The sequence below is a fragment of the Pongo abelii genome, chromosome 2 (genome assembly GCF_028885655.2).
Source record: "Pongo abelii isolate AG06213 chromosome 2, NHGRI_mPonAbe1-v2.0_pri, whole genome shotgun sequence".
Classification (NCBI taxonomy): Eukaryota; Metazoa; Chordata; class Mammalia; order Primates; family Hominidae; genus Pongo; species Pongo abelii.
The window spans coordinates 102438354-102509589 of NC_085928.1; the positions used below are offsets into that span (position 1 = coordinate 102438354).

A 71236-nucleotide genomic window follows, 5' to 3' on the forward strand; every position below is an offset into this window, starting at 1 on the left:
TGCTCTGGGTGGTCGGGGTCAGAAGCTACTCACCCCTCAGCTCAGAAGCCAGGGCTTGTAAGGGCTGGCGCTGGGGTCAGGACTGGACTGTAGACAGAGGACCTGCACATGAAACTGGCTTCGCTTCCTCTCCCAGGTCAGGTCAGGAAGCTGGAGGGGACAGACTGCCCTGAGGTGTGGGGGTCAGGAGTGGGAGTGGGAGTGGCACCCTGCACTGGTGGGCTTACTGTTTGGAGACAGGGGTCCAAGTTGGGAAGAGCTCTGTCTTTGGTCTGAATATCAGAACCAGGACCTACCTGCCAGGACCTACCTGCCAGGGAAGTGAGTCAAAGGAATGCTCACTCTCTCTGATTTCACCGAGTGGGTAGCTCCCTCCTGCTGTGGGGTGAAGCCAGCGAGGAGGAGGTAGAGGTGGACTGGAGGTGTAGAGGCACAGTGAGGTCCCCTCCTATCAGGAAAAAGAAGAAGGGGGTGTTAAGGGAAAGCCCCGTGCCCATGGGGCCCAACGGCTGAACCTGTGAAGGAGTGGTGTGGTCACCTGAGAGACGAAGCCACAGGGCTCCCCTTGACCCCATGCTCACGAGGCCTCCCCCTCAGACTGACCTGTGCCTGCAGTTAACCTGGGGCCAGAGGGGTCAGGTTCAGGCTGAGCCTCTGAAAAATCATTTTTTAATTTTTTTTTGAGACAGAGTTTCAGTCTTGTTGCCCAGGCTGGAGTGCAGTGGCACGATCTCAGCTCACTGCAACCTCTGCCTCCCAGGTTCAAGCAATTCTCCCACCTCAGCCTCCCAAGTAGCTGGGATTACAGGTGTGTGCCACCACACCTGGCTAATTTTTGTATTTTTAGTAGAGACAGGGTTTTGCCATGTTGGCCAGGCTGGTCTCAAACTCCTGACCTCAGGTGATCCATCCACCTCGGTCCCCCAAAGTGTTGGGATTACAGGCGTGAGCTACTGTGCCCAGCCTGAAAAATCCTATTACAGATGAGAAGATGTTGGTAGAATTCACTCACTCCTGTGTCCCGTCCCAAATTGAGCTCAGCAGTGTCATAAACACACCTGAAAAACACTGTAAACAACACAGAGAAGCCCCTGAACGAGTGAACACTTTCCTAAGTACATTCTCATCAAATGAAAATGAGGACTCCGGATTCAAAGTGAAGATAACTTCTTCCATGGTTTCTATTCTCAGCGTTGCTCTGTCGGGGCTTCCTTGCTATTGAATTCTTGAGCAGGGACTGCTATCAGCAAACCCGGTGCCTTCAGCCTCTCCCAGGACCCTTCTCCTCACCTCCACTTTGGCCAAAGTCTGCCTGTTTCGGGCGGGTTGCATTCCACCCGGCTCTCAGGCTGAGATTGAGTAGGTGTTCTCTCTGGCTCCTGCATCCGTTAGCTATTGCTGGGTGCAAACCATCCTAAAACTGGCTTAGAACCATTAGTGTGCATGGATCTGCAGGCCAACGGGGGATTTCTTTTCTTTTTTTTTGGAGACAGAGTCTCGCTCTTGTTACCCAGGCTGGAGTGCAATGGCGCAATCTCAGCTCACAGCAACCTCCGCCTCCCAGGTTCAAGTGATTCTCCTGCCTCAGCCTTCCGAGTAGCTGGGATTACAGGCATGTGCCACCATGCCTGGCTAATTTTGTATTTTTAGTAGAGATGGGGTTTCTCCATGTTGGTCAGGCTGGTCACAAACTCCCGACCTCAGGTGATCTGCCCGCCTCAGCCTCCCAAAGTGTTGGAATTACAGGCATGAGCTACCGCATCCAGACCAACTGGGGGTTTCTTCTGGTCCCAGCTGAGCTTACTCATGATTTTGCAATCAGCTGTGTGTTTGAAGCTCTGCTGACCTTGACTTATCTATGTTTGGAGGTTGGCTGGCAATGGACACACTGGGAAAACTGCACTTCCATATGTGGTTTCTCATTCTCCAGCAGGCTAGCCCAAGCCAGGAGAGAAGCATGCAAATCATCTAGAGGTCCGGGCTTGGATCTGGCACTTCTATTGCATTCAGTTGGCCAAAGTGAATGGCAGGCCATCCTAGATTCATGGGAATGAAACTTCATCTCTTGATGGGAGTGACTGCCATGTCATGTCATGAAGGGCAGGGAATCCACATAGTTTACTGTCCAGTCCAGAACATCACTCCACCTTTCCCCTACCAGAGCTAGGCTCTTCTTACTCCTGAGTTGGCAGAGGATGTGCTAGAGGGCAACCTCAGATTCTGATGGTGCAGGAAGAGTCAAGGATGAACGGCCAGATCCTAGCTCACTGGCCCCCCCTTTTTTTTTTTGAGACAGGGTTTTGCTCTGTCATCCAGGCTGGAGTACAGTGGTTCGATCTCAGCTCACTGCAACCTCTGCCTCCCTGGTTCAAGTGATTCTCATGCCTCAGCCTCCCAAGTAGCTGGGTTTATAGGCATGAGCCACTACACCTGGCTAATTTTTGTATTTTTAGTAGAGATGAGGTTTCACCATGTTGGTCAGGCTGGTCTCAAACTCCTGGCCTCAAGTGATCTGCCCACCTTGGCCTCCCAAAGTTCTGGGATTATGGGCATGAGCCACAGCACCTGGCCACCCCCTGGCCACTATTAGGAGGTTGGCATGACAGATGAGCAGCCAATATCCACTCTTCGCTCCTGCCTGAGAATGGGCCTAGGAGTATAGTCTGAACCTCTGAGCCACCCAAATCACTGCCATTCTAGGGGAATCTACCATCAATCCTAACTTCAAAAGGGAAACTAGAAATCAGGGAGGTGAAGGCAATAGGGCTGGCAACCCACCTTCTTTCCACAAACAGGAAGTGTTGAGGCCACTTTATGGAGATGGTGACAGTAATATGTCTTCGATACCTGTTGTGTGGTCTGCCAGGTACTCATTCCCATTTCCTTCTGAAAGTGTAACTCCAATTTCTCTTGGAAAACTCCCTCGCACCTTGTAGCATATCCATCCATCCATCCATTGATCCATTGATCCATCCATCCATCCATTGATCCATCCATCCATCCGTCCAACAAAACTTTGTTGTGTTCCAGTGATGCCCCAGCTCCTGTTCTAGGCCATGGGGATACAGAAACGAACAAGAAAAAGTTCCTGCATTCAAGAAGTCTACCCTCTGGAGGTATAAAGCATGTAAATAAGCAGACACAATGCAAATCCAAATGATTAGTGTTAATGAAGAGGTCAAGCAGAGTGAGAGGACAGAGACTAGGTAAGGTCTCTGGAGAAACATCCAGCGAGACCTGAATGACAGGAAGATCTGGGGGAAGAGCACCCCCAGTCTTTAATCATCTGTGCAAAGTCCTAAGGCAAGAGAATCTTCCTCAAGGAGCCACTTTCCAGGGTCTCTTGATTAGAGAAGTGTGTGGACAGAAACCCCAGGCAGAGGTGAGTAAGACAGAAGGGTAGCTGGTGCAGGACGGGTTGGCTGCCAGCTAAATGCCCTGCCTTTCTCAACCCTTCTTAGTCTACCACGTCTCTGTCTCATTTCTCTTCCCCACCCCTACCGTTCCAGTGCTGGCTCTTCTGGTTGCTGTCCAGTTTCCAGTGCTGAACTCCACCTTCCCCAATGTGGAGCTTCCTCATTCCCAGCTCAGTCACTTCCTGCTCACCCCCACCTCTTTCTGGGGACACTGGGTACAGGGAAGTACAGTGACAGGACCTGTCCCTAGGCATGGAGAAAAGGGTCTCCGGACTTTAGGGCCTTGGGTCTCCTTAGAGAAGCATCTGGTCCTCTTTTACTTTATAATATTCATTCATTCAATGAGCATTTATTTAGTACTTGCTCTGTGCTGTCACTTTTTAGCATCTGGGGACACAAATGAGGAAATGCTCAGATTCTGCCAGCAAGGAGCCAGAAGAAGGAAGAGACCGGCTAGCAAAGGTGACTGCATAAGATCAGGTGAGGACCACAAGTGGATACAGATCAGGTGGAGATCTTTAAAGGGGGCCACGAGGCTTCCCAAGGTGCAGGATCCACCAAGTAAACTCCTGGGTCCTCCTGGGAGGCTGCTGTGCCAGGGGCTGCATGTGAGGGTCACTTATCTGGGGATGGGGCTGGGGCTGCTGCAAAAGAAATGCCGGAGGCAGGGGCTGAGGGTTGCCTTAGAACAGCCCATTCCCAGGAGACCTGCATTTCCTCCTCTGCAGGCCGTGGAGCTGGGAGCACATGCAGAGGGCTGGTCCCACTGGGACCCTCACTGAGTCCTGCTTTCTTCTCCCTTTCCCAGCCCTCCTTCAAGGGGCCTACTGAGAACCTCTGGATGAAACTCTGGTAGAGGAGGTGGAGAATGGTGGGGGTGGGATGGGAGAATGGTACCCTAGGATGCTGGTACTTCTGTGCTCAGCGCTCACCCACAGTGGCCCTGAAGGGCCTGTGTCTTGCTCCCTGTACTGCATCCCTTACCCCAGATCCAGGAGGCTCACTCCACCATGCTCGCCCCAGCCCCCTCACCCAGCGCACTTTCCAACCTCCCCTTGGATGGCATCTGCCTCTGCTCCTCAGCCCCTGGGGTGCCTCCTCCCTGCCCACTGGCTAGAGGCTGAGCTGGTCTTGGTGGTACTCAAGGCCCCAGCACCCACCCTGCCTCTAGAGTCACCTCATCCACGAATGCCCCAGCCCCTGGGTCTCTTTCCTGTCTAGGCCTCCCTCCATTCTGGGCTCCAGCTCTCTAGTCACCCTAGGCTCCAAATGTGGGATCTTTCCTGTGCCCTTGGAGTGCAAGGACCTTCATCTCTTGCTTCTCATATAGACCCAAATAAGAGGATCATGCTGGGCAGGGTGGCTCATGCCTTTAATCCCAGCACTTTGGGAGGCTGAGGTGGGCAGATCACCTGAGGTTGGGAGTTTGAGACCTGCCTGACCAACATGGAGAAACCCTGTCTCTACTAAAAATACAAAATTAGCTGGGCATGGTGGCGCATGCCTGTAATTCCAGCTACTCGGGAGGCTGAGGCAAGAGAATCTCTTGAACCTGGGAGGGAGAGGTTGCCGTGGGCTGAGATTGTGCCATTGTACTCCAGCCTGGGCAACAAGAGCAAAACTCTGTCTCAAAAAAAAAAAAAAAAAAAAAAAAACATGATTGTTTTGAGTTGTTTTTAAAATTTACACACAATAAACTTGTTTGATGTGACATGGGGTTCTAAATTTTTAAAAATTATTGTGCAGTGAAATTGACTTTTTTAGGGAATGTACAGTTCTTTGAATTATACATTATAACACATGTATAGATTCATGTAACCACCATCACAACCAAGATACTGAATAGTCTGTTACCCTAAAACAATCCCCTTGGTACCCCTTTGTGGTCAGCCCTCCCCCATCCCTAACCCCTGGCAGCCACTGAGCTGTCTTTTTGAGAATGTCACATGAATGAAATCATACAGTATGTAACATTTTGAGACTGTCTTTTTCAACTCAGCGAAGTGTCTTTGAAATTCATTCACATTTTCACATCCTTTTTCCAGCTGAGTGGTATTCTATTGTATGAACGGATTCCAGTTTGTTTATCCATTCATTTTGTGATGGAAATTTGGGTTGTTTCAAATTTTTGGTACTATGAATAGAGCTACTATGAAGCCGGGCCTGGTGGCTCACACCTGTAATCCCAGTACTTTGGGAGGCCGAGGTGGGTGGATCAGGAGTTAGAGACCAGCCTGGCCAACATGGTGAAACCCCATCTCTACTAAAAATACAAAAAATTGGTCGGGTGTGGTGTCAGGCGCCTGTAATCCCAGCTACTCAGGAGGCTGAGGCAGGAGAATTGTGTGAACCCAGGAGGCGGAGGTTGCAGTGAACCAAGACTGTACCACTGCACTCCAGCCTGGACGACAGAGTAAGACTCCGTCTCAAAAAAAAAAAAAAGGATGTCAAATAAATGGAATTATACAGCATATAACATTTTGAGACTGGCTTCTATTACTCAACCTAATGTCTCTGAGTTTGTACAAGTGGTAGTGTGTATCAACAGCTTCTTCCTTTTCACTGCTGGAATTACAGCAGTTCGTGTTTATCCATTTACCCTTTGAAGCACATTGGGTTGTTTCCAGTTTTTGGCTATTACAATTAAAACTGCTGTGAACCTTTGTGTACATGTTTTTGTGTGAGCGTAAGGTTTAATTTCACTGGGGCAAATACCCAGGAGTGGGATTGCTGGACGATTTGGTAAGTATATGTTTACCTTATAAGAAACTGCCAAACCATTTTCCAGCATGGTTGTATTTTTCTCATTCCAACCAGCAGCGTATGAGTGTTCCAGTTCCCCGTCATTCTTGCCAACTCTTGTTGTTGCCAGGATTTTTAATTTTAGCATTTCTAACGGGCATAGTGATATCTCATTGTGGTTTTAATTTGCATTTTCCTAATGGCTAATTATATTGAACATCTTTTAATACATTCACTTGCTATCATTATATCCTCTTTGATGCTGTGTTTGTTCAAGTCCTTTGTCCATTTTTAATTGGGTTTGTTTATTATTTAATTTTGAGAATTCTCAACAAATAAGTCCCTTCTAGAATGTGATTTGCATATATTTTCTCCAATTCTGTGGCTTGCTTTTCCATTCTGTTAACAGTTTTTTTCACTGAGCAAAAGTTTTTTTTTTTTTGAAACAGAGCTTCACTCTTGTTGCCCAGGCTGGAGTGCAATGGTGTGATCTTGGCTCACCACAACCTCCGCCTCCCAGTTTCAAGCAATTCTCCTGCCTCAGCCTCTGGAGTAGCTGGGGTTACAGGCATGCACCACCATGCCCAGTTAATTTTGTATTTTTAGTAGAGATGGGGTTTCTCCATGTTGGTCAGGCTGGTCTCGAACTCCCAACTTCATCCGCCCGCCTCAACCTCCCAAAGTGCTGGGATTCCAGGCGTGAGCCACTGTGCCTGACCTACACTGAGCAAAAGTTTTAAATTTTGAAGTCAAATTCATTTTTTCTTTCATGGATAATGCTTTTGGTGTTATATCTAAGAAGTATTTCTTTAACCCAATATTATGGAAAATTTTCTCTTGTTTTCTTCTTAAAGTTTTACGTTTTACATTTACAGCTATAATCCATTTTGGGTTAATTTTTTATAAGGTAGGAAGTTTAGGCTGAGAGTCCTCCTTTTTAAATTTTCTGATAGATGTCCAATTATCCCAACACCATTAAAAAAAAAGACTACTCTTTCTCCATTAAATTGCCTTTGCATCTTTGTGGGAAAAAAAAGCAATTAGTCATATTTGTGGAGATCTATTTCTGGACATTCTATCGTGATCAATTTATCTGTGTTTCTAATCTTCACTAATGCCATAATGTTTTGATTACTATAGCTTTATAGTAAGTCTTAAAATTGAGTTATGTGAGTCTTTCAACTTTTTTTAATCTTCAAAATTGTGCTATTCTAGTTCCTTTGCTTTTCTACATAAATTTTACAATCAGCTTGTCTCTTCCAAAATTCTGGTGGGATTTTGATTCAAATGACATTTAATTTATGGACCAATTTGGGGAGTATTTAGCTATATTGAGTCTCCCAATCAATAGACATGATGTATTTTTCTATTTGTGTCTTTATTTTGGTCATCAGCATTTTGTATATTTCAGAATATGTATTCTGCTCATGTTTTATTAGATGTGTGTTTTATTAGATTAGATAAATCCAAGCGTTATATTTTTGGAGCTATTGTAAATGATATTGTTTTTATAATTTTGGTTTCCAACAATTCATGGAAGTATATGGACCTATGATTAAATTTTGTATGTTAACCTTACATATTTTTTTTCTTTGAGCATGAAAATAAATCCTTATTTTAATCTTGCTAAGCTCACTTAGTTTTAGGGGCCTTCGGTGGAATCTTTGAGATTTCCTGTGTAGACAGTCACTGTGAATATGGACACTTTTATTTCTTTTCGAATGTGTATAGCTTTTATTTCTTTTTCATGCCTTGTTGCACTAAGACTTCCAGTACAATCTTGAGCAGGAGTGGTGAGAACGGACCCATTGTCTTGTTCCCAATCATGAGAGCGAACATTTAGTATATCACCATTAACAATTCTTTTACCTGCCAGTTTTTTTTTTTTTTTTTTTTTTTTGAGACACAGTCTCACTCTGTTGCCCAGGCTGGAGTACAGTGGCATGATCTTGGCTCACTGCAACCTCGGCCTCCTGGGTTCAAGCAATTCACTGCCTCAGCCTCCGGAGTAGCTGGAATTACAGGCACCTGCCACCACGTTCAGCTAATTTTTGTATTTTTAGTAGAGATGGGGTTTCACCATCTTGGCCAGGCTGGTCTTGAACTCCTGACCTCATAATCGGCCCACCTCAGCCTCCCAAAGTGTTGGGATTACAGGCATGAGCCACTGTGCCCGACTGAGTTTTTATCATGTATTGATGTTGAATTTTGTCAAATGATTTTTCTGAATCAATTGATATACTTTTTTTTTTTTTTTTTTTTTAACTGAGTCTCCCTCTGTCGCCCAGGCTAGAGTGCAGTGGCTTAATCTTGGCTCACTGCAACCTCTAACTCCGAGGTTTAAGTGATTCTCTTGTCTCAGCTTCCCGAGTAGCCGGGATTACAGGCATGTGCCACCAAGCCTGGCTAATTTTTGCATTTTTAGTAGAGACAGGGTTTCACCATGTTGGCCAGGCTGGTCTTGAACTCCTGACCTGAGGTGATCCACCTGCCTCGGCCTCCCAAAGTGCTGGGATTACAGGTGTGAGCCACTGCACCCGGCCGATTTATGTGGGGTTTTTTTTTTTTTATTTTGAGGCAGGGTCTCACTCTGTCGCCCAGGCTATAATGCAGTGGCACAATCTCAGCTCACTGCAACCTCCGCCTCCCGGGTTCAAGTGATTCTCCTGCCTCAGCCTCCTGAGTAGCTGGGGTTACAGGTGCCCACCACCATGCCTGGCTAATTTTTGTATTTTTAGTAGAGACAGGGTTTCACCATGTTGGCCAGGCTGGTCTTGAACTCTTGACTTCCAGTGATCTGCCCACTTCGGCTTCCCGAAGTGTTGGGATTACAGGCATGAGCCACCGTGCCCAGTCTGCTTATGTAGTTTTTTTCTTTAATCTGTTTATATGATGGATTGTATTGATTTTTTTTTTAATGTAGAACCCTTCTTGCATTCCTGGGATAATCCCCATTGGTAGTAGTGTGTTATTCTTTCTATATATTGTTAGATTCAATTGGCTAATATTTTGCTGATTTTTTTTCTATGTTCATGAGAAACACAGTTTAATTTTCTTGTAATGTCTGTCTGGTTTTGATATCAAGGTAATTCTGCTCTCTAAAGCCATTTGAAAATGATTCCGTTCTGTTATATTTTATGGAAGAAATTGTATAGAATTGGTGCTATTTCTTCATTAAATGTTTGGTAGAATATGCCAGCAAAACCATCTTTATCTGGGATTTTCTTTATTAGAAAGTTTTAAACATAAAAGTTAATTTCTTTTCTTTTCCTTTTTTTTTTTTAAGATGAGGTTGTGTCACCCAGGGTGAGTGCATTGATGCAATCATAGCTCACTGTAGCAACTCCTGGGCTCAAGAGTTCGTTTCACCTCAGTTGGTTCCAGAAGTGTACAGCACCATGCCCAGCTAATTTGTTTATTTTTATTTTTCGTAGAGATGAGGTCACGCTATGTTGATCAGGCTGGTCTCAAACTCCTGGCCTCAAGTGATCCTCCTGCCTTGGCCTCCTAGAGTGCTGGCATTACAGGTGTGAGCGTCTGCACCTGGCCCTGGTGCAATGGCTCACGCCTGTAATCCCAGCATTTTGGTCTTTTTTTTCCCTTTCAGCACCAAACACTTCACTTTACTCTCCTTTGCTCATATGGTTTCTGATGAGAAGTTTGCTATATTTCTTTTCTTTGCTCTTCTGTAGGTAAGGTGTTCCTCTCCACTCCCCTGGCTTTTCAACTTTGCCTATTGATCGTTGATTTTCTGCAGTTTGAATATGACATGCATCGCTGTAGATTTTGATATTTATCCTGTTTGGTGTTCTCTGGGTTTCTGGGATCTATGGTTTGGTATCTACCATTAATTTGGAAAGTTCTTGGCCATTATTTCTGCAAATATTTCTTCTGCTCTGTTCTCTCTTCTTTTTAGGTATTCCAATGACACATATGTTACAGATTTTTGCAATTGTCCCTCAGTTCTTGGGTGCGTTGTCTTTTTTTCCTTTGCATTTTAGTTTGGGAAGTTTCTATTGGCATATTTTCAAGCTCAGTCGTGTCAGGCCACAGGTGAGCCCACTGAAGACATTCTTCATTTCTGTTGTTACTGTGTTTTTTAATTTCTAGCTTTACCTTTTGATTCTTTCTTAGACTCTCCATCTCTCTACTTATATTACCCATCTATTCTTGCATTACTTTTTCCATTTGAGCCCTTCACATAATAATCATGGTTACTTAAAATTTTCTGTCTGGTAATTTCAATATCTGTGTTACATCTGAGTTTGATTCTGATGATTGCTTTGTCTCTTCAAATTGTGTGTATGTGTGGTATGTTTTGCCTTTTAGCATGCTTGTAGTGTTGTGTTGAAAGCTGGACATGGACTGAGTGTGGTGGCTCCTACCTGTAATCCCAGTGCTTTGGGAAGCTGAGGTGGGAGGATTGCTTGAGGTGAAGAGTTCAAGACCAGCCTGGGCAACATAGTGAGACCCTCATCTCTTAAAAAAAAAAAAATTAACAGGGCCTGGTGGTGCATGCCTGTAGTCCTAACGACTCAGGAAGCTGAGATGGGAGGATTGCTTGAGCCCAGGAGTTTGAGTCTGCAGTGAGCTATAATTGTGCCACTGCACTCCAGCCTGGGAGATAGAGCAAGATCTTGTCTCTTTAAAAAAAAGAAAAAAAAGCCAGACATGTATCAGGTAATAGGAACTGAGGTAAATATGCCTTTAGTGTGAGGATTGATGTATTTATGTTAATCTGCTAGGATTTGGGCTGTGGTTTTCTTTTGTTTGTTTTTGAGACAGTCTCACTCTGTTGCCTATGCTGGAGTGCAGCTCACTGCAACTGCTTCCTCCTGGGCTCGGGTGATTCTCCTGCCTCCTGAGTAGCTGGAACTGTGGGCGCACACTACCATGCCTGGCTAATTTTTGTGTTGTTTTGTATAGAGACAGGGTCTCACCACGTTGCCCAGCTAGTCTTGAACTCCTGGGCTCAAATGATCCACCTGCCCCGGCCTCCCAAAGCATTAAGATTACAGGTTTGAGCCACCGCGTGCAGCCTGGGCTGTGTTTAGAATCCATCACTCCTAAACATTTCCTCATGTTCCTCTGTCATCCCTTCCTCTCACCCCTCCTGAAGCCCCACCTCCATCTTCAGGAAATCGCTGATCTGCTCTCTGACATTTTAGACTAGTTTACATTTTTCTAGAATTTTATTTATTTATTTATTTTTAAATTTTATTTATTTATTTTTTTTGAGGCAGAGTCTCGCTCTGTCGCCCAGGCTGGAGTGCAGTGGCGCGATCTCGGCTCACTGCAAGCTCCGCCTCCCGGGCTCACGCCATTCTCCTGCCTCAGCCTCCCGAGTAGCTGGGACTACAGGCGCCCGCCACGACGCCCAGCTAATTTTTTTTTTTTGTATTTTTTAGTAGAGACGGAGTTTCACCGTGTTAGCCAGGATGGTCTCGATCTCCTGACCTTGTGATCCGCCCGCCTCGGCCTCCCAAAGTGCTGGGATTACAGGCGTGAGCCACCGCGCCCAACCTAGAATTTTATATAAATGAAGTTATACAGGATATATATATTTTTACTGATATATAAAAGTTGTACATGTTTATGGGGTACATATAATATTTTAATACATGCATAGAATGGGTAATGATCAAGTCAAGGTAATTGGGATATCCATCACTTCAGACATTTGGGAACAACCTGGATGGAACTGGAGGACATGTTAAGTGAAATAACCCAGGCACAGAAAGGCAAATATTACAGTTTCTCACTCATATGTGGGAGCTAAAAAAATTGATCTCATGGAGGGAGTGAGCAGAATGATGGTTACCAGAGGCTGGAAAGGGTCGGGGATGAGGAAGAATGAAGAGTGGTTGGTTAATGGGTGCAAAAATGTAGTTAGCTAGGAGAAATAAGTCAAAGTGTTAGCATAATAGGGTGGCTATAAAGAATTTATTGCATGTGGCCGGGTGCTGTGGCTCACACCTGTAATCCCAGCACTTTGGGAGGCCGAGGTGGGTAGATCACCTGAGGTCAGGAGTTCGAGACCAACCTGGCCAACATGGCGAAACCCTTTCTCTACTAAAAGTACAAAAATTAGCCAGGCGTGATGGCGTGAGCCTGTAGTCCCAGCTGCTACTCGAGAGGCTGAGGCACAAGAATTGCTTGAACCCAGGAGATGGAGGTTGCAGTGAGCCAAGATTAAGCCACTGCACTCCAGCCTGGGAGACAGAGTGAGACTCTGTCTCAAAAAAAAAAAAAAAAAAAAAGAATTTATTGTATGTTTCAAAATAGCTAGAAGATTTGAAATGTTCTCAACACAAAGAAATGATAAATGTTGGCCAGGCGTGGTGGCTCATGCCTGTAATCCCAGCACTTTGGGAGGCCGAGGCAGGCAGATCACAAGGTCGAGACCATCCTGGCTAACACGGTGAAACCCCGTCTCTACTAAAAATACAAAAAATTAGCCGGGCGTAGTGGCGGTGCCTGTAGTCCCAGCTGCTCGAGAGGCTGAGGCAGGAGAATGGCTTGAATCCTGGAGGCGGAGCTTGCAGTGAGCTGAGAAGGGGAGACTCCGTCTCAAAAAAAAAAAAAAAAAGAAATGATAAATGTTTTAGGATATACTCTTTTCATCTGTATACTTTTTTTTTTTTGGAGATGGAGTCTAGCTCTGTCGCCAGGCTAGAGTGCAGTGGCGCAATCTCAGCTTACTGCAACCTCTGCCTCACCGGTTCAAGCGATTCTCCTGCCTCAGCCTCCCCAGTAGCTGGGAGGCATGCGCCACAACACCTGGCTAATTTTTTTTGTATTTTTAGTAGAGACGTGGTTTCATCACGTTGGCCAGGATGGTCTGGTCTTGATCTCCTGACCTCGTGATCCGCCTGCCTTGGCTTCCCAAAATGCTGGGATTACAGGCCTGAGCCACCGTGCCCGGCCTCATCTGTATACTTTCAAACAAAATTTATTTTGAGATTAATTCCTGTTACTGCGTATATCAATAGTTTATTCCTTTTTATTGTGGAACAGTGTCCCGTTGAATGGGTGTGCTACATTTTGTTTATGTGTTCACATTTGTGTTGTTTTAAGGTTTTGGCTATTACAAATAAAGTTGCTATGAACATTAGTGTACAAGTCTTTATGTACACATGTGCTCTCATTTCTCTTGGGTAAATACTTAGGACTGGAATAGGAGGGTTACATGGTAGGTATATGTAAAATGTTTTAAGAACTGTCAAACTTTTTTGCACAGTTGTTGTACCATTTTTCATTCTCCTAAGCAGTGTATACAAGTTTGTTCTCATCTAAAGAGTTCAAGTTGCTCTACATCCTTACCGGCACTTGGCCTAAGTCTTTGCAATTGTAGGCATTTTAATATGTGGGCCATAATAGTTTATCGTACTAGTCTGCATTTCCTTAATTACTAAGGATTTTGAGTACCTGTACATAGGCTTGTTTACCATTGAGATATCTTCTTTGGCTCCCCCTTCCTGTGCAGTTGCTTGGAAACTCTCCAGGCGGTAAACTCTCATTTGTTTCCTTTCTCTTGGGGATTACTGTCCTTCATTGCCTGGTTTCTAGAGTCTTAAAAATCATTGTTTTCTAGATTTTGTCTAGTTTTTGGTTGTTTCAGGTGGGAGAGTAAATCCAGTTACTGTTACTCCATCTTGGCTGGAAATGGAAGTCCCATCCTTTTACTTAAAATTTTTTATACATGTAAAATTTACAATTTTAACTATTTTCATTGTACATTAAGTATTTGTTTTACTTTTAACATGCGTATATAATTACATTTTAAATAGATTTATTATAGAGAGCACACAGTTTGTCTTTTTAAAAAAAGCCAATCTGTTAATACCTCTCTTTTAATTGGCATATTTAGACTGGTTATGTTTAATATTATTATTGATATAATTTAAGACTACAGTTATCATTTGTTTTCTGTGAGTTCCCTCTGTTATTTATTTCCCCTCTGTTCTCCATTCCTGATTTATTTTGGGTTATTTGAATATGTTTTAGTGTTCCATTTTAATTTACCTTTTGGATTTTTGAATATGTCTCTTTGTATTTTTTTAGTGTTTTCTCTCAGGATTACTATATATTTATACATATAGCATACCTTCCCAATCTATTAGAATTAATGCTCTCTGTCTTCAAGTGACATGTAGAAACTTCCCAACCATACAAGTCCCTTTATCTTCCCCTCTTATGTAATAGTTGCCATGTGCATTTCATTTGTATAATTTGAAAGCCCCACCAGACAATGCTATAACAATAGTCAAACATATTCTAAAGAACTTAAAAGACTACTACTTTTAGTCTATTATATTTACCTAGATAACCATTTCTATTGTATTTTCTTCATTCCTGAAGTTCCAAGTTTCCCTCTGGTATTTCTCTTCTTCCTAACTTCCTTTAGCATTTCTTTAGGAACAGTTCTGCTGGCAATGAATTCTCTTGTTTCCTTCATCTGAGAATGTCTTTATATCACCATTATTTCAAAACAATTTTTTTTCCCTAGATATAGAATTCTGGGTGACAGCTCTCTCGAAGCATTTTAAAGATGTTGTTCCACTGTCTTTTGGTCTCCATGATTTCTGATGAGAAGTTCGGTCATTTGAATCATTATTTCCCTATAAGTAATGCATCATTTTTTCTCTGGCTACTTTTAAGGTGTTTTGTCTTTTCTTTTCTTTCTTTCTTTTTTTTTGGTCTTTGGTTTTCAACAGTTTGATTATAATGTATCTGGGCATGGTTTTCTTTGAGTATATCCTTTTTGGTGTTTGCTGAGATTCTTAAATCTGTAGACTTATGCCTTTTACCAAATTTGGGAAATTTTTAGCCATTATTTCTTTAAACAATTCTTCTCCTTTCTTCCTAGGTCTTCAATAACATGAATGTTAGGCTTTTTGATACTGTTCCACAGTTCACTGGGGCTCTGTTTATTATTTTTTCCAATCTTTTATTTCTCTGCTGTTCAGATTAGCTAATTTCGATTGCCCTATATTCAAATTCACTGATTTTCTGTCATTGACATTCTGCCAATGAGCCTGTCAGTGGATTTTTTATGTCAGATATTGATTGTATTTTACAGTTCTAAAATTTCGATTCAGTTATATTTCTTTATTTTTAAATTTTTGGTGGACTTGTCTGCCCTCCTGAGGGAGAGGGAGGGCAGGGCCCTGGTTATATTTTTGTTTTGTTTTATTTCTCTGCTGAGAGCTCCTATCTTTCTATTCATTTAAAAAGAGTTCGGCCAGGCGCCCTGGCTCATGTCTGTAATCCCAGCAGTTTGGGAGGCCAAGGCGGGCGGATCACCTGATGTCAGGAGTTTGAGGCCAGCCTGACCAATATGATGAAACCTGCCTCTGCTAAAACAATACAAAAATTGGCCAGGCGTGGTGGCGGGCACCTGTAATCCCAGCTACTTGGGAGGCTGAGGCAGGAGAATCACTTGAGCCTGGGAGGCAGAAGTTACAGTGAGCTGAGATGGCGCCATTGTACTCCAGCCGGGGCAATAAAAGCAAAACTCCATCTCAAAAAAAAAAAAAAAGGGTTCACTTTTGCTTCATGGATAATGGTGATGATAACTGCTTTAAAGTCTTTGATATTTCCAACACGTGAGTGACTTGGGAATGGCAAGAACTGATTGTCTTTTCCCTTGGGAATTAATCAGATTTTGCTGGCTCTTCATATATTGAGTAATTTTGGATTGCATCCTAGACAGTTTAAATATTACATCTCTGGAAAATGTTTAGTTTTTATTTTAGCAGACAAATCAGTTACATAAAGGTTAGAGGCTTTGTCTTGCTTTCCGTGGATGATGATTCTAACGTCAGTGTCAGTTTTCAAAGCCTTTTGTATGCCGTTTGAGTCTGCCCTTGCATGTGCTACGTAGGGGTTTGTTTGGGACTTGGTAGTGGTTTTTGTTGTAGTTCATTTTTCAAAGGATGCTGTAAACCAAAAGCATCCGAGACAAGTCTCAGTTTAGGAGTTTATTTTTCCAAGGTTAAGGACATGCCTGGGACACAGCCTCAAGAAGTCCTAATGACATGTGCCCAAGGTGGTCGGCCTACTACTTAGTTTTGTACATTTTAGGGAGTCATAAGACATCAGTCAATACATGTAAGATGTACCTTGGTGTGGTCTGGAAAGGTGGGACAACTGGAAATGGGGGCTTCCATGTCATAGGCAGATTCAAAGATTTTCTGATTGGCAATTGGTTGAGTTATTATCTAACGACTTGGAATCAATAGAAAGGAATGTCTGGGTTATAAGGGGGTGTGGAGACCAAGGGTTTATGATGCAGATGGAGGAGGCCCCAGGTAGCAGGCTTTAGAGAAAATAGATTGCATGTGTTTTTTATCAGACTTAAAGAGTCTGTTCTATCAGTCTTAAGGTCTGTGTTGATATTAATAGTAATGAGGCATGTCTGACTCCCACTTTCCATCATGGCCTGAACTAGTTTTACAGGTTAACTCTGGAGTGCCCTTGGCCGAGAGGAGGGGTCCATTCAGGTGGCTGGGGGCTTAGAATTTTATTTTTGATTTATAATGTGCAGCTAAGGCATGAGCCTGAGACATGTGTTTGTTATACACAGAATTAGGGGATTCCTTTTTCCTTATTTTCTGAACTTTCCTCATTCTTCCACTCCTAGAGATTATGTTCTTGGTTTCTCTGGCCAGAAATATGGATTTGTCTCAGAGTTTTAGACCACCACACTTCCATGCAGTTCCATGTGACTAGAGCTGCCTTCAGGGCAAAGGGGCAAAAGAAGTGAGAAAAAATTACTTCTTTCAGACTACGGGGTCCCGTCTGTTTGTACATTTCCTCTAGCTAGGGAGATGATTTTTCAGGTGCCCATAGCACCATCACTGTGAAAATGCGGTTCTGTGACTGGGCCTGGCCTTGGGGTAGGGCTAAGAGAAAAAAGAGAAAGAAAGAAGAAGAAGGGTGCTGTCCATACTCTCCAGCATGAGGAAGTGGCTTTTTCTGATCCTCTGATCCAAAATAAGGACTTTCTTTTGGATTATTTACTGTTCACACTTGTGCAGTTCTGCATTTTAGGCTGTCTTTGACTTTGACTTGAAAACTGGAACTGATAATTCTTCACATTTGACTTTCTTCCCCAATCTGTGTGCTATTGCTACTTTTTCTTTTCTTCTTCTTCTTCTTTTTTTTTTTTTTTTGAGATGGAGTTTTGCTCTTGTTGCCAAGGCTCAGTGCAGTGGCACGATCGTGGCTCACTGCAACCTCCACCTCCCGAGTTCAAGTGATTCTCCTGCCTCAGCCTCCCGAGTAGCTGGGATTACAGGCGCATGCCACCATGGCCGGCTAATTTTGTATTTTTAGTAGAGACAGGGTTTCTCCATGTTGGTCAGGCTGGTCTCGAACTCCCGACCTCAGGTAATCCACCCGCCTCTGCCTCCCAAAGTGCTAGGATTACAGGCGTAAGCCACCGTGCCCGGCCACTATTGTTTACTTTTCAGAGTCTAGTTGATTTTGTATTCTGTCCAGAGTTTTCCGTTGTAATCACTGGGAAAGATTGTCTATAGTGTACTTACTTCATCTTGCCAGCACTAGATTCAATGGTATTTTAAAGACCTTTTAAAAGATGGTCTTTTCTGCTTGCCCACATAATCACCATTGTGAGGCTTTCATTTCCACCTGCTGCTCTGAGCTTCCACCTGGGACCTTCCTTTAGCATTCTGGCAGTGTGAGTCTGCTGGTAATAAATGATCTCAGCTTTTATTTTTTGGAAAATGTCTTTATTTCACCTTCCTTAAAAAGGTGAAGGTATAATTTATGTACAGTGAAATGGAGAAATCTTAAATGTGAAGTTAAATGAATTTTGACAAGTGCATATACCTCAAATCCACACATCATCAAGATATAGAACATTCATATCATCCCAGAAAGTCCCTTTGTGTCCCTTTCCAATCAATCTCAACTCCCAGAGGCAACCACTGTTCGAGATTTTTTTTTTTTTTTGAGATGGAGTTTAGCTTTTGTTGCCCAGGCTGGAGTGCAATGGTGCGATCTTGGCTCACCACAACCTCCGCCTCCCAGGTTCAAGCCATTCTCCTGCCTCAGCCTCCCGAGTAGCTGGGATTACAGGCATGCGCCACCATGCCTGGCCAATTTAGTATTTTTAGTAGAGATGGGGTTTCTCCATGTTGGTCAGGCTGGTCTCCAACTCCAGACCTCAGGTGATCCGCCCGCCTCGGCCTCCCAAAGTGCTGGGATTACAGGCATGAGCCACCACGCCTGGTCCATTGTTCATGATTTCTATCATGATATATTAGTTTTGCGTTTTTTTAAAAAACAGGGTTTTGCTGTCACCTAGGCTGGAGTGCAGTGGCTTGATCCTGGCTCACTGTAGCCTCGACCTCCCAGGCTCAAGTGATCCTCCCACCTCAGGCTCTCAAGTAGCAGAGACCACAGGTGCACACCACCACACTCGGGTAATTATTATTATTTTTTTTTGAGACAGAGTTTCGCTCTTGTTGCCCAGGCTGGAATGCAACGGCACAATCTTGGCTCACTGCAACCTCCGCCTGCCAGGTACAAGTGATTCTCCTGTCTCAGCCTCCCAAGTAGCTCGGATTACAGGCATGTGCCACCACGCCCGGCTAAATTTTTTGTATTTAGTAGAGACGGGGTTTCACCATGTTAGTCAGGCTGGTTTTGAACTCCTGACCTCAGGTGGCCCACCCACCTTGGCCTCCCAAAGAGCTGGGATTACAGGCATGTGCCACCACACCCATCCTTGGCTAATTTTTTTAAAAATGTTTTTTGTAGAGATAGTGTTTTCCTATGTTGCCCAGGCTGGTCTCAAACTCCTGGGTTCAAGAGATCCTTGACCTCTCAAAGTGCTGGGATTATAGGCATGAGCCACCACAACAAATGTGCATGTTTAAAATTTGATATAAATATAATTATACCGTATGTTCTGTTTTGCATTTGGCTTTTTTTGCTCAATATAATGTCATGGATAAGATTCACCCATGTCATTGCATGTATCATTAGTTCTTGGCTATTTATTGCCCAATGGTATTTTATTTTATGAATATACCACAATTTGTGTACCATTATCCTATTTATAGATATTTCACTTGTTTCCAATGTTTGACTATTATGAGTATATGCTATGAGCATTCCTGTACAAGTCTTTTTGTGAGTATGTTTTCATTTCTCTTAAGTAAATACTTAAGAATGAAATTGCTGAGTCAGAGAGTAGGTGTAGGTATATGGTTAATTTTAAAAGAAATAGCCAAATGAATTTCCAAACTGATTGTATTATCAAAAATATATGAGAGTTTCATTTGCTCTACATCCTTGCCAACATTTGGTATTCTCCTTTTCTTTTTTTTTTTAAATTTTGGCCATCATGATGGTGGCTTAAATTTTGTCTTTCCATGATAACTAATGATGCTGAGCAAATTTCATGTGTTTGGAAGCCACTTGAATATCTTCTTTTATAAGTATTCGTTTAAGCCTTTTGTCCATTTTTATTAGTTTGTTTTTTATTATTGAGTTGTAAGAGTTCTTATATTCTGAGTAGGAGTCCTTTGCCAGATATAGGTATTGTGAATATTCTTTCCTCAGACTGTAGCTTAAGTGCTGTCTTTCGATAAGCAGAAGTTTTAATTTGGACAAATTCTAATTTATCAAATTTTTTTTGAGACATGGTCTCACTCTGTCATCCAAGCTGGAGCACAGTTGTGCAAACATGGTTCATTGCAGCCTTGACCCCTGGGCTCAAGTGATCCTCCCACTTCAGCCTCCCTGAGTAGCTGGGACTGCAGGCGCACACCACCACGCCTGGCTAATTAAAAAATTTTTTTTGTAGAGACAAGGTCTCAACATGTTTGAGTCTGGGCTGGTCTCAAACTCCTGGGCTCAGGCAATCCTCTCGCCTCAGCCTCCCAAAGTGCTGGGATTACAGGCATGAGCTACCACGCCTGGCAAATTTATCAATATTTTATACTTAGTGTTTTCTGTTTGCTAAGAAAACAGTTTTTGTCGACTCTTGGGCACAAAATAATTCTCATAGGATTTCTTCTAGAAGTTTTATAGTTTTAGGTTTCATTTAGGCTATGATCCATCTTGAATTATTATTTGTGTCTATGGTGTTAGATAAGGATCAAGATTCTTTTATTTTAAATTGAAAAATGCGTTTCCTTCTGCATTGAATTATGTTGGTACATTAAACAAATCAATAGACCATGTAAGTGTAAGTCTTTTTCTGGCTTTTCTATTCCATTTTATTGATCTGTTTGTCTCTTCTTACACCATGCTGTCTTGATTACTGTAACTTTATAGTGAGTCTTCAAATGAGATAATATAAATCCTTCAACTTTGTTCTTTTTTTTTGTCTTTGAGACAGCCTCGCTCTGTCCATCTCACTACAACCTTTACCTCCCAGGTTCAAGCAATTCTCCTGCCTCAGCCCCCTGAGTAGCTGGGATTACAGGCACCCACCATCATGCCCAGTTAATTTTTTGTATTTTTAGTAGAGACAGGGTTTCACTGTGTTGCCCAGGCTGATCTCCAACTCCTGGCCTCAAGTGATCTGCGTGCCTCAGCCTCCAAAGTGTTGGGATTACAGGCGTGAGCCACTGCGTCCGGCTAACTTTGTTCTTCTATATCAAGAATTCCCCAATTGTCCATTGATTATGAAAATACAGTTGATTGGCTGGGCGCAGTGGCACGCCTGTAATCCCAGCACCTTGGGAGGCTGAGCTGGGCAGATCACTTGAGGTCAGGAGTTTGAGACCAGCCTGGCCAACATGGTGAAATCCTGTCTCCACTAAAAATACAAAAATTAGCTGGGCACGGTGGTGCGTGCCTGTAATCCCAGCTACTTGGGAGGCTGAGGCAGGAGAATCGCTTGAATATGGAAGGCAGAGGTTGCAGTGAGCCAAGATCATGCCATTGCACCCTGCACTGCAGCCTGGGCGACAGAGTGAGACTGCGTCTCAAAAAAAAAAAAATAAATAAAATAATAAATAAAATAAAATGCAGTTGATTTTTATATATTACCCTTGTATCTTGAAAATTTTTTGATGACTTTTATTTTTTAAACAGCTTTACTGGGACATAATTCACATACCATACAATTCACCTATGTAACATGCACAATTCAATGGTTTTAAGTATATTTATAGACATGTGCCACCATCACCACGAATATCTAGCAAGCTTGCTGATTTGCTTTATCAGCTTTAGTAGGATTTTTGAGTACATTTTTTGGGACATTTTAATGCAAATAATCATGCTGTCTGTGAATAACACAGTTTTCTTTCTTTAAACAGGATTTTAAGGTCATTTAAGGGCTTTATTGCACTGGCTAGGACTTTTAGTGTATTATTAAGTTGAAATGATAAGAGCAGAACTTTTAGTTTTATTTCTACATCTTTATTTTTGAAGGACATTTTCTCTGGGTATAGAATTTTAGGTTGGCTTATTTTTCTCTTCCCATTTCTTTAGCACTCTACAATGTCTTTCCATTTTTTTTCTGGCTTCTTTTTGTTTCTGATGACAAGTCATCTATGCTATTTATTTTTCTTCCCCTAAGTGTAATGTGACCTTTCCCTCTGGTTTCTTTTTTTTTTCCCCCTGAGATGGAGTCTCGCTCTGTTGCCCAGGCTGTAGTGCAGTGGCGAGATCTCAGCTCACTGAAAGCTCCACCTCCCAGGTTCACACCATTCTCCTGCCTCAGCCTCCCAAGTAGCTGGGACTACAGGCGCCTGCCACCACGCCCAGCTAATTTTTTTGTATTTTCAGTAGAGACAGGGTTTCACAGTGTTTGCCAGCATGGTTTCGATCTCCTGACCTCATTTTCATCCCACCTCGGCCTCCCAAAGTGCTGGGATTACAGGCGTGAGCCACTGCACCTGGCAGTTTGTTTGTTTTTTGAGAGAGTCTCACTCTGTCACCCAGGCTGGAGTGCAGTGGCACGATCTTGGCTCACTGCAACCTCTGCCTCCTGGGTTCAAGTGATTTTCGTGCCTCAGCCTCCCAAGTAGCTGGGATTACAGGCATGCACCACCACGCGGGGCTAATTTTTGTATTTTTAGTAGAGATGGGGTTTCGCCATGTTGGCCAGGCTGGTCTTGAACTCCTGGCCTCAAGCAGTCCACCTGCCTCAGCCTCCCAAAGTGCTGGAATTACAGGTGAGAGCCACCACACCCGACCATCTCTGGTTTCTTTTTTTTTTTTTTTTGAGATGGAGTCTTACTCTGTCATCCAGGATGGAGCGCAGTGGCACGATCTCAGCTCATTGCAACCTCCACCTTCCAGGTTCAAGCAATTATCCTGCCTCAGCCTCTGAGTAGCTGGGATTAGAGTCGCATGCCACCACACCCAGCTAATTTTTGTATTTTTAGTAGAGATGGGGTTTCACCATGTTGGCCAGGCTGGTCTCGAACTCCTGACCTCAAGTGATCTGCCCATGTCAGCCTCCCAAAGTGCTGGGATTACAGGCGGGAACCACCTGGTTTTTTAGAAACAATTTTCTTTTCCCTTGATTTTTATCAATTTCATTATTGTCCCTATATGTAGTTTTCTTTGTATTTATCATGTTCGTATAATTTTTTGATCTGCCTTTGAGTTTGATAATCCTTTCTTTTGTTACTCTCTCTAGTGAACTATTCATTTTGGGTATTGTATTTTTCAGTTTTAGAATTTCAGAACTGGGCATGGTGGCACGTGCCTGTAGTCCCTACTACTCAGGAGGCTGATGCAGGAGTATTTCTTGATCTCAGGAGTTTGAGACCAAAGTGGATGATATAACAACATCCTGTCTCTTTAAATAGAAAAAAAAATTGCATTTCTTGTATTCTGTTTTTTAGAGTTTCCATTTGTCTGCCAAAATTCTCCATCTTTTTATTTATTTTTTTCTACCTTTACCTGTAAATTATTTTCTATTATATGTCTATTTATATAATCTTTGTTGTTTCAAAGTCTTTGCTAATTCTAACATATGAATCATCTGTGAATCTGCTTCTATTGCTTTTTTTCCTTTTGATTACAGGTCACATTTTTCTGCTTCTTCATGTGTCTCATTTTTAAAATTGTATGCAAACACTAGATAAAAGCAATAGAGACTAGGGTGGGCAATTTTTCAACTAATCAGGAGTTCAGTTAGGTTGGGGCTGTTTTGACACTTTAGTTGGTTTGCATCCCCCTCAGTTTCAAATGTCTTGAGGCTGGGATCAGGCTCCTTTCTCCAGCAAAAGGGTGGAATATTAGCACTGTGAGACTTGAGAGCTCTCTCTGCTGTCCAGGCCAGCCCCTGGCTCCCTGTGCTGCTGTGGATCCAGCAGAAGTCCCACGGGAGGGAATGGTGGCAGCAGAGGACTCACTCTGTGTGTGTGTGTGTGTGTGTGTGTGTGTGTGTGTGTGTGTGTGTGTGTGTGTGTGTGTGTGTGTGTGTGTGTGTGTGTGTGTGTGTGTGTGTGTGTGTGTGTGTGTGTGTGTGGCTTTTCCAGATTCCAAGTTGTCTTGCAGCTCGCATGCAGCCATTGAAAGTTCAGCTGGTTTCTCCCCATCACAGCATTTCACTGCATACGGCGGGCTTACTCTCCTGCAGGTCCTTGTGTCCAGAGATTTGGTACATATCCACAGGCATGAAAGCAGCCACTAACCTTAGTGCAACTAGAGAGGGACAGAGCCACTTTAGAATTCAGTTTTAGATGCTCCATACCTACTGCTATGTGATGTTTTAAGTTTGTCAGGTGTTTTCTTATTGTGCAGTTGCTGTGGGAGTATTTTGTGACCCTCTGCATCCTAACTGGAGGTGGAGCCCTCTGACATCCCTATGCAGTGGCGTTTCTTCCTCCTTTCTGGCTACTCTGGAGGGAAGCCCTTCCATGCCCAGAGCTGCCTTTATATTGTCTCATTTCCTCTCTTGATGTTGCCAGGGCTTTTTATTCTTCACAGGATATGAGTTACCCCATATATTCTGATCAGTAATTAGATTTTTGATTTAAATTTTCTATCTTTTTTTTTTTTTTTCTTTAAAGACTGGGTCTCGCTCTGTCACCCAGGTTAGGAGCACAATGGTGCGATCATGGCTCACTGCAGCCTTGACCTCCCTGGGCTCAGGTGATTTTCCCACCTCTGTCTCCCAAGTAGGTGGGACTACAGACGCACACCGCCATGCCTGGCTGATTTTTGTATTTTTTGTAGATACAGGGTTTCGTTATATTGCCCGGGCTGGTCTCAAACTCCTCGGTGCAAGTGATCCACCTGCCTTGGCCTCCCAAAGTGCTGGGATTACAGGTGTGAGCCACCGCACCTGGACTTTTTTGTCTTCTTCTCTCTCAAAAAACCAATGCCTGCTACTTAGGTCGTGAGGAGTTTGGGGTTTATTCTTCCAGATAATGAAGCACAAGGCTTTCATGAGTATGTGTGTGTGTGTCGGTGGGGAGGTGTGGGGAGTGTTGGGAGTTGGGGGAAGTAAAAAACTGACTAGTGTTACAACAAAGGCCTGTATCCTATTATCCTCAAATGAACACATATCACACCTTCTCTGTCACACCCTCTATTAGTCCATTTTCAGGCTGCTGATAAAGACATACCCAAGACTGGGTAATTTACAAAAGAAAGAGGTTTAATTGGACTTACAGTTCCACATGGCTGAGGAAGCCTCACAATCATGGCGGAAGGCAAGGAGGAGCAAGTCATGTCTTACATGGATGGCAGCAGGCAAAGAGAGCTTGGGTAGGCAAACCCCCATTTTTTTTTTTTTTTTTGAGATGAAGTTTTGCTCTTGTTGCCCAAGCTGGAGTGCAATGGCATGATCTTGGCACACTGTAACCTCTGTCTCCCAGGTTCAAGCGATTCTTCTGTCTCAGCCTCCTGAGTAGTGGGATTACAGGCACAAGCCACCATGCCCAGCTAATTTTTTGTATTTTTAGTAGAAACAGGGTTTCATCATGTTAGCCAGGCTGGTCTTGAACTCCTGACCTCAGGTGATCTGCCCGCCTCGGCCTCCCAAAGTGCTGGGATTACAGGTGTAAGCCACCACATCCAGCCCAAACTCCCATTTTTTAAAACCATCAGATCTCGTGAGACTCATTCACTATCACAAGAAAAGTGCAGGAAAGATCTGCCCCCATAATTCAATCACCTCCCACCAGGTTCCTCCCTCGACATGTGGAAATTGTGGGAGTTATAATTCAAGATGAGATTTGGGTGGGGACACAGAGCCAAACCATATCATTCCACCCCTGGCCCTTCCCAAATCTCATGTTCTCACATTTCAAAACAAATCATACCTTCCCAACAGTCCCCTAAAGTCTCAACTCATTTCAGCATTAACTCAAAAGTCCACAGTCCAAAGTCTCATCCGAGACAAGGCAAGTTCCTTCTGCCTATGAGCCTGTAAAATCAAAAGCAAGTTAGTTACTTCCTAGATATAAGGAGGGTACAGGCATTGGGTAAATACAGCCATTCTAAATGGGAGAGATTGGCTAAAACAAAGAGGCTACAGGCCCCATGCAAGTCTGAAATCTAGTGGGGCAGTCAAATCTTAAAGCTTCAAAATGATCTACTTTGACTGCATGTCTGATATCCAGGTCATGCTGATGCAAGAGGTAGGTTCCCATGGTTTTGGGCAGCTCCACCCATGTGGCTTTGCAGGGTACAGCCTCCCTCCCAGCTGCTTTCATGAGCTGGCATTCAGTGTCTGTGGCTTTTCCAGGTGAACAGTGCAAGCTGGATCTACCATTCTGGGGTCTGGAGGACAGTAGACCTCTTCTCACAGCTCCACTAGGCAGTTCCCCAATAGGGACTCTGTGTGGGGGCTCTGTCCTTACATTTCCCTTCCACACTGCCCTAGCAGAGGTTCTCCATGAGAGCCCAGCCCCTGCAGCAAATTTCTGCCTGGGCATCCAGGCATTTCCATACATCCTCCAAAATTTAGGCGGAAGTTCCCAAACTCCAATTCTTGACTTCTGTGTACTCACAGGCTCAATACCATGTGGAAGCTGCCAAGGCTTGAGGCTTGCACCCTCTGAAGCCACAGCCTGAGTTGTACATTGGCCCCTTTCAGCCATGGCTGGAGTGGCTGGGACACAGGCCACTGAGTCCCTAGGCTGAACACAGCATGGGGACTCTGGGCCCAACCTGTGAAACCATTTTCTCCTGGGCCTCTGGGCTTGCAATGGGGGGCTGCTATGAAGGCCTCTGACATGTCCTGGAGACATATTCCCCACTGTCTTGGGGATTAACATTCGGCTCCTCATTACATATGCAAATTTCTGAAGTCAGCTTGAATTTCTCCTTAGAAAATGGGGTTTTCTTTTCTATCACATTGTCAGGCTGAAAATTTTTTGAACTTTTATGCTCTGCTTCCCTTATAAAACTGAATGCTCTTAACAGCACCCAAGTCACATCTTGAATGCTTTGCTGCTTAGAAATTTATTTTGCCAGACACCCTAAGTCACCTCTCTAGAGTTCAAAGTTCCACAAATCTCTACAGCAGGGGCAAAATGTTGCCAGTCTCTTTTTGGTGACATAAGAGTCACCTTTGGTCCAGTTCCCAAGAAGCTCGTCATCTCCATCTGAGACCACCTCAGCCAGGACCTTATTGTCCATATCACTATCAGGCTTTTTGGTCAAGGCCATTCAACAAATCTCTAGGAAGTTCCAAACTTTCCCACATTTTCCTATCTTCTTCTGAGCCCTCCAAACTCTTCCAAGCTCTGCCTGTTACCCAGTTCCAAAGGTGCTTCCACATTTTTGGGTATTTTTCAGCAACACCCCACTCTACTGGTACCAATTTACTGTATTAGTCCATTTTCAGCTGCTGAAAAGACATACCAAAGACTGGGCAATTTACAAAAGAAAGAGGTTTAATTGGACTTACAGTTCCACATGGCTGAGGAGGCCTCACAATCATGGTGGAAGGCAAGGAGGAGCAAATCACATCTTACATGGATGGCAGCAGGCAAAGAGAGAGCTTGTGCAGGCAAACTGCCTTTTTTTTTTTTTTTTTTTGAGATGGAATCTTGCTCTGTCGCCCAGGCTGGAGTGCAGTGGCGTGAACTCGGCTCACTGCAAGCTCTGCCTCCCAGGTTCACGCCATTCTCCTGCCTCAGCCTCCCCAGTAACTGGGACTACAGGCTTCCACCACCACACCCGGCTAATTTTTTGTATTTTTAGTAGAGACGGGGTTTCACTGTGTTAGCCAGGATGGTCTTGATCTCCTGACCTCATGATCCTCCTGCCTCGGCCTCCCAAAGTGCTAGGATTACAGGCATGAGCCACTGCACCCAGCCCAAACTCCCATTTTTAAAACCATCAAATCTCTTGAGATTCATTCACTATCATGAGAACAGCACAGGAAAGACCTGCCCCCATAATTCAGTCACCTCCCACCAGGTTCCTCCCACAACACATGAGAATTGTGGGAGTTAAAATTCAAGATGAGATTTGGGTGGGGACACAGAGCCAAACTATATCACATCCACAACTTCCCACATCTTTCAATGTATTCCCATATTCCCCACCCCCTCATCCCATTAACTTCACATCCCAGCCTCAAATGGCCTCCTCCTCTTCCCTACATTCCCCCTACAGATCCACATTGGCCTCTCCCATACTCACCCTATACATTTCAAGTGCACTCCTCAGTGACCCCAGGGGCTGTGCCTCTCATGGCCTTACCCTGTCCAGCTAGGTCTTCAGAGGCTGAGATCAGGCAGAAAGGGGCCATGCTTGTGCAGTGGCCACCCTCATCCATCTGACTGTGGCTTTGAGACCCCAGGGACAGAGGAAGACAGGAGAGCACTTGAACCCATTTGAGCCTCAGATGGAGTCCAGGCTGGTCCTCAGGCCCTCATGGGGTTCCTTGGGGACTGTGTTAGGCATGAGTCAGCAATTTAACTCTCTTCTCCAAAGGTAATCATTGGTAGTAGTTTGGCATATATACCTTTTTTTTCTTTATATTCATTTACAACATATAATGTGTATCATATAATAACTTCTGGCATAAATTATTCAATTTTATGTGTATAATTATGTTCCTAGTTTTGTTTACATAGTGGGATCAAAAGGAACTTTAGTTTTTTACTTATAAATACATCTTTATATATTTCCTCATTAGTAATATAGATCAAATTCATTATTTTTCAGTTATGTAGTATTTCATAGTATGAATAAACTATGCATCATTAAATTGATCCCCTATTGATTATTTAAGTTGGCTATTTAAGTTTTTTCTTTTCTTTTTTTTTTTCTTGAGATGGAGTCTTGCTCTCTTGCCCAGCCTGGAGTGCAGTGGCATGATCCTGGCTCACTGCAAACTCCACCTCCTGGGTTCAAGCGATTCTCTTGTCTCAGCCTCCTAAATAGCTGGGATTACAGGTGACAGCCACCACACCCAGCTAATTTTTGTAATTTAGTAGGGACAAAGTTTCACCATGTTGGCCAGGCTGGTCTCAAACTCCTGACCTCAGTTGATCTGCCTGCCTCGGCCTCCCAAAGTGCTGGGATTACAGGACTGAGCCACTGCACCTGGTCAAGTTTTTTCAATTAAATGTTATTAGAAATGACTGGCTTTTTATAAACCTTTACAGTGATGGGCCAGTATTTCTGGCATCTTGCCTTTGAAGTCAGGGCTTTGGCCATTTCTGGCAGAAAAGAACGGGCAGCGCTTTTGTCTTTCCCTTGGAGGCGGCTCACTTGTCAGGAGCCATCTGGTGCCTGAGTCACAGGTGCCCTTATGACATCACTGGCCTTTCTTCCTCCACCCTTCCTGCCTATGCTATGGCTGGATGAACACAGATGTGAGGGGATTTGAACCGTCCACAATCAATCCATATGTGACCAATGGTAAGAGAAAGCCAGACACACCAGGCTTGTTAGGGATGTCCCCATAGATCTCTCAGGGTGAAGGGACCCCCTGACACTGAAGACTTTAAGAAGCCCTGGAAGCTAGGGATGTGTGCCATGTTGAATGGAGAGGGAGGGACAGCAGCCTCACTCTTGCCTTTCCCCTAATGCTGATTGCAGGAGGAGAAGCAGCCCAAAAAGAAGAAGGAACCCTCAAAAGAAGATGAGCCTCAGCAGAAGGAGATGCCGACCCATTTGTCCTTAGGAGCAGAGTCGAAGGCAGAGGTAGGAGGAGCCCTGACTTGGATGTCATTGATCCCATGTCCTAGTGCTTGTGGCTAGTGTCTTTTGCATGGTGCCATTATAAGTAAAGTTTCGGTGCCGCAAAAGAAATAGCACTCGAATATAAAATTTTTTCTTTTTGAGACAGAGTCTTGCTCTTTTGCCCAGGCTGGAGTGCAGTGGCGCTATCTTGGCTCACTGCAAGCTCCGCCTCCTGGGTTCACGCCATTCTCCTGCCTCAGCCTCCTGAGTAGCTGGGACTACAGGCGCCCACCATTGCGCCCGGCTAATTTTTTGTATTTTTAGTAGAGATGGGGTTTCACTGTGTTAGCCAGGATGGTCTCGATCTCCTGACCTCGCGATCCACCTGCCTCAGCCTCCCAAAGTGCTGGGATTACAGGCATGAGCCACCACACCTGGCAAAATTTTCTTTTTAATTCTCAGCAAGGCAATGTACTTCTATAGAAGGGTGCGCCCTTACAGATGGAGCAACGGTGAGTGCACACTTGGACAAGGGAGGGGAAGGGGTTCTTATCCCTGATGCACATGGCCCCTGCTGCTGTGTCATTCCCCTATTGGCTAGGCTTAGACCACACAGGCTAAACTAATTCTGATTGGCTAATTTAAGGAGAGTGACGGGGTGAGTGGTTTGGTGGGAAAAATGGTTATGGCAGAGCAGGAAATCGGAATGAGTCAGGGTGGAGACTAAGCAGGTAATTGGAATGAATCAGGGTGGAGCCAGTAATTGGAATGAGTCAGGGGGGAGCAGGTAATCAGAATGAGTCAGGGTGGAGCAGGTAATTGAAAAAGGTTGCTTTACAAGGAAGTTAAGTTTAAAAGTAGAAGGCAAAGAATTGAACATATTGACATACTGATTCTTTGAAGAGAAATTTAGAACACATACCTAACAACTCCTCCTCTTGCATTTCCTTACAGCTCTTTCTCTTTAAACTTCTTTAACATGTCTTGGCTTAGATGTTCTACTTGATTTTCCAAAAGAAGAAGCTTCTCTGGATAAGGAGGAGGATAGTTAAGGGAGGTTTTAGTAAGTGCTATTTTTATGAGCCTCTCAGCACCAACCCACGGATGCATGGTGTGACACAGCACCCGAAGAAAATAAATACACCCATTGCGGCTGCCAGGGAAGTGAGAATTGAGGCTATAATTCTTTTCCATTTACTGAACCACTTTTCTAGCCATCCTGTAAAGGGGTCATTTACCCCCGAGTTGTTGGCTAACTCATTGGACAGAGCAGTCAGACCTTGCAATGCCTTCGTTATACTTCATCAGGGGCAGTGTTATTTGGGATGAAGGTACAACATTGAGTTTTAATCATGACGCAAACTCCTCCTCTTTCTGCTATTATCATGTCTAAGGCTATCCTATTTTCCCAAGCCATCTGGCTAGTAGCCCCTAATTGCTCAGCTACTCCTTTAACACAATCTCTAGTGTAGTTAATAAATTGCTGTTGGTTGTAGCAGATGTAGTTTATTCAATCTACATTTTTATTAATTGTCTTTCAACAAAATATTGACTCAAATCTTGCAGCTATTTGATTTCAGGCTTTAAATTGATCTGGTATTCCCTGTTGGACTCCAATTGCATTTAAATAGACGTGAGAGTCAAAAGACCCATAAGGGGCTTCTCTCACTTTATGATGTCTTATTTTTCCTTCCTCTGGTTGATGAAATGCCAGGGTGAAAGGGATAGCCAATTGGACTAAAACACAAGTGCCACTTCAGTTATTCAGCAGAGTGTCCAGTAAAGGTCCACCACAATATCACCACACATCCCCTCGGGGATGAACAAGGGCTGACTGTTTGATAAGCTCTTGAAAATTCTTAAGCTCATTGCATCCCTTCAGGTCTCCAAGGAATGCTGTTTCCTCCCTGTCATGAGAGACACGAAGTGAACTTAGTATTGGGAGATGGAAGCTGCATGACCCTCAGGGGCCAACCCGCAGGGTGCCAGACTTCAGAATATAGCAGAGAGAGAGAGAGAGAATGGCACGACTTGTTACTCCAGGCTGTAGAATCCTGGAAAAGAGCTACCATGCAGCCTACACCCAGTCAACTGGAGGACCACCCTAGTGGAAAGGGGACAATCTGGGCCTCTGGCCTACTGGGCGCACAAGCATAACAAGTGCTTTTGTTTAATGTGTGGATGGAATATTTGATCCATTCCAACAGGCATTTGCATCTTGGTATCCTGTCTTAATTGCCAAAGTTTGTTTTAAGTCTTCGCTTCTACAATAGCTATCTTGGTTTTGTTGTTAGATAGAGGAGGAGCAACTGTCCCATGTGAGAGGTTTTGGAAGAAGGCTTAGAGGAAGGTGCAGGCAGCAGGGGTTCAAAGAAATGCATTTCAAAAAATCCAATAGGGTCTGTCCCTGAAACCTCAGCCCCCATACCATAATACTGGCTTAAAGAAGGGAACTGGCTTAGAAAAGGGAAAGAACTTTGAGGATTCAAGATAATAACCTGTATAGGATTGCACTGGTTTAGCTGACAGTTAGTGGGAGGCAGGGGCTGTCCCTCTAGTAAAATGAATATATGGTTTTAGGAAATTACAAAAACCAGTTGGGGCAGTCCATCCTTGCTCTTTAGTGGTGCACAGAACGCTGGACCAACTATGGTATAAAAGCTCTACATCGCGGGGCAAGACTCCTGGTTGACACTGGGGTCTTTATCAAAATCTCCCCAGATTAAATGGTCCCAATTCACTAATGCCCAGTCTGAGGAGAGTCAGGAGGGACAGAGGTACTTTTCTGAAGTAGAGAGCTGTCTTTGACTTGGCAAGTCCCCACAGGGTATAACAAGGCAAGCATCAAATGCAATAGTTTGAAGTGAAATTGACTTGGTTATGTTAATAACTAGATGGTCAGCAATAGAGTGAGGAAAGAAGAAAGAGTAATAGAATAGATGAAAGAGAGTTAAATTCTTCTTAGCTTTAGCTTGGTAGGGTTTTCCCCTGGGACTATGGCCCATGACTCTGGAGGGGGCGGCACTTTCTTGACTCAGGTGTGGTGAGTCCATCCCCTTTCCACTGTACAACAGCAGTCTCAGTGGTTAGCGGCACAGGGTAGAGTCTTTCCCAGGCTGGCTGCAGTTTTCCTTCTTTCCACTCTTTGATGAGAATGTGATCTTTAGGCTGGTGCTGGTTTACCGGAAATTCTAGGGGTGGTACCTGTGCTAAAAGACTTTTAGTTTTGAGGGAAAGGAAAGTGGAAGATAAATCAAGTATATGATTTCTAAGAAACTGACCTTTTGTTTTAAATGTGGGGACATCAGCAGTGGACTTTATCGTCCTTGGTGCCTTCTTACTGAGAAATTTCCTTTAGCACCTATTTTTATTAATTTTTAGACCAAAGAAAGCCAAACACCATTTTATATTTGACAAGCTTCCTGTATGATTTTTATACCAGATAAGCTAAATTTCACCTTTATATTAAGTATGTTATTAATGTTAAACTTAATTTTAATAAAACCTTGTAGACATATTTATCCAGTTTTTGATGTCTGACCAATTTTTGATGTTATTAATGTTAAACTTAATTTTAATAAAACCTTATAGACATATTTATCCAATTTTTGATGTCTGACCATAAGGTAAGAATTTTATAGACTCTTTTTAACCTTTTATAATTTTTGTTAAAGAGCAGGTTAGTGCTTTAAGAAAAACCTGTTGTGCTTTTATTTTAGTGTCCAGTTCATAGAAAAACTGGATGATACCCCTTTAACTTTAGCCAATATGTTTCCACACAGAACTTCCTTTACAATTAACGTTTCAAAACTTGCTTAAACCTTTAAAATAAAAATTTTTTTTAAACTTTTAATATAGGTAAAAATCCACATTCTTATGCCTTCTTATAATCCTTTTACCAAAGGTATATTTTACTTTCCTTACACACCTTGCACATAAACTGTTTCTTCAATAGTTTTACATTCAGGAGGCCTAATTACTTTTAAATTATACACTTCTTGCATAAATTCCCTTTTAATTTTTTCATGACTTTCACAGATAATTCTTCGACATGCCTCAATTTTCTGACTTGTTGCAAACACCCCTTTCTTTAAACAACCAGTTAATTTATTTTAGGACAAGAATTTACCATATAACATTCCTTTTTACATAAATTCTCCCCCAACCCCTTTGTTTTTTCTCGAAGACGATAACCATTCTTTTCCAATGAGAACTTCCTTCATGCCTGTGGACTGTCTAAGGCCACAAGATTAGAAGTTAGGATAATACATGTTACCCTGTTAACTTTTAGCAAACTTTACTTTTGTTGAAAACCTTGTAAGTTCGGGATTTCAATTATTCTTTGCTATTAATAAGACCTGTTCAGTCCATATTAACTTAGAATTTGTATAGATGGCTCCTTCCTGATTCTGTAAGTACTTTAAGGCTTGGCTGAGTGCAAACAGCTTGCAGGTTTGAGCAATTTTCGTAACTCTGCTTCTAGAAGAGTTTCCTTATCACTTACTGAATACCCATTGTGTCTTTTTCCCTCAATCACCCAGGAGGAACCATCTGTCATCCTGTCCTGAAGGGAGTTCCTCATAGGTCTGGTTGGACCTTTGTATGGTAATTAAGATTTAGATCCCCTGTTAGGAAACCTGGATTAAGGGAATTTTCAGTGGTTAATGTTAAATCATCTTTTTCTAACAGAATAGCCTCATACTTTAAGGTTCTTGAGTCAGTAAGCTACCTTTTTGCTTTTTTTTTTTTTTTTTGACTTAGGATAGCTCTGACCTGAGGAGGTGTGCTCACAATGAGGTTTCCTCTAAAACTTATTTTTCTACTTTCTTCTGTTAGCAAAGCAGTTGCCATTACAGATTGAATGCATTTGGGCCACCCCCAGGTTACTGGATTAAGGATTTTTTATTACGAAGGTTATGGGTTGTCAGTGGCCTCAGTGCTTTCGGGCTACGCCCTTGTTTACACTGACAACAAGGTGGTATTGGAGTGTTATAGGGTCCCAGAGAAGACCTTCAATTATTAATTATAGGTTTTAAATTTACCCTGGCTTTTAAAGGAAGAGGATACACTATTTTCTCTTTACTACTTCCATCTCTCTCTCTCTCTCTGACTCCCTCTTTGTCTTTCTGTCTCTTTCTCTCTCTCTTTGACTGTGTTTCTCTCTGACTTCCTCTCCCAGTTTCTCTTTCCTCTTTGCTGGTCTTTCCCTGCCTCTGCCAGCCGCTTATACTGTTGTTCTTCCCTCCTTCCCCTTCCCCTAGGGGAGGTACCGTTGGGAGTGGAGCTACTCTTTCTTCCCCCAAGAAGAAAGGAAAGGGGTGTTCTGAATATTTTTCTTACTACTGGAGGTTTGTGCGAGGTTCAAGCCCCTGAAATTTGCAGAAGGCTCGACCCCTCAAAGCAGGGACGTCTCGCCTTGCCTGCCCCAGAAGGCTCAACCCCTCAAACCAGGGGCGTCTTGCCTTAGTGTTGGCGTGCTGGTATAAATCCCATGGCAGGATCCACCCTAAGCCGTAAGAGGTAGCTACAGAACTGCAGAGAGGAACCACTCACTCCATCCAGCAGGACTCGTCACCGTCCACACGAACAACACTGCAAGTAGGGTTGTTTGTGATCATTCATGCACACACATTTAGCCCTCCAGAATTTGACCACCAAGGAAGTACTTTATCGGCTCCCACAGCTTCTCCTTCCTTGGTCTGTGCACAGAGTTGTTGCCGCAGTATGTGAGGATCCTTTAAGCTAGGTTGCTGGCCAGTTTCTTTCCGCATTGCTGAGAGCTCGCGTTATTCCTCGCACTGGGTGGGTCCTGATTTTTCACCCCTGAGGCTGCCACAAGGGGGTGGGGCTGGCCTCCTCACGATGGAGAAGCAGAGACCACCCCCGGAGGGGAATGTAATCACAGGCGAGCCCCCAAATTGTTGTAAGTAAAGCTTCGGTGCCACAAAAGAAATAGCACTCAAATATAAAATTTTAATTCTTAGCAAGGCAATGTACTTCTATAGAAGGGTGCGCCCTTTCAGATGGAGCAATGCTGAGCGCACACTTGGACAAGGGAGGGGAAGGGGTTCTTATCCCTGATGCCCGTGGCCCTTGCTGCTGTGTCGTTCCCCTATTGGCTAGGGTTAGACCGCACAGGCTAAACTAATTCTGATTGGCTAATTTAAAGAGAGTGATGGGGTGAGACGTTTGGCAGGAAAAATGGTATGGCAGAGCAGGAAATCGGAATGAGTCAGAGTGGAGACTGAGCAGGTAATGGGAATGAGTCAGGGTGGAGCAGGTAATAGAAAAATCTTGCTTTATGAGGAAGTTAAGTTTAAAAGTAGAAGGCAAAGAATTGAACATACTGACATATTGATTCTTTGAAGAGAAATTTAGAAATCATATCTAACAGTGCTGGGCTAAGAAAAATAAACTCAATCTTGTCCGTTCTCTTTCCCCATTTCCTTTTCAGGCTAAAACTCCAGTTCTGGTTGAGACACAGACAGTGGACAATGCCAATGAGAAATCAGAAAAAGTATGGCCTCCCAAACCACACAGGGCTGGGGCTGGGGATGTGGGGGCTGTGCTGGTGGAATGAAATGACCATGATATGGGAAGCTGGGCTCAGTTAGAAGTATGTGTGTGTGTGCATGTGTGTGTGTGTGTGCGCGTGTTTGAGCTTGTGCATGTATGTGTGCTTGTAAATTAAGATTTAAAATGTGAAAGTTAAGAAAAATGATGATAGGGAAGAGATGTAAGAGTTTGAACTTTGGGGTGGAGGAACTTTTAATAATATGACATGTTGACGAACAGAGAAAAGAGTTGAACTCTGCAAAATATTTGAAGAGATTTATTCTGAGCCAAGTATGAGTGACCATGGTCCATGACACAGCCCTCAGGAAGTCTTGAGAACATGTGCCCAACGTGGTCCAGGCACAGCTTGGTTTCATACAAATTAGAGAGGTATGGGACATCAATCAAATACATTTAAGAAATACATTGGTTTGGTCCAGAAAGGTGGGACAACTCATAGTGGTGGCTGGGGGGAGGGCAGTGTTTCCAGGCTATAGGTGAATTTAAACATCTTTTGACTGACAATTGGTTGAGTTTGTCTAAAGACCTGAGATTCATAGAAAGGGAACATTCGGGTTAAGATAAAAGATTGTGGAGACCAAAGTTCTTTTGAAGTCTTGTAGTGTCTCCCCTTAGAGACAACAGATGACAAATGTTTCCTATTCAGATGTTAGTTAATCTCTTTAGGATTGAGAGGGTCTGGAAGAAAAAGATCTAGCTATGTTAATAGAGACTCAGATGCAAATTTTCCTCCACAAAGAACAGCTTTGCAGGGCCATTTCAAAATATGGCAAAGAAACATGTTTTGGGATAAAATATTTTTCTTCCTTGTCTGGTAATGTTATGCCAGGGTCAGGTTTGAAAATAAGTCACAATATATAGGGTTAAATAAAACCCATCTGATGAGAAGTTATGATTTGTGGGGCATGACTCCCCAGACCCCTTAGATAGGAATTTGGGCAAGATAGAAAAAATCAGGGTTTAGTCTTCAGACATGACAGAGGGAGAGAACAGGCTGTGGCTATGAACTGTTGTCAGGGATGAGCGGGCAGGGCCGGCAAAGGATGTGACTTCTCCAGTAGGTGGAAGGGGTCTGAAAGAAAGGATCAGGCCTGGGTGGAACATGGTAACCCTTCGACCCTATATCACAGTGTTCTTGCTGGTCAACAAGGTCCATGGAAAACTGGGTGAGGTAGCCAGGGCAGGTGTGCCCCAAGATGGGGAGGACACTGAGACCCAGGGGCAAGGTGATGTGCTTGTGGCTATCAACCAGAGGACGGCAGAGGCAGGACATCTACCTGATCTTCTGGTTCCAGCCAGTGCCCTGCCCAGTGCTCCTGAATTCCAGAAAAAGAGACAGTTGCTGATAGGGAATCAGGGCCTTTCCTGGCACACCCCAGGGCTGAAGCCAGTGGGGAGCATTCTCTGAAGGTCCCTCTTTTTTCTTGAAAGCCCCTAGAAAACCAAAAGAAGCTCTCTGACAAAGATGTGGTAGCCACCAAGATCCAGGCCTGGTGGCGGGGCACCCTGGTGCGTCGGGCACTTTTGCACGCAGCCCTCAGCGCCTGCATCATTCAATGCTGGTGGCGGCTGATACTGTCCAAGATTCTGAAGAAGAGGAGGCAGGCAGCGCTAGAGGCCTTCTCCCGGGAGGAGTGGGCAGCAGTCACACTGCAGTCCCAGGCCCGCATGTGGCGCATCCGCAGGCACTATTGCCAGGTGCTCAATGCTGTTCGCATCATCCAGGCTTACTGGAGGTGCCACTCCTGTGCTTCCCGGGGGTTCATCAAGGGCCAGTACAGAGTCACAGCCAACCAGCTGCATCTCCAGCTGGAGATCTTGCTGGACTCAGGGCCTTGTATTGTGACAGAGTGTATTCCCTTCTCAATAAAGGAATGAAGTGGTCTTTTCCAGTTAGTCTCTGACAAGCTTCAGGTAAGAGCCATGGATGGCAGATATTTGGCATTTCATATACCAGCTCTGAGGAATGGGCAGGGCTTGTCTGAGGCCTCATGTGGAGCAGGACTCTGAGCCTCTTTTCCAGACTGAGCAGAGACTGTGATTGATTAACAATGTCTGCCATGGGAAGGAAAGTTGGGGGTACAGACCCGTCAATTGGCCAACTCCATGGAGCATCATTCACATTTACATCATTCAGTGTACGTAGTGCATCCTCCCTAGGACTGGGTATAATGGAAGCCTGGCGGGTGGTGGTCATGGCAATGGCAGCACATTCTCCAGGAATTCACCCGTCTGGGTCTGGTTGCTCAGGGCTTGTTCCCCAACCCCTAGGACTGACAGGAGCCCCCCAACCCCAAGCCCTGTGATCTTGTCTCCCTGCTGCACTGGGGGCTATGTCCTTATACTTGGCTTCTAAGAATCTGAGACCCGAACTGGAAGCTGTTAGCATAACTCAAGTCCTCATCCTCACCCCAAACCCCATCTGTCCCTTGCCCTCGAGCCCCATATGAAAGCTAGGACTCATTTTTCTCCAGACCAGGCTGGCATGGGAGGTTCCACAGGCAAGGGGGTGGGAGAGAGGGCATTTTGCTGCCAACCCAACCCTCTGGTGAGTGTTAGACCTCAGGCTATCACAGCTGCAGGAGCTGAGGAGGCATCAGTCTTGTGTTCCTTACCCTCCCCGCTGGCCCAACTTCTGCAAGGGCCAATCCAGGCAGAGCTGGCTCCTCTGAAAGTCCCTCCCTGTGAAATGCTGCCAGCTGGGGTGGAGTTGGGGCCCAGGTGATGATAAGGGCCAATTAAGAGGTGAAGGTTTGCATTACTCTGATGATTACTGATGTTGAAGAATTTTTCATATACCTGTTTGCCATTTAGCAGGTAACAATGTAGTATATATTTCTAGATACTTAAAAAAAGATTTTGAATGTTGTCACTACAAAGAAATGATAAATGTTTAAAGTGATGGATATGGTAACTATCCCAATTTGGTCATTATAGTATATATACTTGCATTGAAATATAACATTGTACCCCATAATTATGTATAATTATTGTCAATTATAAATTTAAAAATTAATAACAACAAAAAAAGAGGTTAAGATTAGGCTGAACATCTGCCTGTCAACACTGCTGTCCCTGTCCTGTGGTTCCCTGCAGAGAGGGGGGATTCTGAGGTCTGGGTCACAGCCCTATGTCCAGCCCTGCTTCAGTGACTGTGCCCTGGAGAGCTGGTCCCTCAGCTCATAGATGTTCTGAGATGCTGCCCAGAAGTCTCAGGCTCTAGCTCTCGGGCATGAGCTCTGTATTTCCTGCTCTGTCCTGCCATGTCCTGCCCCTTGTATCTCATTCAGGGCCTGGGTCTCTCATACCCACTCTGAAGGATTCTTGTCTTTCTCCTTGCCCCTGTTGTCCTGTGTTCAGAGTATCAGAGCACAGAGCTCTGATCTCCGTCTGCTCCACCTCTCACTGCCCTGTGGCCATAGACAAGTCATTTCCCCTCTCTGAGACCAGTGTCCTGAGCTGTGAACTGGTGCTAACCTTCCCCACCTTCCAGGGTAAACAGTCAAGCACCATAAAAACTAGCATCTTCAAAACATCAAGTTTGTACACCTACATTGCATTTAACTTTGTTAATTATACCTCAATAAAGCTAAAAAAAAATTCTGCATCAGCATCAAAACAAGGAAAGGGGTTATAAACAAGCCTTAAATACTGGTAGCCATGGAAAAAGCAGCCAATTCTGGGGTCAGCTGGAGTGGCCCAGCAGAGCACATGGAGGCATGCTCATCATTGTTGAGGTACTCCCACTCCCAGGCCTCCTCAGTGGACAGAGCCAGGAAATACATGTTTGTGTATATGCACAAGCGTCGCACATTTATATCTGTGTTCATTTCTGTGCCTATCTGTATTGAAATCTGTGAGCTCACACTGATACCTCCAATCCCAAATTTAAGAATTCACTCTAGTTTTCTCCTTTCCATATTTCTTTTCTTTTCTTTTTGAGATGGAGTCTATCTTTGTTGCCCAGGCTGGAGTGCACTGGCACAATCTCGGCTCACTGCAACCTCCGCCTCCCTGGTTCAAGCAATTCTCCTGCCTCAGCCTCCCGAGTAGCTGGGATTACAGGCGGCCACCACAATGACTGGCTAATTTTTGTATTTTTAGTAAAGACGGGGTTTTGCCATGTTGGCTGGGCTGGTCTTGAACTCCTGACCTCAAGTGATCCACTCACCTCGGCCTCCAAGTGTTGGGATTACAGGTGTGAGCCACTGTGCCCGGCCTCCTTTCCATATTTCTACCTCTTCTTTTCTGAGAGTGACACCCCTAGCTCCCATGATCTTTAATACATTTTCTTATTTGATCTTCCTTTTGTGCAACTAATTCCGCACAGCTACTGCTGGCCCCTCTCTCACAGACACTGGGCCCATTTCTCTTGATCTCTGATATATGACGCCGTCTATTGTCCTCTTCTTGTGGCTCAGGCTGTGGCTCCCCACATTGGTCTGATGACTGGGGTAAATGCTCCTTCACCCAACCTGAGCTGACACAAAATGTCAGGCCACGCTCTGCGTGGATATCCTCCTCACTGTGCTCAAGTTCTGATGGTCTATGCCACCAAGGATGCCCTTCTCATCCTGCCTGATAGGACACTATTACTGGTATGGACTTACATCCCTGTGTGGACTCCTCCTCCCACTGCCTGGGTTCCATGCTGGTCCCTCCTAGAACAATGCTTTCCTCCCCTGTCTTGTGACCCTCCTTCACCTAGCTCTGTTCCATGGTGGCTCTCTTTCCCCCGGTGCAGCTATGTTGCGCTGCCCAGCCTGAGGGTTTCAGACAGATGGAGTGATTCAGGAAGGAAAGGGAAAAAAAAAAAATGAAGGCAAGGGCAAGAGAAAACTAAATTTCCAATAGAAAAAAAGGAGACAAAGCATCTGCAGAAGAAAATTCTCAATCATGGGCTAACATCTGCTTCAACGTTTTCACCTCAAACCTCAAGCAAGCATAACCACAGAGAAGATCCGGAAATTGTTCATGAAATAATGAATCAAAATGTTTGAGGCTCAGGCCTTCCTCTCCCACTACAAATTCATAGGAATAACAGAAAAAAATACATTGATTTCAAATGTTTGTACTAGTGCCTAAAATATAGGAAGGGGGCCTTCAGAGAATGGAAAGCATGTGGAATCCCTAAAAGACAGAAGGTATATGTGGAAAAACTGAAAGACAATAAATTAAAGCTTTAGAAAAGGTAAAGGCAAAGGCAAGAGTGGCCATGCAGTTTCTCCATGCTTGGAGCTAGCTGGCCCAGGGACAGCAGGGCTGTGGGCTCCACAGGGCGCTGGTTGGAATATGCCCATAGGAGGAGCAGCCAGCTCTCTGCTGAGCTACACAGTTGGCAAGAGAGTGGCTGATGGCAGAGGGCTCTGTGATCCGCCAGGGCCTGGTGCCATGTGACACCCTTGCACAGCAAGGACCCTGCCCAGAGGACCACCCACAGAGGTCCCACCCTGACAGGCCACCTCACTGAAATGGAAGACCCAGAAGTTCCACTGTTGGTCGAATGTGTGCTTCTGAGAAAGGATGGAGAATGGAGGGAAGGAGCATGCAAGCATGAATGAGAGGATCTCCCATCATCAATGAGAGTTTTAATGAGATTCTTTAGAAAGAACTACAGTTTAAGACAGTTGACCAACAGCATCAAGACGAGTGAAAACAGATGGAACCCAAAATATGTTATGGCTGAAGTTAAACTGAATGAAGATACTGAAACTTGTTTTTTTTTTTTGAGGTGAGTTTTGCTCTTGTTGCCCAGGCTGCAGTGGCACGATCTCAGCTCACTGCAACCTCCACCTCCCGGGTTCAAGCGATTCTCCTACCTCAGCCTCCCAAGTAGCTGGGATTACTGGTGCCCACCACTGCACCCGGCTAATTTTTGTATTTTTAGTAGAGACAGGGTTTCACCATGTTGGCCAGGCTGGTCTTGAACTCCTGACCTCAGGTGATCCACCTGCTCTGGCCTCCCAAAATGTTGGGATTGCAGGCGTGAGCCACTGCGCCCTGCCAAAATACTGAAACATTTAAACAGGAAATAAAACCAATGGCTTACCCACCAAGGAGTAAGTCAGGGTGACTTCAGCTTTCTCAGCAACAACACTGATTGCAAAGAGAGAGTGGAGCCACAGCCCCAACTATCTGCAGAAGAATCTTTCTCAGCACAGAATCATAAACTCACCCCGATATTATCCAAGTGTTGTCTCCCCCCTCCCCTGCAATCCATGGAGTCAGGGACGTGGCACTCAATAGGCTAATGGGAAATCTAAAAACAAAGATAAGCACCCAAACAAGAACCACCAAGCTTTGGAGGAAACCAATAGCATGAAAAAGCATTCTTAAACTCTGCAAGCAGAAACCTGATAACCAAGGGAAAGACTTGAGAAATTAATATCCTCATTGGGTGGAGGAAGACATCATAGATACAAAAGAACAAGCCCTTATTAAAAAGCTATTTATGGATCTCAGAAAGGAATAATGATTGTCAAAATTAGAACCCAGTAGATGGGATGAATAGCAGAATGCACGTATAAAGCGCGGATTAGTGAGTGGAAATTTTGATGTGAAGAATCCTCCTGGAGTGTAGCACAAAAGGTCAGAGAAATGAAAAGCTTAAAGAAAATAAAAGAATGAGGCATTGATTCAGAAGTTCCAGTCATGGTTGACTGTGTATTCCTGAGAAAGAAATTGCAGAGATGGAGGCAGAAACATTCAAAGCATTGATGAGTTTTCCAGAGCTTAAAGAGACTCACTTGCCCTCAAAAGATGAAGGAAAACAGATGGAGCTTCACACAGGTCACAGCACAATCTCATAACTGATGAAGATAGAATACTTAAATATTTAAAGAGGAAAAGGAATCAACACATCACCTCCTAAAGAACAAGTTTCAGATTCACATCAGCTTTCTCAGCATCAACACTGAGTGCAAGGAGAAAATGGAGCAACACTCCCAATGCTCTGAGAGAAAGCAAATGTGAGCATTGAATGTTATACTACCCCAAATGTCATTCAAGTGTAAGTACAAAGTGAAAGGCATTCTTTTAATTCAAAATTTAGTCTACATCAAAAGTCTCTGACTGTAACTCTGGGAAATTAACTCTATGACAAAGGAAAACAAATCCAGGAGAATGGCACAAGACGTAGTGATGAGTACAGATGCCACTAACATTTATTATTATGACTGAATAAGATTTTCCTGTAAAATATTTATATTTCTTTTTTTCTTTTAGACAAGGTCTCTCTCTGTCACCAGGCTGGAGTGCGGTAGCTGGATCATGGCTCACTGCAGGCTGCACCTCCCAGGCTCAAGTGATCCTTCCACTTCAGCCTCCTGAGTAGCTGGGACTACAGGTGCATGCCACAATGCCCAGCTAATTTTTGTATTTTTTGTAGAGATGGGGTCTCACTATGCTGCCCAGGCTGGTCTCAAATTCCGGGGCTCTAGCAATCTGCCTGCCTCAGCCTCACAAAGTGTTGGAATTACAGGCGTGAACCACTGCGTCTGGCCAAAATATGTATATTTCCATAAAATATGTCTATTTCTCAAACGATGGCAACATGGGAGGTTGCTGGAGACAGTGTATGGAGAAAAGCAACTTGGGCTAAAGTTCTTGCCGGATTTGAGGCCCAGGTGATACTGATTTGCTTCAGATGCTCCATAGGCAAAATAAAAATCTGTGTTAACATGTTGAGTACTAGAAGAAAAGCAATGAGGTATATAACGTCTAGGTAAATTAGAAACTACATTCAGCTAACACAGAAATCTAAAATACAGTGAGTCAAACAAATTAGAGGTTTGGTTTACATCACCTAAAAGAAATCTGAGAGTGGACAGTCCAGGCTCAGTGGACAGCGCCATGATGTCATCACGGAACTAAGCATCTACAGTTTCCGCACCACCTCCCCACCATGTTGGGGAGGTAACCCATGTCCTCATGCTCTCAAAGTGGTTACCAGAGTGCTGGCCATCACGTTCACATTTTAGGGAAGAAGAGGGTTAAGGCGAAATGGGAAAAAGGCCCATTTGAGCCCAGCCTGGCTCCTTAAAGAGGTGTCCCAGAAGGCCCACCCAGTGACTCCTGCTGACATCTCATTGGCCAGCGAATATCACGTGACCACTCCTGTCGCAAGGGCCGAGAAACGCTATTCCTTTAATTGCGCATGTTGCCAACCCCAATAAAATCAGTTCTTTTTAATGATGAAGTGGGACTCAGTATGGGTAAGCAACTCACAATATCTGACACAATTTCTAAAACAGTAGGAAGAAAAAGACCTCACCCATCTCAAAACTCACTGGAAACCTAGTTAATCCAACAAAAGACAGGACAATAAAAATAAATCTTAAGATAAATGATAGATTTAGAGTACAAAATAATATAGCAATAAGCCAGCTATATTAGGAATCAGTAAATGCAAATTAGTAATACCCACCTATTAGAAAATGAGACTTCTGACTAGGCACAGTGGCTCTCACCTGTAATCCCAGTGCTTTGGGAGGCCAAGGTGGGAGGATCACTTGAGCCCAGGAGTTCTAGACCAGCCTGGGCAACATAGCAAGATCCCATCTCTAAAAAAAATACAAAAATTATCTGGGCATGGTGGTATGTGCCTGTGGTCCCAGCTACTGGGGGGCTGAGGTGGGAGGATCACTTGAGCCCAGAAGGTTGAGGCTGCAGTGAGCTGTGATCATGCCACTGCACTCCAGCCTTGGTAACAGAGTGAGACCCTGTCTCTGAGAAAGAGAGAGAGGAAGAAAGAGAGAGAGAGACTCTCAAGCTAGGTTAGACAGATCGTGCTTGTGGTGGACGTGGAGATGCACCATTCAGACTCCCCTTCAACAGAGGACTTGTTGTATCAGCTCCTGGGAGTGCTGACTGCAGCTGTCAGCTCCTTCAGGTACTGCTTCAGCTGCAGAAAGCCTGCTTGCCCAAGGTCAAGCCCTTCCAGATGCCACCCACAATGACTGATCCAGATGAATGGATAACCACCTGACCACTGCATTCAAATTGAGCAACTCTGCCAGGTCATTTCAGCATCAGAGCTTCCTATGGTACTTGATAAAGATAATAAGGGAATACTATGAACAAGTAAGTATACATACATTAAATTAATGAAATGGATCGATTCCTTGAAAACAAAAAACTACTATACCAAAAGTTATCCAAGATGAAATAAATAACTGGAGTCATTCTATAGCTATTTAAAAAACCTTCTAGATAGATTTATTGGCAACTTCTACCAAATATTTTACAAATAATACCCATTCTACATAATATTTTCTGCAAAATAGAAGAGGAGAGACACTTCTCAATTCATTTTATGAGGCCAACATTATCCTGACATTAAGACCAGACAAAGATAGCGTAAGAATAGAAAACTATGGACCAAGGCCGGGCCTGGTGGCTCATGCCTGTAATCCCAGCACTTTGGGAGGCCGAGGCGGGTGGATCACCTGAGGTCAGAAGTTCGAGACCGGCATGGCCAACATGGTGAAACCCCGTCTCTACTAAAAATACAAAAATTAGCCGTACGTGGTGGGTACCTGTAATCCCAGCTGTTCAGGAGGCTGAGGCAGGATAAATGCTTGAACCCAGGAGGCAGAGGTTGCAGTGAGCTGAGATCGTGCCACTGCATTCCAGCCTTGGTGACAAGAGTGAAACTCTGTCTCAGAAAAAAAAAAAAAGAAAGAAAACTGTGGACCAATATACTTCATGAACATAGAAGCAAAAAATTTATTAACAAAATATTAGCAAATCCAATTTAGCAGAAAGTATACAATATTACAGTCACATATTGCTTAATGATGGGGATATGTTCTGAGAAATGCATCATTAGGTGATTTCATCATTGTGGGAACAACATAGAGTGTGCTTACATACATGTAGATGGTGTAGTTTTCTACATAACTAGGCTATAGAGAAGGGATACAGCCTATTGCTCCTAGGCTGCAAACCTGTACAGCATGTTACTCTGCTGGATACTTTAGACAATTATAACACAATGGTAAGTGTCTGTGTATCTAAACATAAAAAAAGTACAGTAAAAATATAGTATTATAGCATTCTGGGACCACTGGTGTATATGTGACTGAAATACTGTTATGTAGCGCATGACTATGTATTACACACACAGCACAACATGACCTAGTGGGCCTCATTTCAGGAATGCACAACTTCAATATTTCAAGAATGCACAGTTTCAATACTTGAAAACCAACCATTGTAACTTACATGATTAATTTAAAGGGGGAAAACCACATGGTTATATCATTTGAAGTACAGAAAACATTTGACAAAATTCAACATTTGTTCATAATAAAAACTCTCAGCAAATTAGGACTAGAAGGGAATTTTCTCAACCTGATAAAGTTTATCTACAAAAATCCTACAGCTAACATCCTACTTAATAGAGAAAGATGAAATGCTTTCCACCAAGGTGGGGAACAAGGCAAGGGTGTTTTCTCTTGCCAGTCCTGTTTACTAGAGGTTCCTGCCAGAAAAAGAAATAAAGATATACAGATTGGAAACAAAAAAATAAAACTACCCCTATTCATAATCAACAGGATTGTCCATGTAGGAAATCCCAAGGAATCTACAAAATGAAAGCCAGAAATCTTCTAGAATAGATAAGATAATTGAGCAACATTGTAGGAAACAAAGTTAACAGAAAATTCAGTCATGTTTCTATACACTAACAATTGGAAACTTAAATATAAAAGGCAGTCCTATTTACAATAGTTCCATAAAATGAAATTCTTAAGTGTAAATCTGATGAAGCATGTAAAAAATCAATATTTGGAAAACTAAAAAACACTGACAAAAGAAACCAAAGAAGGCCTAAATCAATGGAGAAACATATTGTGTTCACAGATTGAAAGACTCAACAAAGTAAAGATGTTAATTATACACAAATTGATCTATAGATTTAATGTAATTCCAATCAAAATGCCAGAAAGATTTTTATAGATATAGACAAGCTGATTTTAAAATTTATGTGGAAAATTCAAAGAATTAGGATAGCCAGAGCACTTCTGAAAAAACCAATAAATTTAGAGTAATCATATTATTTAATTTTAAGACTTATTATAAAGCTGCAGTAACAATTAAGACTGTGGTATTGGTAAAGGGATAGACACATAGATCAATGAAATAGACTAGACAGTCCAGAGATAGATTCACACAAACAAGGCCAATCATTTTTTGAAAAAGATACAAAGGGATTCCAATGGAAAAAGGACAGTCTTTTCAACAAATGGTCAAATAACTGGAAATTCATATGCAAGAAAAAGAACCTCAACCTAATCCTCATATAAAAATTAATTCAAAATGAATCATGGCTATAAATGTAAAACATAACTATAAAACCTTAGCAGATAACATATAAGAAAATCTTTATTATCTAGAGTTAGAAAAGGAGTTCTTAGATATGACAACAAATGTGAAATTCATAAAGGAAAAAAATTTATTAATTGGACTTCATCCGTGAAAGATACTGTTAAGAAAATGAAAATATAAGCCACCTAATGGGAGAAAATATAAATCACATACCTCACAGATAATTTTTACCCATAATATATAGAGAACTCTCAAAATTAATTAGCAATTGTAATGGTTAATGCATGTGTCGACTTGACTGGGCTAAAAGATGCCCAGATAGCTGGTAAAACACAATTTCTTGGTGTGTCTGTGAGGATGTTTCTGGAAGAGATTAGCATTGAAATTGGTAGGCTGGGTCAATGAGGTTGCCCACACCAATGTGGTGGCCAGTATCCAATTTGTTGAGAGCCTAAATAGAACAAAAAGGTGGAAGAAGTGTGAATTCACTCTCTTTTCTTGAGCTGGGACATTCACCTTCTCCTACAGAGCTCCTGGTTCTCTGGCTTTCGACTTTGGGACTTGCACCAGAGGGCAGTCCTCCCTTTCCCACCCTTCCAACTCCAGCCAAATTACATCACCAGCTTTCCTGGTTCTCCAGCTTTCAGAGAGCAGATTGTGAGACTTCTCAGCCTCCATAGTTGCAGTGAGCCAATCCCATGATAAATCTATTTCTATCTCTACCTCCTATTGGTTCTGTTTCTCTGGAGAACCTCAGTGAATACAGTAATAAACAGCCCATTAAAATATGGCCAAAGACTTGAGCGGACGCAGTACTAAAGAAGATATATGGATACCAACTAAGCACATGAAAAGATGCTCATCACCATTAGCCATTAGAGAAACGAGTTAGTAAACTTTTCCAGTAAAGGATTAGATACATAGTAAACATTTCCAGCTTCATGGGCTGAGAGGCAAAATTGATGATATGACGTGTATACATAGTTATATAGCAAGAGAGAAAACAAGTTTCCACAAATTTTTATTGATGAAATTAAAGATATAATAAAAATTGAATAAGTTTTGTAATACAGGTGGACTAATGAAAACAATGCATTTTTTAGGGGGCAGAAGGACAATGTTTAGTTTAATTAGGGCTGAAAGTTAGTGTTTCCTGTCATCAAAATCAGTTGCACATGCTTATATGTGATGAATTTTATATATTTCATCTTTGCAATGTCTTTTTACACGTAGAGGCACTGTGTAAAATATTTGGTACTGCCAAATACTAATATGAATCTGATATGGTTTGGATCTGTATCCCCACCAAATCTCATGTTGAATTGTAATTCTCAATGTTGGAGGTGGGGCCTGGTGGGAAGTGATTGGAGCATGGGGGTGGTCCTTCATGAAGGATTTAGCACCATCCCCTTGGTGCTGTTCTTGTGATAGTGAGTTCCCATGAGATCTGTTTAAAAGTGTAGCACCTCCCCCGCCTCCTCCCTGCGACCCTTCCTCCTGCTCCAGCCATGTGAAGTGCCAGCTTCCCTTTCATCTTCTGCCATGATTGTAAGTTTCCTGAGGTCTCCCCAGAAGCCAAGCAGATGCTGCCATGCTTCCTGTACAGCCTGAAGAATCATGAGCCAATTCGACCTCTTTTCTTTATATGTTACCCAGTCTCAGGTATTTCTCTATAGCAGTGGAAAAATGAACTAATATAGAATCCATGAACATATGACTTTGATTGAGAATATTCTTCACTTGGGAGATATTTATAGAGTTCTATTAGATTCTTCTTTTGACATTTGCCTGTACGCATGTCATTACATTGTTGATTAACTACTTCCAGTTGAAGTTCAGGTGGTCGCTACTCAATTGCTTAAATAAATATATTTAGAAATGTTGAAATTCCCCTTGTACTTGCATAGAAGTCTGAAATGCACGTGCTACTGGAACTACAGTTTGAGTTCAGAAAAGATACTCCCTGCAAATTTGTGTGGGAATGGATATCTCACTTTGTGTTTTAACTTTTGACAGCTCGGGAAGTACTTAGAGCAGCTTAACATTACTTGTGATTCAACATTGTTGCCAACTTGACTTTACCATAGTATAGATATTATGTATAAGTTTTGTTTTGCCCTTTAACTTCAGGTTTAATTCATTAAGGAACATAAAGACTGCAGCAAAAACTTATTTCTAGTGCTATTCAGTGTTTGATAATAGTAGTTAAAGGCATTTTTCTCATTCAGAAAAATTTCAATCTCGACCTTTAAAGTTCTCAGTAAAACCTTACCATTGCTAAGCTATGGAACTGCTTTGTGGTTGGGCAAGTCAGCAAATTCAGCTTCTATTTCTAAAAAAAGTTCATGGAACTGATGATGGTTGAGTCAATGATGCCATGTGAAGTCTACCACTGACACCACTGGTTCAGTAACAGGATTGATTCCAATGTTTTCCACAAAGTACCTAGAGATGAATGATACAATGAATAACCATAGGTTTTAAGCACCTACATTTTCATAAACTTTGTTTTTTCAACTAAGCCTTTGTTGGGCCTCACACATATTTTCACTACTATCAGATTTATCACATCTTGGTAGATTCCATTTCAGGCTGTGTTGAATTAGCATTTTCTCAATTTCTTCAACAAATGTTCTCATCCATGTTTGTTTCATACACATAGAAGTTAATTTCTGTCACTTCAAACTTGGCAGTTACCCTTCAATAAGCAACAGCCAAGCTGTATTGGTACATCTGTCAACTCATTAAGAGCCAAGAAAAACCACTTGAAATCATTTGCCTTGTTGTTTAATTGGCTATTGATATTGTTACTCATGTCTTTGACTTTTTGAGCAGTTATTCTCATTGAAAGGCTAACAATGGGCTGGGCATGGTGGCTCACATCTGTAATCGCAGCATTCAGGAGATTGAGATGGGCAAATCACCTGAGGTCAGGAGTTCAAGACCAGCCTGGCCAACATGGTGAAACCCTGTCTGTACTAAAAATACAAAAATTAGCCGGGTGTGGTGGCACATGCCTGTAATCCCAGCTACTCGGGAGGCTGAGTCAGGAGAATTGCTTGAACTTGGGAGGTGGAGGTTGCACTGAGCTGAGATCACACCACTGCACGCCAGCCTGGGTGACAGAGCTACAGTCTGCCTCAAAAAAAAAAAAGAAAAAGGCTAATAATGTTTATTTTTTCTGGACACATTTCTTCAGCTGTTGCAATCAAATATGATTTAATTAACTCACTACTGGTAATAACCTTTCCCTGCTTGGCTAACAAATGAGCAACTTGGTAACCTATTTTGCTTGCAGTCTCATTTGGATTTTTTAGTTTTTGTAAAGAAATTCCACTGTGAAGAGATATGCCACTTAAAATGTTTAACTTTGATGATTATTAACTTCTTGCAAGTTAAGAATATTGTGGAGTGCTTAGTCTGGTAATGTTGATGTATAACATTGTGTTCTTTTAGCACAGCTATAGTGTCATTGCATAATGGACACAATGCTTTGCCATTGTCTTAAAAGTGCGACATTTAAAGTCTGCTTTTCTCTTTTCTTCTTATTTTGATGTGATGGGCATGCACTGGTAATTAAAAAATAGGTCACAGTACAGCAGTATGTGTGGTGCACAAAACACTGTTTAGCTATAACTGCACCTCTGTGATTTTTGTTGGCTGAGCAGCAGTGGAAGTGAGGAGAGTGCCGTGTATGGTCCCCTTCAACAAATATTTAACTCTGTCATTGTAGTGCAAATGTGGCTATAGACAATATATAAGCAAATAAGCATGGTAGTGTTCCAATAAAACTTTATAGACAAAGAAATTTGAATTTTGTATAATTTTCATGTGTCATGAAATCATATTCTTTGAGTTTTTCCAATCACTGCAAAATGTACAAAGTATTCTTTGCAGGATGTACAAAAACAGGCAGGCAGTGGGCTCTATTGACCTACCAGTTGTAGAATGCCCAACCATGCCCCAAGTCAGTGTCCATTACACAATGCTGAGTCCCTAACAGGAACCAATGTGTGGAATGATAGTGGAACTGTGACTACCCCTCAAGTTATTCACTTGGAAATTTATGCATTCTGTCCCTGTAAGTTCAGGCTCCATCTGACTGGAGGTACTAGATTCTAGGGAGGAAAGACATTTATCAGGGGTCACAGTAAGAGTCTCGCTAAACATAAAGCTATGGCTGTGACCTGGTCACTTTATCCTCCTTATGCCAAGAGACAAGCAGTCACTGTATAATGAAAGGAGTCACTCTGTTGGCAGGAATAATTAACACTGATCATTAGGAGAAGATGCACTGCTGCTACACTAGGTGGGGGTGAGCAGGAAAGACTATGAAAGTGGCTCAGATGATTCACTGGAAAATTTCTTGGTGCTTCACTGCCTAGGTGTAATGGTAGATTAACCCATACAGCAATCATAACCTGAGAATTATAGCCAGAGAATTATAGCCAGGGATAAGAGTCTGGATCACCACTGCACCCACTTCCCTTCCCCTTACTGGCAGCCTGTGTAGACAGCAGAGATGCAAGTCAAACAGGAAAGGAATCTAGAAAGGGTAGTGGATGAAGGGGAAAAGGTGTGTGACTGATGGTCTCAAAGTAAATGATGGGCCTGTAACTTATCCTTTTGACCCTTTTCTTTTTTCTTCAGGAGTACACATGCAGGTTTATTAAACATAAGTAAACTTGTGTTATTGGGGTTTCTTGTACATTTTGTCACCCAGATAATAAGCCTATCACCCATAAGTTATTTTTCTTGATCAGAAGTCTCCCTGCTCCCACCGTCCACCCTCCAATAGGCCCCAGCATCTGTTGTTCCCCTCTACGTGTCCATGTGTTCTCACCATTTAGCTCCCACTTATGAGTGAGAACATATGGTATTTGGTTTTCTGTTCTTGTGTTAGTTTGCTAAGGATAATGGACTCCAGCTCCATCCATGTTCCTGCAAAAGACATGATCTCATTCTTTTTTATGGCTGCATAGTATTCCATGGTGTATATTTATGTACCACATTTTCTCAGTCTACCATTGATGGGCATTTATGTTGTAAGGAATATAAATCATTCTATGATAAAGACACATGCATATGTATGTTTATTGAAGCACTATTCACAATAGCAAAGACATAACCCTTCTCTTTTAAGTTTTCCCAGGAGACAAGACCAACCAGAATCATTATTTTTAAATGGTGAACATTTACTATGGGAAGCAAGTAGATATGAGTGGCATAAAGGGTTGGGCTGCAGTGGATTTGCAGATGTAGTAGATCCTTTCTTCATAGCTGGTGATTCATCCCACATCTCTTGGGAATATTGGCTGCTGCTGGGTCACTGCTGTCATCCATTGGGAATTGTCTTTGGCCACAGGGAAGAGATTTGACCAAGATTATGTCCTCTCCTAAGGGGAATCCTGCAGCCAATCACTGGCTTGTGGTTGGTATTATAGGTTGAAGTGTATCCCTCCTAAAAGATATGTTGAAGTCCTAACCCTCAATACCTCAAAAAGTGACCTTATTTGGAAATAGAGTTTTTGCAGATGTAGTTAATAAGATGAAGTCATTGGGTGGGCCCTAATCCAATATGATTAGTGTCCTTATATTAAGAGGAAAGTTGGACACAGGCACAGATGTGCACAGGGGGAAGAATATGTGAAGACACAGGGAGAATGCCATGTGAAGACAGGATTGGAGCGATGTGTCTACATGCCATGGAACACCATGGGGGATGCCAGCACATCCCCCAAAGCTAGGAAGAGGAAAGGAAAAGTCCTTTTCCTACAGGTTTCAGGAGCATGGCCTTGCTGACACGTTGATTTTGGATTTCTAACCTCCAGAACTGTGAGCCAATGAAACTTCTGTTGTTCTAATCCCCTGTCTTAGTTTGTCCAGGCTGCTATGAGAAAATACTATAAGGCTGGGTACGGTGGCTCACGCCTCTAATCCCAGCACTTTGGGAGGCCAAGGTGGTTGGATCACTTGAGGTCAGGAGTTCAAGACCAGCCTGGCCAACATGGTGAAACCCCGTCTCTACTAAACATACAAAAATTAGCTGGGCGTAGTGGTGGACACCTTTAATCCCAGCTACTTGAGAGGCTGAGGCATGAGAATCACTTGAACCCAGGAAGCGGAAATTGCAGTGAGCTGAGATCACGTTACTGTAGTCTACCCTGTGTGACAGAGCGAGACCCTGTCACAAAATAAAAATAAAAAAAGAAGAAAGAAAGAAAGAAAGAAAAAGAAAAAGAAAAATAAATCACATTCTGTTTCACCTTCTTCCTCCCTGCTCCCCCTTTCTCTCTCAGACTCCAAGTCCCCATGCTTCCCCTCTCTCTTCCCCCTTCAGGTTTCTTCCTCCCTCCCTTCTTTTCTTTCCTTCCTCCCTTCCTTCCACAGGGTCTTACTGTGTTGCCCAGGCTGGAGTGCAGTGGCACGATCTGCAGCCTTGATCTCCTGGCCTCAAGTGATCCTCCCTCTTCTGCCACCCAAAGTGGTGGGATTACAGGGAGCACCACTGTGCCCGACCCCTCCAGGTTTCTTTATTTCTCCTTCCCCTGACTTCCCCGTGTCATCCTTCTCCTCCAGTCCCAAAGTGCCCAGCCTCCTCACCTCAGATCTGGGACTTTCAGCACCAGCCCATGTCCATTCCACGCCCATGCCCACCCTTACCAGGGTAGAGGGGACAGAGGAGGGAATGACAGAATTTGTCTCCAGGAATGCAGACCCTGGGGGCTCCAGGTCACCTCAGAGAGGTGAGCTATGAGTAGATAGTCCATTCATTCATCCACTCATTATACATTCAGTGAACAATTATTTTTCACCTACTATGTCCTGGTATTGTGCAGCCTCTGGGGTCACAAACATGAGGAATGCTCAGCCTCTGCCCTCTAGGAACCAGTGAGAAAAGGGGCCAGTCAGCAAACAGGTGACTGCATAAGATCAGGTGAGGACCACAGGTGGATACAGATCAGGTGGAGACCTTTAAAGGAGGCCGCGGGGATTCCCAAGGTGCAGGATCCACCAAGTAAACTCCTGGGTCCTCCTGGGAGGCTGCTGTGCCAGGGGCTGCATGTGAGGGTCACTTATCTGGGGATGGGGCTGGGGCTGCTGCAGAAGAAATGCCGGAGGCAGGGGCTGAGGGTTGCCTTAAAACAGCCCATTCCCAGGAGACCTGCGTTTCCTCCTCTGCAGGCCGTGGGGCTGGGAGCACATGCAGAGGGCTGGTCCCACTGGGACCCTCACTGAGTCCTGCTTTCTTCTCCCTTTTCCAGCCCTCCTTCAAAGGGCCTACTGAGAACCTCTGGATGAAACTCTGGTAGAGGAGGTGGAGAATGGTGGGGGTGGGATGGGAGAATGGTACCCCAGGATGCTGGTACTTCTGTGCTCAGCGCTCACCCACAGTGGCCCTGAGGGGCCTGTGTCTTGCTCCCTGTGCTGCATCCCTTGCCCCAGCTCCAGGAAGCTCACTCCACCATGCTCGCCCCAGCCCCCTCACCCAGTGCACTTTCCAACTTCCCCTTGGAAGGCATCTCCCTCTGCTCCTCAGCCCCTGGGGTGCCTCCTCGCTGCCCGCTAGCTAAAGGCTGAGCTGGTTCTAGTAGCACTCAAGGCCCAGCACCCACCCTGCTTCTAGGGTCACCTCATCCACCAATGCCCCAGCCCCTGAGCCTCTTTCCTGTCTGGATCTCCCTCCTTTCTGGACTCCAGCCCCCTTGTTCCACTGGGCTCTAGTAATGGGATCTTTCCTGTGCCCTTGGAGTACAGGGACCTTTATCCTTCTAACACCCAAACACACTTGGATCCTAGTATGATGATCTCTGTGTTATAACTGAGATGGGTAGAGGTATTTAAATCAGCTTTTAATGAGGCATAATTTACATACATATAACATATATCCATCTTAGATGTACATTTCATTGATTTTTTGGGGACAAGTTTATACACCTGCGCGACCATCTTGGCGACCAAAATACAGAACATTCTAGGCTGGGTGTGGTGGCTCATGTCTGTAATCCCAGCACTTTGGAAGGCCGAGACAGATTGCTTGAACTTAGGAGTTCGAGACCAGCCTGGGCAACACGGTGAAACCTTGTCTTTACAAAAAATACAAAAATTAGCTGGGTGTGGTGGCTATTCTGGAGGTTGAGGTTGGAGGATTGCTTGAGCCCAGGAGGTTGCGGCTACAGTGAGCCATGATCATGCTACTGCACTCCAGCCTAGGTGACACAGCTAGACCCTGCCTCACGAAAAAAAGAAAAAAAAAAAGAAAAAGAAAGAAAGAAAAAAACTAGAACATTCCATTACCCACATAGTTCCCATTCAGTCTCCATCTCAAAGTCTGGGCAACCACTGTTGTGTCCCCATTGACGACAGCTGTCCCCACTGCAGTGCACACACATGGATTCACAGTGTGCTCTCTTCAGAGTCTGGCTTCTTTTGCTTGGCTAATTTTTTAAGATTCAGGATGGAGGTTTTTTAGCGGGATTTTTCTAGAAACAATAACCAGAAGCTTTGGGAAAACATGGAGATGCTGGGGTCTGCATGATGTGGTGGTTTAGAGCCAAGTCTCAGGGTGGAGCAGAGCTGGGACCAAATGCTAGCTCCACAGCTGACCAGCTATGAAACAGGGTGACATGAGCCAGGCATGATCTCTGCACCTCCATTGCGAAGTGGGGCTAATATCACTGCATTGCTATTACCATGGACAGGAATGTGGTGACTAGTGGCTTGATTCAGGAGCCAGACTGATGGAGGCACTAAATTGACAGAGGTCTCCCAGGGTCCTGGCCAAGATCTTTATCTTCAAATAGGTGCTTCCTGCTCCTTCCCTGTCCTACACATTGTACCCCACTATTTCCCCATCTCCCACCTCATTGCTGTCTTCCCCACTCCCTCATTCCATTAACTTCAAACCGACACCCCCGCCATCCTCAAAGCACCTCCTCCTTTTCCCTACATTCCCCCTACAGATCCACATCGGCCTGTCCTATACTCACCCTACACATTCCCAGTGCACTCCTCAGTGACCCTGGAGGCTGTGCTTCACCATGTCCTGCTGGGTCTTCAGAGGCTGCAATCAGGCAGAAAGGGGCCCTGCTTCTGCAGTGGCCACCCTCATCTATCTGATCGTGGCCTTGAGGTGCTCAGGGACAGAGGAAGACAGGAGAGCACTTGAACCCATTTGAGCTTTGGATGGAGCCCAGGCTAGTCCTGGGGGCCTCATGGAGTTTTCTGGCCTGTGTGTCCTGTCCTCTCAGGTGCCTAAAAACAGACTGACCTGCAGATAGGTCAGACATAGGGGGCTTAGCGACAGTGAAGGAGTTTTTCGTGTCCCTCCAATTCCACCGTCCTCATCAGAGATATTGTTAGTTTTTGTGTACATCCTCCTATTCCCCCTCTTTAAGATAATGCCTTTACAGCACATGTGTATAAATGTGTGTTTATATTGGGATCAGCTTGCCTTTCATCTTGATTTGATTCACTTACAAAATCTTGTACTTTTCTATATCTGTACATAGAGAGCAAACCCATTCTAATAATTATTAGGAATACCAGTGTTTAAAGGAACTGAAAGGCATTTAATGAATACCAGCCAGATTTTAATGAGCAGCATTATATACCTTTGTGTCAATGGGTCAGTACTTGGGGTCTTCTAGGTTTTCCTTAGAAGAGGCTCATATGCTGGAAGCTGTCCTGGTGCCTGCATCACAGGTGCCCTTGTGACATCACAGGTCCCGCCCTTCCTCCACTCTTCCTATTGGAGTCCTGATCGGAGGAGTGCGGGCCGGAGGGTGATGGAACCATCTAGCCCCTAATCATGGGTAATTTAGTAAAGTCCAGACCTGTGGAGATTTTATGACCTGTCCCCAGTCAGATGTTTTGTAAGAGGTAGTCAGAAGCACACTAGCTTTCTGAGAGGGGAGAGTAAGTTCCCCACAGTTACTCATGACAGGACCCCCGCCTCCATGTTTGAAGTCCTAGAGAAAGCCAGGAAGCTGTCTAGAAACAGTGAGAATGGTGTTTGACTTGGCACCTAGCAGTGGGAGAGCACCTTTCACTTTCTTCCCTATTTTCCCCCAAACACTCTGATTCCAGAAGGATGGCAAGCTGTTTTAAATGATCATCAAAGATAATGATGAAATCACATCGATAGAACAGAGCTGGAAGGAACAAATGGGAGAAGAGGGAAGCGACTCCACCTCCAACACCCTCACCCCTACCAGGCCACACCCTTACCCATAACTCCATGAGTGGCTGGGTCCAGAGAGCCTTAACTAGTGACATCTCTGACCCCTGTGGTCCAGCAGAGTGACTCAAAGATCTATGATGCTGTAATTTATTGTACAAAGAGTGGCTTCAGTGAGGGAAACAGGCACCTGTCCTCATTACCTGACATCAATCAGGGTGTCCCAGAAAAACTGGGGTGAAATGTCAGGGTATGCAGAGCTGGAATGAATGGGGATTGGCTGTCTCTTGCCCCCATTTTCTTGTCAGGCAGAGAGATGTGAGTCTGGCTGAGATACAGAGTGGAGATTGTGGCCAGGAGTGGGGCAGAGGAGTGTGATCCCAGACCACATAGGGCTGGGGGCTGCAAGTGGGGACTGTGGGGAATGCAGGGACCAAGGGGCAAAATGTGTGTTAGTGTGTGGAGTGTGCATGTTTGTACAGATGCATGCATAGCTGAAGTTCAAGCTGTTCACAATGTGTGTGAGGTGGAGGAATCTGTTACCACTTTGGTGAAGAGGAGGGAACACAGCAGCTTGTGGGTTTGACTTGAAGTCAGAGTAAAGAGAGCAGGAGGAGCAAAGGACACCACTTCTCCAGCAGGTGGGAGGGCTCTGAAGGGAAGAGTCATGAATCCCAGGTAGATGGCAGCTCTTTTACCTCTAAGTCACAGTGTTCTTGCTCTAGACTGGCCAGCAAGGTCCATGGAAAATGGGGTGAGGTAGCTAGGGCAGATGTACACCTATTTTGCAGATGGGGACATTGAAACTCAGAGGTCAAGTGAGGTGAGCACGTCCACTAACCTGTGGGTGGCAGAGGGGGGACACCTACCTGGTCTCCTGGGTTCAGCTGTTGCCCTGCCCAGTGCTGAACTTTAGAGGAAGGAGCCATCATTGATAGAGGATCAGGGCCCCTTCCTGGCATACCCTGAGTGTGTCTGTTTTCTCTTGTAAGGCCCAGAAGAGAAGACCATCATGACAGAAAGGTCTGCAGCTGTTTTCATCCAGGCCTGGTGGCGGGGCATGCTGGTGCGACGCACACTGCTGCATGCAGCCCTCAGGGCTTGGATCATTCAGTGCTGGTGGAGGCAGATGCTGGAGAAGCTGCTGGCAAAGAGGCGGAGGATGGTGTTGGAGTTCTATGTGCAGCAGGAATGGGCAGCAGTCAGGCTGCAGTCCTGGGTCCGCATGTGGCGTGTCCGCCAGCGTTACTGTCGTTTGCTCAACGCTGTCCGCATCATCCAGGTCTACTGGCGCTGGCACAGCTGCCATTCCCGTGTCTTTATTGAGGGTCACTACGAACTCAAAGAAAACCAACTTAATATTCAACTTGAAGTCTCTTTGGGCTCACAGGCTTGTAAGGTGCAACAATGCATACCCCTTCCATTAAAAGAATGACCAGGTCTGCTGTATCTGTGTCCCCAGCTCTCTTCGTCAGATGTATTTTCAGGAGGTCATTGTTTAAGATAATGATGGGAAATACTAGGCATGTCACAAGTCAGCTGTGAGGAATCAGCAGGGGTTGTCTTGGGTTCCATGTGGGGAAGGATTCTGAGAGCTGTCTGAGATGAGTAGGATCTGTGATTGATTAGCAATGTCTGCCATAGGTAGAAGAGTTGGGGTTTCAGGGTCACCAAGTTAACCAACTCTAGGGAGACTATGTAAATGGAACCCCCTGTGGTTGTGCAGCATGGAAGACTGTGTCATCCTTTGCTATTCATTCATTCATTCATTCATTCATTTATAGAGACTGGGTCTTGCTCTGTTGCTCAGGCTGGAGTATGGTGGTTCAATCACAGTTTCCTGCAGCTTCCAACTCTTTCCTGCTCCCTTAGTCTCCTGAGTAGCTGGGACCACAGATGCCCACCACCACACCTGGTTAATTTTTAAAAAAATTCTTGTAGAGATGGGGGTCTAACTATGTTGCCCAGGCTGGTCTCAAACTCCTGGCTTCAAGCAGTCCTCCTGTCGTGGCCTTTGAAGTTGCTGGGATTACAGGTGTGAGCCACTGTGCCCAGCCTTTTAAAATAAATTTTAAAGATTTATTTTAAACATGGTGTTAAAATATACATAACATAAAATTTACTATTTTAACCATTTTAGGTGTATAGTTCAGTGGCATTAAGTGCATTTACATTGTTGTGCAACCATCACCACCATCCATCTCCAGAACTTCTTTCATCTTGCAAAACTGAAACATTGCACCCATTAAACAATTACTCCCTAGTCCTCCCTCCCCTAGCCCCTGACAACCACCATTCTACTTTCTGTCTCTATGAATTTGACTACTCGAAGTACCTCCTATGAGTGAAATCATACAGTACTTCTCATTTTGTGACTGGCTTATTCCACTTAGCATAATGTCTTCAAGAGTCGTCCATATTGTAGCATGTGTCACATTTTCCTTCCTCAGGCTGAATAATATTCCATTATATGTATATGCTACATTTTATTCATTCATCTGTGGATGGACACTAGGATCCTTTCACCTTTTGGAGATTTGAATAACGCTGCTATGAACATGGATGTGCAAATATCTCTTCAAGACCCTACTTTCAATTCTTTTGGGTATATACCCAGAAGTGGAATTGCTGGATCATATGGTAATTCTATTTTTAATTTTTTTGTTTTGTTTTTGTTATTTTAAGAGACAAGTTCTCACTATGTTGCTCAGGCTGGAGTGCAGTTGCTATTCACAGGTGCAATCCCACTACTGATCAGCACAGGAATTTTGACCTGCTCCATTTCCAACCTGGGATGGTTCACTCCTACTAGGGAAACCTGGTGGTGCCCTGCTCCTAGGAGGTCACCATATTGATGCGAAACTTAGTGTGGACAACACATTAGCATAGTGCACTACCATACTGTTTTCCATAGCAGCTGTAACATTTTACATTGCTACCAGCAGTGCACAAGTGTTCCAATTTCTCCACCTTCTCATCAACACTTGTTATCTCTGCTTTTCTCGTAACAGTCCTTCCAATGGGTATGAAGTGGCATCTCAATATTTTTGATGTGTATTTCCCTAATGATTAGTGGTGAAAAACATCTTTTCATGTTCTTGTTGGCAATTTAATATTTTCTTTGGAAAAATGTCTATTCAAATTCTTTGCCCATTTTTGAATTGAGTTTTTTTGGTCCTGTTAGTGTGTTGTAGGATTTTAATACTTTATTGGATATATGATTTATAAAGATTTTTCTCCCATTCTATGGATTGCTTTTCACTCTGTTGTTTTTGTCTTTTGATGCAAAGATGTTTTAAATTTCTTTTTTCTTTTTAAGACAGAGTCACTCTCTGTCACCTGGCTGGAGTGTAGTGGCATGATCTCAGCTCGCTGCAACCTCCACCTCCCGGGTTCAAGCAATTCTTCTGCCTCAGCCTCCCGAGTACCTGCGATTACAGACATGCCACCATACCCGGCTAATTTTTGTATTTTTAGTAGAGATGGGGTTTCACCATGTTGGTCTCGAACTTCTGGCCTCAAGTGATCTGCTTGCTTCAGCTTCCCAAAGTGCTGGGATTACAGACGTGAGCGACCGCGCCTGGTCAGAAGTTTAAATTTTGGTGTAATTGAATTTACCTATTTTTTTCTTTGTTGCCTGTTCTTTTGGTATCATATCCAAGAAGTCATCGCCAAATTCAGTGTTATGAAGGTTTTCCTCTATGTTTTCTTCTAAGAGTTTTATAGCTTCATATCTTACATTTAGCTCTTTGATACATTTTTAGTTCATTTTTGTATATGGTATAAGGTAAGGGTGCCTTTTCATTTTTTTTGCCTTTGGATATCCAGTTTTCCTATCACCATTTGTTGAAGGCTCTGTTTTTCCTTATTGAATGGACTTGGCACCCTTGTTGAAAATTATTTGACTATATCCATGAAGGTTTATTTCTGGTCTCTCTCTTCTATTCTACTGGCTTAAAGATCTGTCTAATATGCCAGTACCACGCTGATCACTGTAGCTTTGTAACAAGTTTTGAAATTTGGAAGTGTGAGATCTCCAAATTTGCTCTTCTTTTTCAGTATTATTTTGGCTATTTGGGGTCTCTTTAGATTCCATATAAATTTTAGGACAGGCGTGGTGGCTCATGCCTGTAATCTCAGCACTTTGGGAGGCCAAGGCAGGAGGATCACTTGAGGTCAGGAGTTCGAGATCAGCCTGGCCAACATGGTGAAACCCCATCTCTACTAAAAACACAAAAATTAGCCAGGTGTGGTATGGCACACCTATAATCCCATCTACTCAGGAGGCTGAGGCAGTAGAATCACTTGAACCCAGGAGGTGGAGGTTGCAGTGAGCCCAGATCACACCACTGCACTCCAGTCTGGGTGACAGAGTGAGACCCTGTCTCAAAAAAAAAAAAAAAATAATAATAGATTTTAGAACACATTTTTTTTCTTTTTTTCATACCTCTCTCTAGTTTTGGATAATTTCTCTATTTCTGCAAAAAATGTCATTGGGATTTTGATAGGGATGGCAATAAATCTGTAGATCCCTTTGGGTAGTACTGGCTTTTTAACAATATAAAGTCTTGTAGTCCATGCACACAGGATGTCCTTACATTTGTTTGTGCCTTCTTTTGTTTCTTTCAGCAACATTTTGTAGTTTTCAAAGTACAAGTCTTTCACTTCCTTGGTTAAGAGTATTCCTAAGTATTTTATTCTTTTTGATGATATTGTAAATGAAATTCTTTTTTTTTTTTTTTTGAGACGGAGTCTCGCTCCATTGCCCAGGCTGGAGTGCAGTAGCATGATCTTGGCTCACTGCAAGCTCTGCCTCCCAGGTTCATGCCATTCTCCTGCCTCAGCCTCCTGAGTAGCTGGGACTACAGGCACCCGCCACCATGCCTGGCTAATTTTTTGTATTTTTAGTAGAGACAGGGTTTCACTGTGTTAGCCAGGATGGTCTTGAACTCCTGACCTCGTGATCTGCCTGCCTCGGACTCCCAAAGTGCTGGGATTACAGGCGTGAGCCACCAGGCCTGGCTGAAATTGTTTTCTTAATTTCCTTTTTGGATTATTTATTGTTAGTGTACAGAAGTGCAACTGATTTAAATTTTTTTAAATTTAAAAAATTTTATTTATTAATTTCTCTAGTCTCTTATTCCTCAAATGCAACTGATTTTTGTGTGTGTTGATTTTGTATCCTACTACTTTGCTGAATTCATTTATTCTAAGTTTTTTTGTGTGTGTGTGTAATCTGCAGGGTTTACATATAAAATCATATTGTGTGTAAACAGAGATAATTTTACACCTTCCTTTCCAATCTGGATGCCTTTTATTTCTTTTTATTGCCTAGTTGTCCTGGCTAGAACTTCCAATACTATGCTGAATAGAAGTGGTGAAAGCAGTCATTTTGCTTTGTTCCTGATCTTAGAGGGAAAGCTTTCAGTCTACCACCATTGAGGATATGTTCTGTGGTGAGCAGGTCTGTGCAAACCTGTCCCCAAAGTCTGAGGAAACTGAGAGGTTGAAGAAAGAGGATGACAAATCCAGTTTCTTAGAAAGAAACATTTAATATGGCCTTACAAACAGAAGCCATGTCTGTGTCTCCGGTAGCAGCAAGATAAGATGGTGGATCCCTGCACCATCACCCTCCAGACCCAGGGCTTATCTACCACAGGGAAGGAATGTGCAGGATGGTTGAAACCAACCCCTCAGGAAAAGGTAAGAATGCTATGTGAATCTGCCTTAGGGAAGGATTTACAGTAAAAGTAGATAAAGTAGAAATCTTAGAAGCTGTATTAGTCTGTTCTTATGCTGCCATGAAGAAATACCTGAGACTGGATAATTTATAAAAGAAAGAAGTTTAATTGACTCACAGTTCTGCATTGCTGGGGAGGCATCAGGAAACTTACAATCATGGTAGAAGGCAAAGGAGAAGCAGTCACCTTCTTCACAGGGTGGCAGGACAGAGTGAGTGCAAGCAGGGGAAATGCCAGATGCTTATAAAACTATTGGATCTTGTGAGACTCACAATCACAAGAACAGCCTGGGGGAAACTGCCCCGTGATACAATTACCTACACTTGGTCCCACCCTTGACACATGGGGATTTTTACAATTCAAGGTGAGATTTGGGTGCAGACACAGAGCCAAATCATATCAGAAGCATTCCTGGAACCAGGGGTTAATTGGAAGTGAACATGGTGAATTAATATCCAAGATAAAGTTGCTTTGGCTGCCACCAACTATTAGCTGTGGGCTTTTCCCATATACTCCTTATTATGTTGAGGTAATTTCCTTCTATTCATGTTGTGTTGTTGTTGTTGTTGTTGTTGTTTTTTTTTGAGATGGAGTCTCACTCTTTCACCCAGGCCGTACTGCAGTGGTGCTATCTCGGCTCACTGCAAGCTCCACCTCCTGGGTTCACGCCATTCTCCTGCCTTAGCCTCCCAAGTAGCTGGGACTATGGGGGCCCACCACGGCGCCCAGCTAATTTTTTGTATTTTTAGTAGAGATGGGGTTTCACCGTGTAAGCCAAGATGGTTTCAATCTCCTGACCTCGTGATCCGCCCGCCTTGGCCTCCCAAAGTGCTGGGATTACAGGTGTGAGCCACTGCGCCTGGCCTTGTTTTTTAATCACGAAAGGGTGTTGAATTTTGTCAGATGTTTTGTTTTCTGCATAAATTGAAATGATTATGCATTTCCCCCTTCATTTTGTTAATGTGGTATATTACATTGAGCAATTTTCATATATTGAACCATCCTTGCATTCCAGGAATAAATCCTACCTGGTCATGGAATATATTCCATTTAATGTGCTATTTAATTCTTTTTTTCTCTTTTTGGAGACCAGGTCTTGTGGTCATGTTGGTTTGCTGCACCCATCAACTCGCCATTTACATTAGGTATTTCTCTTAAAGCTATCCCTCCCCCAGCCCCCTGCCCCCCAACAGGCCCCATTGTGTGATGTTCCCCTCCCTGTGTCCATGTGTTCTCATTGTTCAACTCCCACTTTTGAGTGAGAACATTCGACGTTTGGTTTTCTGTCCTTGTGATAGTTTGCTGAGAATGATGGTTTCCAGCTTTATGCATGTCCCTGCAAAGGACAGGAACTCATTCTTTTTTATGGCTGTATAGTATTCAATGGTGTATATGTGCCACATTTTCTTTATCTAGTCTATCATTGATGGACATTTGGGTTGATTCCAAGACCTTGCTATTGTGAACAGTGCTGCAATAAACATACGTGTGCATGTGTCTTTATAGTAGAATGATTTGTAATCCTTTGGGTATATAGCCAGTAATGGGATCGCTGGGTGAAATGGTATTTCTAGTTCTAGATCCTTGAGGAATTGCCACACTGTCTTCTACAATGGTTGAACTAATTTACTCTCCCACCAACAGTGTAAAAGCATTCCTATTTCTCCACATCCTCTCCAGTATCTGTTGTTTCCTGACTTTTTAATGATTGCCATTCTACCTGTTGTGAGATGGTATCTCATTGTGGTTTTGATTTGCATTTCTCTGATGGCCAGTGATGATGAGCATTTTTCCATATGTCTATTGGCTGCATAAATGTCTTCTTTTGAGAAGTGTCTGTTCATATCCTTTGCCCACTTTTTGATGGGGTTGTTTTTTTCTTGTAAATTTGTTTAAGTTCTTTGTAGATTCTGGATATTAGCCCTTTGTCAGATGGGTAGATTGCAAAAATTTTCTCCCATTCTGTAGATTGCCCATTCACTCTGGTGGTAGTTTCTTTTGCCACACAGAAGCTCTTTAGTTTAATTAGCTCCCATTTGACTATTTTGGCTTTTGTTGCCATTGCTTTTGGTGTTTTAGTCATGAAGTCCTTACCCATGCCTATGTCCTAAATGGTATTGTCTAGGTTTTCTTCTAGAGTTTTTATGGTTTTAGGTCTAACATTTAAATCTTTAATCCATCTTGAGTTAATGTTTGTATAAGGTGTAAGGAAGGGATCCAGTTTCAGCTTTCAATATATGGCTAGCCAGTTTTCCCAGCACCATTTATTAAATAGGGAATCCTTTCCCCATTTCTTGTTTTTGTGAGGTTTGTCAAAGATCAGATGGTTGTAGATGTGTGGTGTGATTTCTGAGGCCTCTGTTCTGTTCCATTGGTCTGTGTATCTGTTTTGGTACCAGCAGCATGCTGTTTTGGTTACTGTAGTCTTGTAGTATGGTTTGAAATCAGGTAGTGAGATGCCTCCAGCTTTGTTCTCTTGCTTAGGATTGTCTTGGCTATGTGGGCTCTTTTTTGGTTCCATATGAACTTTAAGTAGTTTTTTCCAATTCTGTGAAGACAGCAAATTAATACTTTAAGAAAACCTTGTTATTGTAACATTGGGAACCATATTTTTTAGTTTTGTGTTAGTATACTTTTAAAAGCTTGATGAGGATGGTATTGAATCTATAAATTACCTTGAGCAGTATGGCCATTTTCACAACATTGATTCTTCTTATCCATGAGTATGGAATGTTCTTCCATTTGTTTGTGTCCTATTTTATTTCATTGTGCAGTGGTTTGTAGTTCTCCTTGAAGAGGTCCTTCACATCTCTTGGTAATTGCTTTTCTTTACAGGAAGCCCATTTAGATAGCCTAGAATTCAACCTGATAAAAGGGTACTTGAATTTATTCAGACATAGGAAGAGGGTGTTCAGGGTTATGAGTTTACACTATTATAGGGGAATATAAACAAGGAAAACTAGTACCTTGAGCAGGAAAATACATGGCTGTTAGTAACAGTGTGAGAAGTGTCCTGGTTACATAGAAAAATTCAGACACATTAAGAAAAGACAAGAGTAGAGAATGAAGCTATACTCAAGGAAAACATTGCTTTTCTAGACCTTCAAGATAAACATTTCAGCATCAGGCCATAACAATAGAGTTAGAACTGGAGAAAAAAATAGAGTTAGAACTGGAGTTGGTTAAAAGATTGAAGAAGAGAGTTATCACCCCATCCAAGCAAAAAGATATACCTTTTCAGGGGGAGGAGACTGAAAGGCAATGGTGTATGACCTGTAAACCATGTGCATTGAAGAACAGCAAAAGTTGAACTTCTGAGATATAAATTTGAGAAGCTTCAAAAAGAAAAATTTTACCTCAAGAAATGAAATTACCATTTTGTATGGAAAAATGGTATACAGCATTTCCAACCTGAAAGTAGAGAATTTAAATACATATCAGGAAGAAATAGAAACTGTAGTTTAGGAGATGACTGTTAAAGACACATTTCAGTATTAAAAATGAAAATGTCAGGCCAGGTCCAGTGCCTCATGCCGATAATCCCAGCATTTTGGGAGGCTGAGGTGGAAGGACTGCTTGAGCCCAAGAGTTTGAGACCAGCCTGGGCAACAATTGTAGAGCCCATCTCTACAAAAAATACAAAAATTAACTGGGTGTGGGGGCATGTGCCTGTAGTCCCAGCTATTCGGGAGGCTGAGATGGGAGGATCACTTGAGTCCAGGAGTTTGAGGCTGCAGTGAGACAAAGTCACATCTCTGCAATACATCCTGGGGTCTTTCTTGCAATTTTACTAAGAGCAAATTAATACTTTAAGAAAACCTTGCTATTGTAACATTGGGAACCATATTTTTTAGTTTTATGTTAGTATACTTTTAATATTGAAGCTTAATCTTTAGAAGGACTTAAATAATTCCCTTCTAATTGTAGCCAACTTAATTACACACAAAATTCCTTTAATCAACTCTCTTTCATTAACCTTTTTATGACTTACTGAGACCATTGATGACATACTTGAACTGTGTGCTCTGTTGTATATGTCCTCTTTTCTTTTCTTTTTTCTTTTTTTGGAATCTTGCTCTGTTGCCCAGGCTGGAGTGTAGCGTGGTGGCATGTAACCTCCGCCTCCTGGGTTCAAGCAATTATCCTGCCTCAGCCTCCTGAGTAGCTGGGATTACAAGTGCCCACCATGCCCAGCTAATTTTTTGTATTTTTAGTAGAGATGGGGTTTTGCCATGCTGGCCAGGTTGGTCTCAAATTCCTGACCTCAAGTGATCCACCTACCTTGGCCTCCCAAAGTGCTGGGATTACAGGCATGAGCCACCATGCCCAGCCTATACTTCCTCTTTCTTAAATGTTCGGTGATTTTACTTCAGGACAAAAACGTGTCACACAAGGTTTTTTTTTTTTTTGAGATGGAGTCTTGCTCTGTTGCCCAGGCTGGAGTGCAGTGGAGAGATCTTGGCTCACTGCAAGCTCCGCCTCCTGGGTTCACGCCACTCTCCTGCCTCAGCCTCCCAAGTAGCTGGGACTACAGGCACCTGCCACCATGCCTGGATAATTTTTGTATTTATAGTAGAGACAGGATTTCACTGTGTTAGCCAGGATGGTCTCGATCTCCTGACCTCATGATCCACCTGCCTCAGCCTCCCAAAGTGCTGGGATTACAGGCGTGAGCCACCGCGCCAGGCCACACAAGATTTTTATACAAAAATATTATCTTTCCTTTTTAACTTTCGTTACCAAAAATACATCTTCATATCCACAACTTTCTTCACTGCTTCCTTTCTATTTGTTTCATATTTTCAAATAAACTTTAAATAGCTTCAAAATTAGGTGATTTAGTTTAAAATAAAGAACATATTTTAATGTGTTTCTTATATATTTTTTCTGATCAAAAGCACATCTTACTTTTTTTTCCCATTTTTTAAAAGTCAATGGTTATTTATTTATTTATTTATTTCATTATTATTATTTTATTATACTTTAAGTTTTAGGGTACGTGAAGCACATCTTACTTTTTTGGCACATTTTATATGCCAATTATATATCAATTAGAATTTTTAACTCTTAGTAACCTTAAATTGTAGTGAAAACCTTGGAAACAAGAAATCTTGAATTGTCTGTCACATATCAGTATTTTATAAATTAGAACCATTTTATTATTTTTAGAAATATGTTTCCCCATAGTTTAAAAATGTATATTAAGAGTCTAAAATATATTTAGGCTTTCTATAGAATTTAAGAAGCCAAGAACAAACTCATATTTATGTTCAGCAATTTGTTTTAGTATTTTTTAGTCTTATTTGTAAATAACCCAAATGTTTAGTGGGTATCTATTATTTAATTTAACATAACTTTAAGATGTCAAATTACATAAAAAGTTCATTTATATGCATTTATCTAGCTTATATTTGCATTACTTATTTATTTTTAGTGCTTACCTGTATTACTTGCAAGAAATGGAATATTAGACAAACTAGTCATTATTTCAAATTATTTTCTTGTTAACCATTTTTATAGCCTGTGAATATCAAGTGTTCACCTAAGTAGGAACCTTAAAGTTAAATATATGGCTATTTTGCTGGTAATTCAGAAGATACAGCTATTTTCTCTAAACCAACAATATTTAATTGGTTTTATTTATAAAAAATTACACAAACAAAGAAAATTCTGTTTTTGGCTGGGTTTATGGTTCTGTAACTTTTGTGTCAAACTCTGACACCTTAAACATCTTTTAGAGACAAATATAAAACTGACCAGTAAATCCAGGCAAAAATGTATACTGACAATTTTGAACACATTTTAAAATTTTACAAACAATTTTAAAATTAGCTTATTTATTAAATATTTACTTAAGTCACAGGAACTAAAAATCATGTGGGTTAATTCCTATATATTTTATATACAGTCCTGTTTGCCTAATTCAATCTAAATAAAACAAATTTAAGGGATTTCTGTATGACTATGTCAGATTTTACCATGTTGACAAAACATATAATACATATATTCTTACATAAACACATCCAAACACACACACACACACACACACACACAGAAAGAGAGAGAGAGAGAGAGAAGGAGAGAGAGAGAGAGAGAGATCTACAGCTTTCATTTTAGAATTTTTTTCATGAGACAATAACACAAGCTCACTGGTTTATAAAAGACAGGTGGATCTAAATTACATTTTGGAGAAAATAGGAACCTACTCATATGGCTTAACTTTGTTTTCCCTATAGGTATTCTAATGAAGCCTGTGAACTAAAATTTTGGGGAAAGCAGTTTCCATGGCAGATTGATTTTTAAAAGCTTCTTTCACCCCTACCTTCTTTTTGTCCTTTTTAAATTTCAAAGTTTAGGGTTAAATTTTCCATGTTTACATTTTAGCTAAGACTGGCTGAATTGTATAAGGAAAACAAAATCTCCAAGTAGTCTTAAACTAGTAACAAACCTATCTTCTGTTTGCTGGTCTGGTTTCCTGATTAGCATATGCAGAAGGGGAAAGATTTTAGCATTTTTTTTCCAGCTTTTTCTCTTTGGCCTCTGTGTGGCCAAAAAAGTAAAATTTTTATGCTGGACAGAGATGCCTTATAGCATGGCTGTGAACTCAAGATTTTGACCTGTTTGATGTGAGAGCCTAACTTTTATAAACATTTATCTAGTACGTTTTCCTTGAGATTACTAATTTTTCAATTAAGCATTCCATTACCATATGCAATTATTAGTCAGGCAAACCTAAATTTATAGTTTTTTTTTTTGTTTTTTTTTTTTAAGATGGAGTCTTACTCTGTTGCCCAGGCTGGAGTGCAGTGGTGTGATCTTGGCTCACTGCAACCTCCACCTCCTGGGTTCAAGTGATTCTCCTGTTTCAGCCTCTCGAGTAGCTGGGATTACAGGCACCTGCTACCACTCCCAGCTAATTTTTGTATTTTTAGTAGAGACAGGATTTCGCCATGTTGGCCAGGCTGGTCACAAACTCCTGACCTCAGGTGATCTGCCCACCTTGGCCTCTCAAAATGCTGGGATTACAGGCATGAGCCACCACGCCTGGCCCTAAATTTATAGTTCTACAAGGTGTCTAAGTTTTGGTTACTATGAAGCTGTTATAATTTGTAGTCATTAATTTGAAAGCCCTTTAATGCTTAAAAAAACTTGGCCAGAATGCCATAAGGAGGTTTTATCTCAACACCAGTAGAAAAGTCAGCAGGTTCAAAGTAGGCAGAAAAAGACAGAGAACTTAGAAGACTCTACATGTTAACTTTACAACTGCAGGTTTTTAGAATATTGATCATTTCAGTTCTGAATTTTTGCTGATTTAATTTTGCTCATCAGGAGCCAGGTGTGGTGGTTTCTGCCTATAATTCTAGCACTTTGGGAGGCTGTGGCAGGAGGATCACTTGAGGCCAGGAGTTTGAGAGCAGCCTGGCCAACATGGTGAAACTCATTTCTACAAAAATACAAAAATTAGCCAGGTGCGGTGGCACATGCCTGTAGTCCCAGCTACTTGGGAGGCTGAGGCGGGAGGATCACTTGAGCCCAAGAGGTGGGGGTTGCAGTCAGCTGAGATGGTGCCACAGCACTCCAGCCTGGGTGACAGAGCAAAACTGTCTCAAAAATAAAAAGTAAAAATAAAAATAAATAATTTTGCTCATCAATTTTAAAATGTTCACAAGAGTGGGCTGTAATATGCAGCCAGCTGGAGTCCCAGGAAACCTGGTATGCCTTAATGTTTGAGAATTCCACTCTGTTTCTTATTAATCTCTCAAGAGCAAAGAAAATTCTATAAATCCTGTTAGGGAACTTCAGGAGTTTAGGCTTGTGCTTTAGATGGTGGGGACTGCCCTAGTGGCTTTTAATTAGCCATCCTGCACCCACCATCCAGAATGTTTGTTTTTGCTTTCAGAAGATTTTCAGAAACAAAAGAGTCAAGCCAAATCAAAAGAAACCAGTATAAGAGTGTTTGCAAAAATTGTAACCTATGCATGCTGATCAAAATATTAAATGAGTTCCACAAACCAGAAAAGACGTGCCTCACAGGCTGACTGTAAATTCTGTAGAAACCAAGAGTACTCAATTCAGAAAGACACACATCTTTATACAAGAAAGAACTTACCAGAAGAGGCAAAAAGTCTTTTTATCATTCAAGGAGAGATGTATGG

At 42.9% G+C, this 71236-nt stretch overlaps 2 protein-coding genes and 2 long non-coding RNA genes across 6 annotated transcripts; 2 read left to right on the top strand and 2 right to left on the bottom strand.

The window, feature by feature from the left end:
- The first annotated feature begins 28404 nt into the window (after positions 1-28404).
- On the top strand, positions 28405-37720 carry IQCF1 (IQ motif containing F1). 2 transcript variants are annotated; one of them, XM_054550651.2, is made up of 5 exons: positions 28937-28991; positions 29172-29276; positions 33797-33860; positions 35710-35772; positions 37263-37720. In XM_054550651.2, the coding sequence occupies exons 3-5, from the start codon at positions 33858-33860 to the stop codon at positions 37707-37709; spliced, it is 513 nt and encodes a 170-aa protein (XP_054406626.1). In that variant the 5' UTR covers positions 28937-28991; positions 29172-29276; positions 33797-33857; the 3' UTR covers positions 37710-37720. The 2 variants fall into 2 exon arrangements, with proteins under 2 accessions (XP_024100615.3, XP_054406626.1); XM_024244847.3 differs by lacking the exon at positions 33797-33860 and having other exon boundaries at positions 28405-28991.
- Positions 37721-52341: 14621 nt separating this feature from the next.
- LOC129058244 (uncharacterized) lies at positions 52342-57419 on the bottom strand. Its single transcript, XR_008523275.2, has 3 exons — positions 56774-57419; positions 53226-53343; positions 52342-52512 (listed from the first exon to the last, which is right to left on the bottom strand). It is a non-coding gene; the product is annotated as an uncharacterized LOC129058244 (long non-coding RNA).
- Positions 56739-58788, top strand: IQCF5 (IQ motif containing F5). Of its 2 annotated transcripts, XM_054550653.2 has the most exons (3): positions 56946-56974; positions 58065-58162; positions 58332-58788. In XM_054550653.2, exon 3 carries the CDS (start codon positions 58352-58354, stop codon positions 58772-58774), a length of 423 nt encoding a protein of 140 aa, XP_054406628.2. In that variant the 5' UTR covers positions 56946-56974; positions 58065-58162; positions 58332-58351; the 3' UTR covers positions 58775-58788. The 2 variants fall into 2 exon arrangements, with proteins under 2 accessions (XP_054406627.2, XP_054406628.2); XM_054550652.2 differs by lacking the exon at positions 58065-58162 and having other exon boundaries at positions 56739-56974.
- Positions 58789-65311: 6523 nt separating this feature from the next.
- Positions 65312-66493, bottom strand: LOC129058243 (uncharacterized). The gene is made up of 3 exons (XR_008523273.1): positions 66455-66493; positions 65756-65945; positions 65312-65628 (listed from the first exon to the last, which is right to left on the bottom strand). It is a non-coding gene; the product is annotated as an uncharacterized LOC129058243 (long non-coding RNA).
- Between the last annotated feature and the right edge of the window lie 4743 nt (positions 66494-71236).

Excerpts from the sequence above, each read along its gene's own strand:
- IQCF1 (XM_024244847.3), top strand. Across the intron at positions 29,277-35,709 it reads GAGCAGAGTCGAAGGCAGAG|GCTAAAACTCCAGTTCTGGT; the intron begins GTAGGAGGAGCC and ends TTTCCTTTTCAG. Across the intron at positions 35,773-37,262 it reads CCAATGAGAAATCAGAAAAA|CCCCTAGAAAACCAAAAGAA; the intron begins GTATGGCCTCCC and ends TTTTCTTGAAAG.